Raw genomic sequence first — 72089 nt, 5'->3', positions numbered from 1 at the left:
AATTGGTCCTTATTCATTAAGGTAAATGTAGATGCCAGGTTCCTTTTAACTTTTGCTTAGGAATATAAAGTATTGTATTACTAGTAAATATATGCAGAACATATATAAAAGAAATGTCGCAAAGCTTCTGTAAAAGCCCAGCTAAAATAACCTTAAAAATCTTCATGAAATCCTCAGAGAAAAAAAGAATAGTGGAAAGCTCTTCGTTACTGGAGGGAGCTCAACATTGTGTCTGCAGTATTGGTAGAGGGATTGATATTGGTTCTTGTAATTGATCCTAATAGACTATTTATCTTTGCATCCTATTGTAAGGCCCTGCCTTCTAAGGGCAGTACCAAAACACTGCTCCTATTAAGCTACTTTTGCCCTGTATGGTTGTCCCTATTGTTATCCCTATGTGTTTTGTCACCAGATCCCTAAGACTCCTTAGGGAAACTCCAAGACAGTCGAAGACCTAAGCTTTGAATTGCACCTGGTAGACAAAGTCGGACTGGGGTACCTTGGGCCCACCAGAGAAAATTTTTTGAGGGGGCCCACCGCAGTGTGAATGCACACTAACTGTGTCCAATCATCGCTGGGAAAACATCTTATTAAATTACAGTGTACTGTGGCTGTAGATCCATGTATGGCTGTGTACTGCGGCTGTAGCTCCATGTATGGCTGTGTACTGCGGCTGTAGCTCCATGTATGGCTGTGTACTGTGGTTGTAGCTCCATGTATGGCTGTGTACTGCGGCTGTAGCTCCATGTATGGCTGTGTACTGCAGCTGTAGCTCCATGTATGGCTGTGTACTGCTGCTGTAGCTCCATGTATGGCTCTGTACTGTGCCTGTAGCTCCATGTATGGCTGTGTACTGTGTACTGTGTACATCTTATTAAATTACAGTGTACTGCGGCTGTAGCTCCATGTATGGCTGTGTACTGTGGTTGTAGCTCCATGTATGGCTGTGTACTGCGGCTGTAGCTCCATGTATGGCTGTGTACTGCAGCTGTAGCTCCATGTATGGCTCTGTACTGCGGCTGTAGCTCCATGTATGGCTGTGTACTGTGTACTGTAGCTCCACGTATGGCTGTGTACTGCGGCTGTAGCTCCATGTATGGCTGTGTACTGCGGCTGTAGCTCCATGTATGGCTGTGTACTGCAGCTGTAGCTCCATGTATGGCTGTGTAATGCTGCTGTAGCTCCAAGTGTGGCTGTGTACTGTGGTTGTAGCTCCATGTATGGCTGTGTACTGCGGCTGTAGCTCCATGTATGGCTGTGTACTGCGGCTGTAGCTCCATGTATGGCTCTGTACTGCGGCTGTAGCTCCATGTATGGCTGTGTACTGTGGCTGTAGCTCCATGTATGGCTGTGTACTGCAGCTGTAGCTCCATGTATGGCTGTGTACTGTGCCTGTAGCTCCATGTATGGCTGTGTACTGCGGCTGTAGCTCCATGTATGGCTCTGTACTGCGGCTGTAGCTCCATGTATGGCTCTGTACTGCGGCTGTAGCTCCATGTATGGCTGTGTACTGCGGCTGTAGGTCCATGTATGGCTGTGTACTGTGGCTGTAGCACCATGTATGACTGTGTACTGCGGCTGTAGCTCCATGTATGGCTGTGTACTGTGGCTGTAGCTCCATGTATGGCTGTGTACTGCGGCTGTAGCTCCATGTATGGCTGTGTACTGCAGCTTTAGCTTCATGTATGGCTGTGTACTGTGCCTGTAGCTCCATGTATGGCTGTGTACTGGTGCTGTAGCTTCATGTATGGCTGTGTACTGCGGCTGTAGCTCCATGTATGGCTGTGTACCGCGGCTGTAGCTCCATGTATGGCTGTGTACCGCGGCTGTAGCACCATGTATGGCTGTGTACTGCGGCTGTAGCACCATGTATGGCTGTGTACTGCGGCTGTAGCTCCATGTATGAATGTATGTATGCATGTGTACTGCGGCTGTAGCTCCATGTATGTATGTCCACTGCGGCTGTAGCTCCATGTACAGTATGTATGTATGTGTACTGCGGCTGTAGCTCCATGTATGTATGTATGTGTGCTGCGGCTGTAGCTCCATGTATGTATGTATGTGTACTGCGGCTGTAGCTCCATGTATGTATGTATGTATGTATGTGTACTGCGGCTGTAGCTCCATGTATGTATGTATGTGTACTGCGGCTGTAGCTCCATGTATGTATGTATGTATGTATGTATGTATGTGTACTGCGGCTGTAGCTCCATGTATGTATATATGTGTACTGCGGCTGTAGCTCCATGTATGTATGTATGTGTACTGCGGCTGTAGCTCTTTAAGTAAAAGTTTTATTTTCTCCAGAGGACAGTCACAGCACAGGAGAAATGCTGCAGCATTGTGAGTTTAGGGGTAATACCCAGTCCCTCCAGTAGCCAGTATAGAGACAGGGCCTCCCCCCACCCCAGGATAGAAATAGGGCCTTCCACCCACCCCAGGATAGAAATAGGGCCTCCCCCCACCCCAGGATAGAAATAGGGCCTCCCCCCACCCACCCAGGGATAGAAATAGGGCCTCCCTCCCACCCCAGGATAGAAATATGGCCTTCCTCCCCACCCACCCCAGGATAGAAATAGGGCCTCCCCCTACCCACCCAGGGATAGAAATAGGGCCTCCCCCACCCCAGGATAGAAATAGGGCTTCCCCCCACTCCAGGATAGAAATAGGGCCCCCACCCACCCAGGGATAGAAATAGGGCCTCCCTCCCACCCCAGGATAGAAATAGGGCCTTCCTCCCTACCCACCCCAGGATAGAAATAGGGCCTCCCCCTATCCACCCAGGGATAGAAATAGGGCCTCCCTCCCACCCCAGGATAGAAATAGGGCCTCATCCCCCAGCCGAGGAAAGAAATAGGGCCTACCCTCCCACCCCAGGATAGAAATAGGGCCTCATCCCCCACCCCAGGATAGAACTAGGGCCTCCCTCCCACCCCAGGATAGAAATAGGGCCTCACCCCCCACCCCAGGATAGAAATAGGGCCTCATCCCCCACCCCAGGATAGAAATAGGGCCTCATCCCCCACCCCAGGATAGAAATAGGGCCTCCCCTCCCACCCCAGGATAGAAATAGGGCCTCCCCTCCCACCCCAGGATAGAAATAGGGCCTCATCTCCCACCCCAGGATAGAAATAGGGCCTCATACCCCACCCCAGGATAGAAATAGGGCCTTCTCCCCACCCCAGGATAGAAATAGGGCCTCATACCCCACCCCAGGATAGAAATAGGGCCTTCTCCCCACCCCAGGATAGAAATAGGGCCTCATCCCCCACCCCAGGATAGAAATAGGGCCTCGTCCCCCACCCCAGGATCGAAATAGGGCCTCATCCCCCACCCCAGGATAGAAATAGTGCCTTATCCCCCACCCCAGGATAGAAATAGGGCCTCCCCCCCCCACCCCAGGATAGAAATAGGGCCTCATCCCCCACCCCAGGATAGAAATAGGGCCTCATCCCCCACCCCAGAAAAGAAATAGGGCCTCATCCCCCACCCCAGGATAGTAATAGGGCCTCCCCCCGCCACCCCAGGATAGAAATAGGGCCTTCATCCCCCTCCCCCCACCCCAGGATAGACAGACGCAGACACACAGAGGGCCTTACCATGCCGCAGCTGGGGGAACTCGCTTTCTCACTGAGACACAGGCCGCACTGAGTGTCGGTGCGGATGCGGTGACGTCACCGCCGGAACACAGGATGCGGGGACCCACCAGACCAGCAGCAGACATCGTGCGCGCGGGCCCCGCAGGCATCGGAGGTTTAGGAGCAGAGGGACCCAGCAGACGTCGGGGCCCACCGGAGGATTCTCTGGTACTCCGGTGGGCCAGTCCGACGCTGCTGGTAGACCAGATGGTCTTTCCACCCTTGATGCATAATATGTGGGATCCTGGAAATGGTAACACTCAGCCTTCCACTGAAAAAAGCAACCTGAATTTAACAACCTCACCCTTACCACTGAGGACCCTGTGTGGGGAATGGAGACAGAGAAAGTGATCTCTAATTGTATTGTAAGTAGCAAAAAGAGTTTTTTTTCATGTTTTATTATGTCATTTGAATTACAAACAAATAAGTGATGTCTATATCAATTGGCACTCACATCCACTCATGTCACTAACTGTAGTTGTGTTTGTCTTTAGTAATCAGCGTTACATTCATGGGTTACACTTCCACTTTAAGCATTTTTGAAGCAACCAGTTAGCAGTCCAAGGTCTAATACAACTCCATAGCATCATTCATAATTAATCCATAGTCATTAATACAGAATGATTGCACTAATGACAGCATATTACAATAACCTTTTGGTTTACAGCTCTTCTAATTTGTTGGGGTTCATGAAATGCATATAAAGTGCTCTTTGATGGAGGCTGATTTTAATTAGGAGTCACCGTAATGACTAGAAGCAAAATGTAATGTCACTCTGAAAAGTCACATTCTGCTTGTCTATAAGAAAAAAAAATACCCACCAATAGTAAATTTCATCAAATTTATGGTTCATAGAGGAATAGACATATGGTATCTCCCGTTACAGTACAACTTGCCTATATGGGTTTCATTACAGCTCCTATAGTACTATCAACCCCTTTCCTTAAATTTCAAATGGAAAATTTCAGGGCAATTGAGGCTTAAACCATGATGTTCTGCAGCGCAGTTGCATGTTGGGGAGGCAAATGTATTTTTCTTCTCTATATTTTATAGATTTCCAAGATGCTAATTATAGTTTGCATTCAGGCAGGCAGTCATCGATCATGACCTCCCACTTAGCATATTGCACCAGATTTATCGATCTGTGTACAACGGAAATCTGTGTGTCTTTTGTTTTGTCCGGGTTTTGGACCTGTTTTATTTATCTTGATATATCAGGCAGCTAAGTTTTTTTAAAAAGTGAAAAATTCTCCGGCAACCCATTCTAAAGTTTTGTCTATGCCTGGTCAGGATTGGAGTTTATCTGGATTCTAAATATATATCAGAAACAGTACTAAAAAACTCTGGCGCAACAAGCTTTGGTAAGCTACTGGAACGGTCACCAATGTTGACACAAATATACATATGCTCCAAAAAAGTTGCCACTATAAGAGGAAATAAAAGAAAAGCCTTATATAATTGATCCCTATAGAACCATAATCCTTTTCGTGATTTGAAAGATAAAATTCTTATCTTTACAATGTGTCAGAACCATGGTACATGGGTCCTCTAGCCCGTAACAGTAACTCATGTAAGTTTATTTGCATATGTCTTAACATAAAAGAAACAATACTAGAAAGACCACTCTTTTATATAAGTTATTTGTGTGCCTTAACCCCTTAATGACGCAGCCATTTTGTAGGTTAAGGCTCAGCCCCTTTTTTTTGGATTCTGACTTGCGTCGCTTTATGTGGATATGTCTTTTGAACACTGTTGCCTTATATACTCGAGTATAAGCCTAGTTTTTCAGCACAAAAAATGTGCTGAAAAACCCAAACTCGGCTTATACTCGAGTCAAAAAAAATAAATAAATAAAAACTCGCCTTTCTGGCGGCACCCGTAGATCTTCTGTGCGATCCATCCGGTATTGTTGTGCTGCACGACGGGGAAGGGGGGGCTATATAAACTGGGGCAGGGGCTGGCAGGTTATATACACTGGGGCAGGGGCTGGCAGGCTATATACACTGGGGCAGGGGCTGGCTGGCTATATACACTGGGGCAGGGGCTGGCTGGCTATATACACTGGGGCAGGGGCTGGCTGGCTATATACACTGGGGCAGGGGCTGGCTGGCTATATACACTGGGGCAGGGGCTGGCAAGCTATATACACTGGGGCAGGGGCTGGCAAGCTATATACACTGGGGCAGGGGCTGGCTGGCTATATACACTGGGGCAGGGGCTGGCTGGCTATATACACTGGGGCAGGGGCTGGCAGGCTATATACACTGGGGCAGGGGCTGGCAGGCTATATACACTGGGGCAGGGGCTGGCAAGCTATATACACTGGGGCAGGGGCTGGCTGGCTATATACACTGGGGCAGGGGCTGGCTGGCTACATACTGGAGAGGCTGTGACCAATGCATTTCCCACCCTCGGCTTATACTCGAGTCAATAGGTTTTCCCAGTTTTTTGTGGTAAAATTAGGGGCCTCGGCTTATACTCGGGTCGGCTTATACTCGAGTATATACGGTACTTATCAAAGTGATTCTGAGAAATGGAGGTGAAATTTAGCATGGTCAAATTTTGTTGGTTATACGTTCATTTTGCCCTAAAATTTACACATTTCCAAAAGATAAAAAGAGAAAACCCACCATACAATTTGTTCTACAATTTCTCCCCACATGTGGCCGTGACTTGTTTTATGGGCGCACAGCGAGGCGCAGAAGGGAAGGAGCAACCTGCAGCTGCCAGGATTTTAGTTTAATCATTGGCCCCTTTTGTAGGCTATAAAATTTTTGTTTTTTCGTTATTGGGGCCGTGTGACAGCATTTTTTTTGGCGGGATGAGATGCTTTTTCCTTTTTTACATTTTTACTTTTCTGGCTATGGAGCTGGTTGATGGCTCGTTTTTTGCGGGAGATGTTGTACTTTGCACCAGTATCATTCTGAGGTACATATGATTTTTTGATCACTTTTTATTGCAATTTTTGTGGGATTGAATAGGTAAAATCGTAATTTTTGGAGGGTTTGTCACGGCGTTCATCGTGCGGGTTCAATAATGATTTACTTTTATTTTACGGGTTGTTACGGACGCGGTAATACTATATATGTGGGGTTTGTGTTGTGATTTTGACCTTTTTTTGCGTTATATGTCTCTTTATATGTTTTGGGGCTTATGGGCATTTTTCTTGATTTCTAACTTTTTTATTTAATAACCTTTTTTTCACTTTTTTAAAGTCTCCACCGTGGAAAATGAACAAGCCATCATCTGATAGCTTATTCATGATAATATCCTGCAATGCTAATGTATTGCAGGGTATTAGCAGTGTCAGCCTATGCACTTGCATAGGCTGGCACTCTGCCAGTAAGATGACGTCACAGACGCCATCTTACTGGCAGTTCTTACGGGAAACTCTGAGGTCCAGATCGGACCCCAGAGTTGCTATAGCAACTCCGATCGCAGGTGTTACAATGGGGTGCCGGTGAGTATTAAGGGGTTAACTTCCTTAATAATAATCCTCATCAAGTGAGTCAGCATTCCTTATACTTACTTTTGTGCTGTCTCCAGACTCTCTATCTATAACTGTTTGTTTACATGTGTGAGCGCTGATGTGTCTGTCAGTGAGACAGACAGTGAGAGAGATTGACACAGTGGGAGACACCATGAGTATGGGCTGGAGCACTTAGAGACAGGAAGTTATGTATATATGCAGATCGCACCATGGTGACAACAGGTAAAGGCCAAAGCTATAAAAGGAAGTAAAGTTACAGGTTCATATAAATGCAGAGGCATGTCTAATGGAATTTATTGTTCTGTATAGACACAAAAGACAATGATAAATGGGTTGTAAGCTTATTTTTGTCAAGATATGAAATAATAGTTAACAGGTGCAGCCAGGCATTATTTCAGAATTTCTTGTGTTGTTGCTAGACAATCCACCGGAGCTACTAGTATGGGCGTCAGTAATAGGCTACAAACCAGCATGGTGGACCATGTATTCCTGGAACATTAGTGCCTCAGAGATATGCATATTATTCATGAATAGTAGTGTGACCTCCATCATGCATCACCTTATTGTGGCTTCACCCTGAACTGAACCAGTTTTGACTTTGAACTAAAAATCTACAGCCATTGTTTGATGTTTTTTTTATTTTTATATTTTTGGTGAGAAGAGCCAGACACATTAGGTATCAGCAAAAGAAAAAAGAAAGAATAGGCCACGATGTACATCTGACATTACAGGCCATTAGAGGGTAAATTGTGCACCACAGTAAAAATAACATTCCTTATAAAGTCACTTGAACTATACAACACTGCTGAAAGGAAATTACTGAATTATTATTCTTTATTTATATGAGGAAATCAATGCCGACGAAGGCAAATTGGTGGCAACTGGTCTAAAAAAAAAGTCCAATCCTACTGTACAAGAATTCCCTAGGGACCTAGGAGCTCCAGCAACACACAGTATTAATCAGCAGATGCACTGTATTTAGAACTCATTAATCATTGTTATAGGAGGGATCCGGTGACAGCATTTCTTCTGGAGATTGGTGACATCTGACGCCTCATTGAGTTCCTCGGAGATTCTCCCAGTGCCTTCTTGTAACGATAATAAACACTCTTATCAGCACCTTGACTGCAGGCACGTCTCATTCATCAGACACTAGAAACCTACATCTCATTTCTGGTCTAACTTCTGACACATTGATATTCATATCTTTTGTGAAACTATTGATACCGTAATATCTTCTTGATCCTCAAACAAAGATCTATTGGATATTTAACATGTGTTGAATTTTGATCTCATCCAATATGATGGGACTGCTCTATGCTGCAAAGTAGCCACTACCAGGCAATTGTGTGGATATCCTATGTGGATGTGCTCAAAAAACATTTGTCGTTAAAGGAAACCTACCACATCAAATAGTAGGTGTAAGATGCAAATACCGAGCACCAGCTCAGGGTGAGCTGGTGCCGGAGCTTACTTTCGTTAGTGTCATAAACCGCTGTATCGCGATTTAAACACTTTTTATTGTTTATAGCTGAAGCAGCTTCGGCGCACCATGCGCACGACTGTGCGCCGAAGCAGCTTCAGCTATAAACATTAAAAAGTGTTTAAACCGCGATACACAAATATAAGCAGATCACAGTGTGTACTTCTCATGGAATTTCCAGTCTCCAGTATTAAATGTGAAATGAAACAATAGGAGCATTAAATAATGGCCATTGAAATGAACTTGGCTTATTGATAAGGGTTCTAAATGTGGCACCTCTTTTTTAGGTCTGTCATAGCTTGTTTAAAGGTTTCTTGTAAAAAAAAAAAAATATATATATATATATATATATATCAATAAAATAAAAATTTGGGTTGAAAAAATTCATGATTATATAAAAATTGCCTTTTTCAGATAATTGTAGTGCAGATACATTTTACTTAGTTTCTTTTCAGAACTCGGACAACCCCTTTAAATATATTCAGGATAACAAAATAACATATTCTCGAATTCACTGTTATTATCAAAAATATAGCATTTCACACATATACGTGTAACCGGTCTCTATCAGTCCCGGTGTACACAATTTCTGTTCCCCCGGGATGCAACCGTAAATCTTTTGATTTTTAAGGATGTTATGTCTACCCATTCCCCTGGATTACAAGCTTACACACAGATACTCACAGACACTTCCTGCTGGCAAGCGGCATCTACACAGACTTGTAGCAGAACTGAAGTGTGTCATTGTGTTATATGTATCTCATGGAACTATCTCATGTCTCATCTCTGATCTCTCTTTTTCTATGTGTCAGATTCTAGTGAATATTCAAAAGCTAAATAAAAGTGTAGATAAACCTGATCTAAGCACACATTCAGTACACAGCATCTCATAGTACAGAGGAATCATGAAGTGTCTGCTTAGAGAGTCCCCGACCAAACTCTGGAATTTTATACTGACCATCACTGAGTTATAGGAGCTAAAACAGCAATAAAACTGAGTACAATTGTAAAGTAAGTGGGATCTTTTATTGTGTAAACATCACTAAATGATTAAAATTTGAGAACCTTCTTCATGGGCAAAGCCCTTTAAACTCCCCATTATAGAAACTGAAAACAAAGGGTGAACACAATTTCATCTATTCACCATCTTTTCCCTTTAGTCTTCCCTATAGATGTGATTTAACAGATTACCAAGAAAACAAACAGCACCAGAGTCTGCCTGAGACGTTATCCTTTCAGATAATGGTTAAATACTAGTCATATGTCAGCCATATTTCTTGGACTGAAACACTGTGCATCACTGCCTCCCTGCAGGACTACAGTCCCGTATTGTAAATATTGTATGTATTGGAAATATATACTTTATTTCAAAACAAACAATTTAAAAACACTATAAACCCCAGGACTAGGGCTTTTACAAGAAAAAACAACTCTGGCTTGGCCAAAAGTAGTAACAATAAGTAAAGCATGGTAACTAATGTACAAGTGGTAACAGATGAAAAGCAAGCTACCGTATGTTTAAAGCCAAACAAGGTGCAGTGAGACACAGTGAGGGGAATTCATTTTGTCTACTTTTAGAGCTTTCTTGGGGAGAAGTGCCTCCATCCCAGCCTGTTTCCTGACTTCTCGGACCCACACACCACTTTGGACATGTTAGGGTGGGGAATGGGTGGCTGGTGGCCAGACAGGCTTGTAAAAACTGGTGGACACTATAGCAAAGAAAACTCTGCCAGATGAGACCCGGAGTTTGTGTCCATATCTACTAAGAGGGTGGAGCGGAGAATTTTAAAACTGATGTTTAAAATGCCTTAAGGAATTCCCCCCCACTATGCTCACCACACAGTGATGGGGTGCAATAGACTGTGATCTGGCCCCCATTACAGTTGTGTGGTCACAGCTCTGTATTCTGGATAAAGAACTTCTGGCATTCAGTTAACGTATAAAATTGCAGTTTCCACTAAAAGAAGCTTATATACTAGAATGAGTACAAGTATAACAGTAAATTCACATAGATTTATGACTATGGCCAAATATAGCAAATGTAGATCGGACAGGCGCTGCATTTACCAATTCCAAAGTAACCCAATATAAACCCTTGATGAAGCCTTGAGGGGTGAAACAAGGGTCGGGGAGTGCAGCACACTGCTTGAGGATTGATGTGGCTTCTATCTTTGATTATATCTGGCTGCATTGGCCTTGATACTAGTGGCATTGTATCCATTTACTTATGTAGTCTGAAGCTCTGTATATTTCTCAGTTTAGATAGCTATACAACATCTGTATAAACATATGTATTTATAAAGTTTTTTGGTAACCTTCTCCTTTATATAGGGGTTCTTTGTCATATGTGGAGAAGTGGTCTGAGTATTGTGCCCTTCTTATATCTAGGTAGCATTTACCAATTCCAGCAGCTACTAGCAGTTTTAAAATTGTACCATTTTGCAAGTATTTTGCTAGATAAAGTTTTATTTTATATAACCTTGAATTATCTTTTACAGCACAGATATGTATAAATAAACCCTGAACCTTATAATATAATAAAACCTACTGAAAGCCAGTAAATACCGCATAATTCAGTTCTCAGTAGGGTCAACTATATTTCTGCTTAGTATCCACCTGTTGTATTATGAAGCAGTCAGAAAAATTCATTGTCATCTTAGACATGCTGTTAGACATCAAAATAAGATCTTCAGACAAAGCCAGTTAATCTAACAACATACCTGTGCGGTCATCAGTGCTCAGCAGTCAACTATTTACAAGTATTTATGTTACAAAAGCAGCAAAAAAACATGAAAGTAAGGAATGATTGCAATGTAAGAAATGAGCCCTACATATCCAGCATGAGATGCAGTGTCAGTGTAACACAAAACAGAGGCAATTATCAGGTCAGTCTGGGCATTGAAAGAAAACTATTGATGATTCTTTCCAAATGCTGTTCCCATAACATCCAAGAGGCTGTGAACATTACTGAGAAATTACTATCAGTTCACACCAGGGCCGGTGTGAGGCGCATACCCGGCAAGTGAGGCGGAGGAGTTGTGTCCTGGGGATTCAAACCACCCCCCCCCCCCCCCCATTTGAATATAATCATAATGCAGAAAGCGGAGCCTGTGACAGCCCTCAAGAATGGAGGAAATTTTAGAAGCCCAGTAATGACATCAGCTACTTAGAGCCAACTGTTGAGACGTTGAGAAGGAGCAGTGCACTGACGGTTACGCATAGTAAGAAAAGTGTCAGTTTCTACAATTTTTTTTTTTTTTTAGATTTTTTATATATATAATTATATGACAGATAGAACATAGATGATAGCTAGTAATTTAGATGCTGGTGTGAGTTGTGTGTTGCAGGAAAATCTAGTTAATAGGGATGTTAGCCTTCACTCTTGGGATTATGCAAATAAGTTTTCCAGGATGGGACAAGGAAAACAGTTTTGCTACCTTGTAAGGCAGCCCCCTTATCATGAAGCTTGACCATGATGCCTAATGGCCTGATGTTGGATTAAAGCCAAACCAGTATATATATTCCAAATGGAACACATTGTTTTCCTGGTCACTGGTTTGGCTTTAATCCCACATCACGTTATTAGGCATCTTGCTGCAAGCTCACCCTCCTGCCAGGCTACTGCAGCATCAGTAACCAAACAGCATTTCCATGAGTGGGTCCAAAGACAGGTTGTGTGAATAGCATAGCAGAGACCTCTCCCAGATCCCCTCCTTCTTTGGGCACCACTGTACTCTGTCCTGAAGCTGGAAATATGCAGAGCAGCGCACAGGAAGCTGAATACTTGTCAGATGTACTCACCGTTCCCTGGTCCTCTCCTGCTTCAAGCCCTACTGTACCGTGTCCTGAAACTGATGCGGGGCAGGGGTGTAACAACAGCTGTAGAAGCTGCTATTGGGGCCACACTGCAGATGGGCCCGAGACGGACTGAAGTACCAAAATTTATTAAAGCCATTCTCATGGGGCCGTCCCACCTCTGTTTGCGCTGTGTGCACCATCCTGTCAATAGGGTTGATGGCTGCTGCAGTCCATCTTTGGGCCGCTGGCCTGTGTACTGAAGATGCAGAGTGGTGCACAGGAAGCTGAATACTTGTCAGATGCACTCACCGCTTCCAGGCTCTCTCCTGCTTTGGGCACCGTTGTACTGTGTACTGAAGATAGTAGTATGCAGAGTGGTGCCCAGGAAGCTGAATACTTGTCAGATGCACTCACCACTTCCAGGTTCTCTCCTGCTTTGGGCACCGTTGTACTGTGTACTAAAGATAGTAGTATGCAGAGTGGTGCAAAAGGAGCTGAATACTTGTCAGATCTACTTACCGCTTCCAGGCTCTCTCCTGCTTTGGGCACCGTTGTACTGTGTACTGAAGATAGTAGTATGCAGAGTGGTGCACAGGAAGCTGAATACTTGTCAGATGCACTCACCGCTTCCAGGTTCTCTCCTGCTTCGGGCACCATTGTACTGTGTACTGAAGATACTAGTATGCAGAGTGGTGCACAGGAAGCTGAATACTTGTCAGATGCACTCACTGCTTCCAGGTTCTCTCCTGCTTCGGGACCGTTGTACTGTGTACTGAAGATAGTAGTATGCAGAGTGGTGCACAGGAAGCTGAATACTTGTCAGATGCACTCACTGCTTCCAGGTTCTCTCCTGCTTCGGGCACCGTTGTACTGTGTACTGAAGATAGTAGTATTACCAAAAAAGGAAGTATGACAAATAAGCGTGGGCCAGCTCGCCATCCGTCAAAGTCAATGACACAAAATATTTGAAAAGACCAAAAAAGATGATGCGTGGCTATCGCAAAATATCAATTTTATTTCAATACATTAAAAGATGAATAAAACAATGTAAAGACAAAAATATTTGACAATTGGTGAAATGTATAGACCACACAAAGGAATAAAAAACATGTAGGTCACCAGGTAACGCCCTTATGGGCTTCCGGCAGCTTATATGGTCAAATAAGGTGCAAACAATGTAAACAACAGATATGCAGCTAAATGCTGCTGTACAAAAATGCAAAGTGAGCAAACCAGAGACCAATACCATACCAATGAGTAGAACCCCACACTTAAGACCCTGACACGTGTTTCGCCGTCGCGCTTCTTCATAGTAGTATGTAGAGTGGTGCACAGGAAGCTGAATACTTGTCAGATGCACTCACCGCTTCCAGGTTCGCTCCTGCTTCGGGCACTGTTGTACTGTGTACTGAAGATAGTAGCATGCAGAGCGGTGCACAGGGAGCTGAATACTTGTCAGATGCACTCACCGGTACCAAGTTCTCTCCTGCTTCGGGCACCGCGGTACGGAAGCTGATAGCATGCAGAATAGAGTGGCGTACAGAGAGCTGAATACTTGTCAGATGTCCTCATAGCTCCCAGGTTAGACACCACTATACTCTGTACTGAAGCTGGTAGTATACAGGGTACAACGGTGCACACAGAGCTGAGTGCAATTAGTGAGGGGGGAGCTCTGCTGAGGACATTTCATAACTGAGAGTGGGATTTACTGTGGAGATTTCATTAATGAGGGCAGAACTTTGCTGTGGACATTTCATTAATGAGGAGGAGCTCTGCTGTGGACATTTCATTAACGAGGAGGAGCTCTGCTGAGGACATTTCATTAATGAGGGGGGAGCTCTGCTGTGGACATTTCATTAATGAAGGGGGAGTACTGCTGATGAGATTTCATTAATGAGGAGGAGCTCTGCTGTGGACATTTCATTGTTGACGGGGGCTTGGAACTGGATGTGGACATTTAAGGCTCTGCTGATTATATTTAATTAATGGGCGTTTCTGCTGTGGACATTTCATTAGCCCCTTACCGACATGTGACGTAGTATTACGTCACATGCCGGGTCCCGGTGCATGGAGAGGGCTCGTGGGCCGAGCCCTTTCCATAGCTGGTAAGTCTTTGCTGCATATTGCAGCAAAGGCTTACTGGTAACACCCAGGATCGGTGCCAGCACCGATAGAGGGTGTTTTTGGGCTGATCGCCGCCGGCAAAGCGTGACGTCATCGGGGAGCAGCGATCCGTCGCCATGGTAGCCTCGAGTCTCACGAATACCCGAGGATACTTCGGGTTAACCCATGCATTACAATGTGCTATCAGCAAATTGTAATGTATGAGGAGTAAAATCCCCATATACTGCCATACTGTAGTATGGCAGTATATGATAGGATCTTACAGACAACCTAGGGTTAATGTACCCTAGGGAGTCTGAAAAATAGTAAAAAGAAAAATTTTAAGTTTTTTAAAAAAAAAATAGAATAAAAACCCTTAAAACTCAAATCACCCCCATTTCCCTAGAACTGATATAAATATAAATAAAAATCACACATTAGGTATCGCCGCGTCCAAAAATGCCCAATCTATCAAAATATGATAACGGTTTTTCACTGCGTTTAACCCAGTAACGGAAAAAGCCCCCAAAGTCAAAAATGGCACTTTTTTGCCATTTAAAAAAAAATAAAAAATTCTATAAAAAGTGATCAAAAGGTCGCACAGTCCTAAAAATGTTAACATTGTAAACGTCATAAAAATCTGCAAAAAAATGACACCACCCACAGCTCCATACACCAAAGTATAAAAAAGCTATTAGCACCAGAAGACGGCAAAATCCCACAAAAAATTTTTGTACAGGAGGTTTTAATTTTTTTTAAATGTATGAAAACATTATAAAACCTATATAAATTTGTTATCCCCGTAATCATACAGACCCAAAATAAAGTAGACATGTCATTTGTGGCATACAGTGAAATCCGTAAAAAATCCAAACCCACAAGAACTACGGCACAAATGCGTTTTTTTTTTTACCAATTTCACTGCATTTGGAATTTTTTTCCTGCTTCCCAGTACACGGCATGGAATAAATAAAATAAATAAATAAAAAAAGTAAGAAAAATATAAAAAATAAAAATATTTTTAAAAAACCCTAGAAGTTCAAGTCACCCCCCCCCCTTTCCCTAGAATTGATAAACATTGTTAGGTATTGCTACGTCCCAAATAGTCCAATCAAAATATACAGATGGTTTTTCCCAACGTTTAACCCTGTAATGGAAAATAGCACCCAAATGTCCAAAATGCTACTTTGCCATATATAAAATTTTTTAATAAAAAGTGATCAAAAGATCGCAAGTCCTCAAAATGGTAGCAATGAAAAGGTAATCTCATAAAAAAATGATGTCTTCCACGGTTCCGTACACAGAAGTATGAAAAAGTAACTAGTGCCAGAAGGTGGAAAATAAAGAATTTTTTTGTACAGAATGTTTTATTTTTTTCTAAATGTATTAAAACACAATAAAACCTATATAAATTTAGTATCCCATTGTTGGTTTCAGAAACATGCAGGAAACCTTGCAGACTGACAAGAGGGAATTACCTCAGTGAAAGATTAATTTCTAGGTGTATGGTTCATCTAATAGATCCTCCATCTCAATTATTTTTCTAACCACTTGAGAAACCACTAAAGAAATTCCACCATTTTGTTCACACTGGCCCATATTTATTAAAGTGTTTGCGCCAGTTTTCTGTCTGAATTTGCACTGAAAAGAACATGCAAACTGCTCGCACATGCATTTATGAAGTGCCAGCTTTGTGTCACCGCTGCACTGTGTCCGATAAGACAGAAAAAACGTTCCCCAAAATGTGCCGCAATTCTGCAGCATGAAACAAAGTGCACAAAAAAAAAGAAAAAAAAAAAAGTGCACTCATCCAGAAGTGCAGGGAGTGCGGGATACAGAACATGCACCACAATACATGAATCTGATGCACTCAGTGTTAACTGCTCTATGCCTGTGAAGTGTACAGCGTGCATTCACATTTAGTTTCTGTCCAAAGGAGGGCAGACATTATACTTGTATTTGGGAGAGGCATAAAGAACATATACTGTGTGCAGTGATTTTCGGATGATGTTCATTGTGTCTCCATATTTCATGTTCTGCAGAGGCTGGGGTTGAATGCCATACACTGGCATCCGTCCCTCGTGGGCTTTAATGGCCTATATAATTTTTCTGGCTGTTAAAAAAAAAAAAACTATAAAAAAAGTGTGAAAGACTGTTTCCTGCTGAATGCAACATATACAGACAACATAGACAAAGGCTAAAAAGTCTTCATCTGCCAGTATATGTCTATGGGTATATTCAGTGTGTACAATGGGAGAGTTTATGGCGGGAACACATGTCCAAAAAAAAAAAAAAAACTAGGTGTGAAACTGGCCTTACAAGTATTTTTTTAATTTTTTATTTAACCTGCAGACCATACATGAAATTACTTTCACAAATGAAGTAAAAGTTTAAAAACAGACATCTCTCTGATAATGGAAAGGATCATCTAACAGTCGTCTAACAGATTTATAAAGAGGAATAACATCGCCATTGCTCATTTCTGATCCTACTTCTGACTATGAACTGCCAAATCTGCACCATTATCTTAATACATCCATTAAATAGACAAAGGACAGAAACAATGAAGTGTTTTCTGCATCACTGTTTTTTATTGAGTTTTAAATGTATAAATGGTATGAACTCCTGTTTACACAAAATTGCCAGCTTTGAGAAGTAACCAGAAGAGCAAGTTATCACATGTGCACTGGGCGTGTACTGTGCCACATTGTGCCCAATGCTCAAAACTGTCCAAGCATAAAAGATAGAATAAACAAAGTTTATATGTAGTTGACATGTTCTCCAGTGTAAATACATGGCCAGCAGAGGATTTAAAACGGGTTTAAAGAGGGAAGAGATTTTTTTTTTCACCGAATATTACCATCCTTAGGTTACAACTTGCATTGCAAAAGTGAACTGCAATACCAGTCAAAACCGATTGGTAAGTGTGGCACAATTTCCAACAAAACCCTTAACCCAGCCCCTTTAATTCTCTTTACAGCACTGTGAACTACATTCACTGCCGGCACTGGATTCCCGCATCAGCAACATTATAAAAATTCAGACAATAGGATTTAATTCATCAACAGATCTACAGCCATCTTTCATCTCCATGAACTTTTACTGCTCCTTGTTGTTTGTAGATGCGTCACAGGAGGAGGATTAGCGGCTCATAAAGGACCATATTGATTGCCAGATAATGTGGAAACCTATAAACAATTCTCTTCATATACCCACTGATGTCAGCTGTTAGTCCACTCCTGGCAGGCCTTAGTATTTTAGCTTGGGATACAAGAATGATTATTAAAACCAGTTACAGCCACCAGAACAAAAAAAAAAAAAGTCAGTAACGTTTTAATGATAAATGAAGAACTTCTGCATTTTGGCACTTTTAACGTTTCATGAGCACCCAGTGTCTATATCCAGCACTTGCAGAAGCCCCCTTTTCTTATGCCCCTTTCGTGCAAATAGAAGGAGCAGAGGTCACTAGGATTAATAATATGTTGAACATGGAAACAATCCCTCAATGCATGTAATATCTTTGCCTACCATATCCCCATGGAACAGTCTACATTGCCTAAAAACATGGCTTTACTTTCTTCTATTAACATGAGGACTCATACAGCTTCTTCCAACATGGAATCTACTTTAATACATTACATTGACAGAGCTAAGACTACGGACTTTACATTCAAATACATATTACCACCATAGAGGTCCAGTTCCATACAAGCTGAAGTCTGCAATAAGTATTCCCACCTGGGCTTTTAATATTTATAAACATTTCTAAATTTGGATGTTATTAACAAAAATGTCCCTATGTGAAAATAATTTCCCATAAACGTATGTTGTTCCTTAGAAACAATGCAGCTGTCCTTGGATACGATCACCCCAGCAATGACCCAGCATGCGCCAGTGAGGCCTGAACGACCATCTGGGTTCATTACCACAGGGCAAATGTAGGACATGGTGGTCACATCCAAGGTCAGTTTCTAAAGGATGATACAACTACATTTCTGGGAAATTATCTTCATACAGGAACATTTTTTTTTTAAATATCCCATTGAAGAAATGTTTATATATGGCAGATGAATGCAATTAGATTTGAATTCCCAGATTAGAATATCACTTTAGCAATTTTCAATTCAGCTGTGAATGAAGCCAGCATGGTACAATATCAGAGATCATTCTTGAGTTACGCTCAAGTTGCACCCTTTATATTCTGCAAAACAAAATTCCAGAAACAGTTTATGTCTTGCTGCCACATGGAAACCACCAACAAGCTTTAGTCAATAAATATTTTATTCTTGTAACAGGTCACTTTAGTATTATTGTGAAGTAGCAATAAATCAGATTACTGACTCGGGGAAGTGTAATCTCGGCCACAGCTAGACATGGCTGATCAATGCAGTTTCTGTAACTCCTAGTTAGGAAAATAGAGGTGACAGAAACAGAGTATCAGAGTGAGCTATGCCGTGTCATGACTTCCATGTTGGAGTTCACTCTGCTAAGGAGTTAGAAACATAAATGGAATTAGTTGTGGCATTTTAGTGTACTGCCGTCTTTCCCCACAGATCACAGCTGACTACAGGGGGTCCAAAAAGTGGGAATTTTGTCACTGGCCAATTATGGGAACTGTTTAACAAGTAGTAACTGTCCACATAATAAAACTCTCCCCCACCTTGACTACCAAGTTTCAGGCCTTCATAGACATACAATATTTAGTCATTCACAAACAAAATGAATAGCATAATGTATGTGAAAACTCCCACCATTTCTATAGAAAATAATACTTGGAGACCATCAAACGGGGAGGATGACTTGCTTGTTGATAGTTTCCATGAAGAGGGCTCTTTATGGTGCACAGAGCAAAATATTTATTTTTGTACATTTGTGGATGATATAGCTGGAGTTTCACTTTAGAAACAGGCTTGCCTTACAAAACAACAGTTGGAGAAAAGTTACACTAACAAAGTTAGGGCTGATTCACACTAACCATGATCAAAGTTCTGTGTCATAAGCCAACCACACTGTTGGGGATGGGCTTCATTACGTCATAATGACATCAGATGCAAGGAATCCCTGCTTCCTCGCTTAACAGCAGTAATGTATTACAGAGTCAATGTTGCTTTTCAGAGGGGAAGAAGTTACTCCTTGAATCATAGATTGATATGATGAAAGGCATAATCCAAGAGTGTGGTCCTCACATGACACGGTCAGTGATCATGGCTTGTGTGAAACAGCCCTAAGGGTACATTCACTAAGTCGTACTTTAAAAACATCAACATACACATGAAAGGTGGTTCTTTTGGTATTTGGCAGGCCCTTTCACATTGGTTAAAAAGGCATCAGTTGGAGGTATCCTTCAAGTATCCTTATGCATACCCTTCCAACACACACTGCAAATGCTGTATGAATAAACTCCAACAAGTAAAACACACCACATAGTTTATCTTTAACCACAACATGAGCACAGGCAAAGAAAAGAAGAGTTGCAATAATTTACAACAAAAAAAATCCCTATATCCATATATTGAAGAGCAAAAACAATGTGCAAGTGAAATCAAAATCATCGATTGTCTCTGGTTCACCATGAAACTTGGCTCATGGTGAAAAATGTTCATTGCTTGGTATGGCATGTAACCAGTCATTCGCTGGACTGTAAGCAGACATGAGCAGGTCTAGAGCGCAGGCAGCGGAGGCGAGGACAAGACCCGTCAGCTCATCTCCGCTTACAATTTGCTATTTTTTTTGAATTGAGAAACCAAATTGAGAACCTGTTCGGAGGCCTCGATGTGCTTCATCTGGAGGTATCTAGCACTGTTTACTGAGGTGTTCTCCAGAAAGTAGCGATAGTTAACCATCATACCACAGGACGCTGCGGCTCCCCTTGGACTTGTATCGGCCATCCAGTTCAGTCGCCACATGACAGCCCCATTTTGTAAATGGAAGTTTGCTACAGGGTTTAAGGCAAAACCACGGTGCTTCTCCCCATACAAATACCACGCACAAAGCCTCATCAACGGGGCCTCCAGAACCTTGACAAGGCTTTCTGACTTCATCCACTCATTACTGGTAAAAAGACGCTTCAGAGTCTCAATAGCTGGTGCCCCTGTGATGTCCGTTATCTCCTTACATTCTGAATCCAAAAAGAGCTCAGTCCTCCCCAATTCTTTCATTTGAGTGTTAAAAACACCAAAGAGCCACTTGGTAAATCCAGGGATTGGAGACAAACTGGAAAACTCAGATATTTGAGAAAATTCACCCTGCAAAACATATACAAAAGAGATAGTATAAATGAATAATGTCTTTAGGGTGAGGTCACAGGATCAAGTTAAAAATTGTGAATGGACACAGCAAGTCTTTGAAACCTGCAGAACTTCTCATTATAAAACTGTATGATATGATATTATAATAATAATAATTCTTTATTTATATAGCGCACAAAGCATGTCAAGTTGTCATGTCAATATTCAGCCCTTTTATTGACCACAGTTTTATCTAGTGCAGGAGTCACTTTAGTTAGTTGTGATCTGTGGGGAAACCTGGAATCATGACAACCATGAACATGAATGATTTCAGCATCATGTAATATTAAAGGATACCTGAAGAGAATACTGGGGTGCTAGGTCCTTCAAAGGAATTCTCCTTTGACCCCATATATCTCTGCACCTGTTTTCCATGTTAATGCCCAGGCAATTTTTTGTTTTTTGCCATCAATGTCTACAAGCTAGGTACATCATCGGCACCCTGCGTGCTCCCTCTACAGCCACTTGACATTGTGGCACATATTCAACCACGCTTTGTAAGGGGTTAAACACTCGAAAACATTCCAATCCCCGGCACCTGCAGGACCTGATGTTCTCCAATCGGACTCTGGCGCTGCACTGTAGAAAAGCATTGCATCAAAATAAGTATTCATGATGGCCGCTGTAAAAACATGATACCGCAGTAAAGGGGTGAAAAGTCTTCCTCTGTTCTGGCTAAGTGACCGCTCATTCATTAAAAGGGTGATGTCACAATACACATTTATCACGTAACAAGAGTAAAGGTGATCAAATTTTAAAAAAAAATTTAAAATTTGATTGAATTCAATTTTGCGGACTGGTCAAAACTCTGGATCGGGAAACTTTGGAAACCATTAACGACCTCCTTGGAGCACCTACAGCATGGTCTGCTACCTCTTCCAAGTTGCTGCAGAATTTAAAGCGTAACTGTAAAAGTTTCACCAAATTATTTTACCAATTAAAGTGATTTAACCAAATTATTATATGAAATTCCCCCTTTGAAACCAAACAGAACAATGCCTTCTTTGTGCTGCTCCTTCTTTTCTTTTCAAAGTTCAGACATTTTCTGTTCTGCAAGTGTTTGACAAAAATCTCTCTCACCAGAGGTGAAGTGGGCGGAGACTAAAACCTGTCAATCTATGCCCTCAGTCTGAGGGCAGCTAGCTTGCCCACAGATCCCATGATGCCTTGTGTTCTCTTTAAAGGAATTCAGCAGTAAATCCATTTAGTTCCCACAAGTAAATCCACTGAACACTGCACAGTGTACATACAGGATGTATATAGTGACAGCCTTGGAACATGTAAAAAGTGGTAGAAATAATGAATAACCCAGTAACATGAAGTCTATAGCCTGTGATGTGTGAGCAGTAAGGGTTAATAGCATATCCAAACAGAGCTGATACTCCCGATGACAAGGTGGGGGAAGTGAGCAGTGAGAAGAGCAGAGACAGACAGAGAAAGTTCTGTAGAATCACAGACTGGGATGGAGGGACTGATGGGGAACAGGGAGATCTTGTACCTCATTATTCTGTGCAGGAGACATCTGCATACACATCCAGCTCTGCTGAATTCACTGACACATGACATCTTCCCCTGTGAGCAGCAGCTCCCAGGAAACCGACCAGAAACAAAGTGTAAACAACATTCAGATTCATAAGGCTTATCAGCACGTGGAGAGTGGACAGCCACTGCAGCAATGAGGTAATGTGAGGGCTATAAGCAAGGATAGGTAATATAGGTAATAAAGATAATAGGCGAAGTTGTTTTACATCCCAAGAGAAGTTGTTTTACATCCCAAGAGCCATCGATTTGTGAAAAATAAAAAACCTTTACAGTTACTCTTTAATTCACGACTGGGAGTCTCTCAATTAGTAGCTCCCCTCCTGGAGGCCTGAGCATGCATGGGTGGACCAGGTCCTTACCAGTCCTGGCCTTTAGGAGGGTGCTGCTAAACCTACGCTCCATAGGAGGTACAGCGCTGGTTTACCACTGGAAGGAAAGCTAGGCAGAGTCAGGGCTTCAGAAGGGAAGCTACTTTTTGAGAGCCAGGACATGCCGATAAGGGCTCGAGGAGGTTAGTCACAACTTTCACAACCTCCTGGTCCCTGAATTCCTGGTAAATTTTAGAGGTACAAAAGCTCTGATTCATGCAGAATCAAATTTTTTGGAACCAAATATATTTGGGAGACTTCCACTCTATCCAATTTGATTTGCTCATCTTTAGCAGCAACTGGTTATGATTGGGAGGAACTTTTTACAGAAGTGGCTATAATAAGCAAAATGATTAATAAGAAATAAAAAACCCAAATAATACAAAGATCCATACTCCTTCCATATACAGAGCAAGTTGAAAAGTCAAAAATCAGCGTGTCAACCAAATTACAGCAAAAAAAAAAAAATCTGCTATTCTTGGAATAATCCCGAGGTTGTCTCTGCAGAGCCTCTAATATCTCCGCTACGCTCGAGCCAAGAACGTATTTATTTTCATTGTGCATATTTTATAAAGCTAGGAATAAATGTTGCATTTCTGTTGGTTTAGGGAATAATTCAAGGTCCTGATCCATTAACAAAGAAATGTTCTATATATGTGCCTGGCCTTGTTTTGATGAATCTCCTAATAGCTACCAGTGAAGAGAAAGCGTGCTTTCATTACAGTCACCATTAATCAGAGCCACGGCAGGGACTAATGGTAGTGGCACATTACTCTTAAACGTTGCCATGGATTCCACTTACCTTTGAAACGCTTCCACCCAGTCCCCAGCAGAGTTTTCAATTAAAATAAACTTTTGCAAAACAGACTGACATTTGCAATCTAAAAATGAGACATATTTTAAAACCAGCAGAAGCATTATCATCTACCATTCATAAACATTGTCCACATCACTGATGCCGAGCTACAGTATATAACCAAAAACAGTACCACTAGTACAGTGGTGACGAACCTATGGCACGGGTGCCAGAGGTGGCCCCTTTTCAGTGGGCACTCAGGCTGTTGTCCCATGGCAGTGTTTGCCAGACAGGGATCCTCCTGCATTCCATGGCAGGACTTGCCATGCTTAGCGTTATTTTAGTGTGAAGCATCCTGGTCTACCTGAGACTGCAGGAAGAGAGAGGAGGTGTGCACAGGGTCAGGTTATCATTCTGTGTGACCCCTGAATCTTCCTGTTCAGGGGGCTGTCAAGGGAAGCTCCAGTGGCAATCCAAATCTCTTCTACGTCTGGGAAAGATATTGATGCCCTCAGGCCCTTTGAAACCTGTGATATAGCAGGGACCAAGAAGATTGTAATAAGTTACTGCTTGAATTGCTGTGTTGGCACTTTGCAAAAAATATGCAGGTTTTGGGTTGCAGTTTGGGCACTCAACCTCTAAAAGGTTCGCCATCACTGCACTAGTAGATAGACAGTGACTGCTACGGTAAGTCATCTCCACTCATTTCACTATTCTCTGGGGGACAAATTCTGAATATGACGATTCATGAAGATAACGGACTATGAATTACAAGAATAAGGAACCCATATTGCCAAATCAGAGGGAAGATGCTTGGTCTGAACAAATATCCACAACTTTCCTAAAGGAACCTGCTTTATTTACCTTGCTTTGCTTGTCATAGGTTCCTTTCTGCTGGTTCTCAGCGTGAACACAAAACTGTGCCAAGTCATTTACGAGGTTGTGCTGTCGAGCAGGTGCTGCCGTTAAACACAACGGCGAGAGCCTGGACCTATATTACAGGACACAAATGTTTGCGTAGGAGATGTAAATGTTTACTTGATGCTGGTGCTGAGAGAGATGGCTGCGTTCTGTTCATATACATATGCAATTTCACTTTGTTTGAATAAGAATATAAGTGCTCTTTACATCTGTAAAACTAGTTTTTCCCAGTTAGCTACAGTTTGCTATAATATTTTGGTTCAGGTTTAATGCAGGCTCACTAATTGCCCAGATTGCACTAGCCAACAGAGAACAACAGGCTGAATCTCTACTCTGAGTATGTGCTCTGAACACATTAGAAATGAACACGGAGGTACAGACAGCCAGTAGTCCGGAAAATTGTGTCAAACCAAGATGGCGTAAAGGTACAGAGTCGTAAGGCAATAAAATAGTAAAAGAAAAAACAAAACAAAGGGTCAGAATACAAAGCAAAACCAAGACAAGTCTCAGGAATGGAACCAGCAACTTGGGTTGGGGGGGAACAAGTATTTGAGGAGTTACTGGACGCTACACTACACAACTCCACCACCCAGTTTTTAACAGGACACAGACCTAGCTCAGCCAAGGGAACTAAACTCTGAATGGCAAGCTATCAACGCTCCCAGAATTCTGACAACTGCCCACTATAAACAAGAAAAATTATTACACTCACTGCCCTGTACATTACTGGCATCCTGCACCCCCTGTACAAAGATATACCTGTAAAATTGGCTCTTATGTACAAGAATAGAACTACTATAATGGTCCTCTATTATTATTAAATGATTCACTGCTAAGCAGAGGTCGCACTAACATTTTTCCAGAAGGGTAATAATACTCCTCTCACAATTTTTGAGGAGTATTTTTAACCCAGGAGGAGTACGAAATTTTCACTAATAAATGTATAACTCCTAGCGTATATATAGTGTTATAAGATGTCTATTAATACAAGGAAAAAGTTACAGCTCCTGTTTTCTGTGCTTAAAAGGGTTTTCCCACAAATTCAAGTTAGGCCCTATACACGGGATAGGGTCTAATTTGAATTCTTGGGAAAACCCCTTTGGGGTGCATTCACGCCTTTTCTATGCGTTTTTGACGCATCCAAAGGCTTCACATGTTTAAGTAACACTGCGTTTTAGCAAATGCAATGGAAACAGAATGTTACATCAACATGTGATCAAGGTTGAAGCCTTTGGAATGCGTCAAAAACTAAAAAACGCAACGCATCGTGTGAACGCACCAAAACGCATCAAATAGCAATTACATTGCTGTCAACATTGTGTTAACAAAACACATGTATCAATACAATTTTATTGCATGCGTTTTGTAAACAAAATGTTGACAGCAATGTAATTAGGCAAATCTCGTCTGTATGGGGGACGTATATACGGCCGACGTATATGCGGCCGATATATGTCCCCCATACACTTCTATGGGCTTGCGGCGCCCTATCTTTTCCCGTGTTACGGCGCCGTGGCCATACAATCGCTATGGAGAGGGGCGGGGGTGAGCTGCGCTCACCTCCTCCTCCTCTCCCCGCACTGCCGTGTGCCCGCCGTGCTACGGTGCGGTGGGCACACGGCAGTGTGCATGTAACCTTAGGCTGGTGCCACACGTAGCGCTTTCTCTGCGCTTGCAAACGCAGACAAAGTCGTGCCCACGGGGCGTGCCTCGGCCCGATCGCATTGGCGTTTCTATAGAAACGTCTGCGATCGGGAACAAGCCGCCGGTGTTTTGTGCTTTGTCTGCATTTTCAAGCGCAAACAAAGCGCTACGTGTGGCACCAGCCTTAGGCCACATGCACACAACCATGTGGGGGACGAATGTACAATCGCAAGCTTTCGGCTGTACATATGTCCCCAATAGATGAAAATGACATGTCCCCGTGTTGCAGCCAGTACCCAATGTATTAAAATTGTATTTCAATGCCTGCACGGCTACGGCCTGGCGGGCATACGGTTTGTTTGAATGCAGCCTTACTGTCTACAGAGTGGACTATTTAATTAATAAAATTATTTAATAAATTTGCTGCGGTTTGGGAACTTTTTTTCCATAGCGTCCCCCATGACGGCACCTGGAGGTTGCACCTTGACCTTTGGTAGGGACAGGATGTTGCAAAGGTTATAAGGCCCCTCCTCTGCCGCTGTTCCCCAGTGTATTCCTGTCCCTACCAAGGGTCAGGGTTGCGAGACCTCGTCTCTCCCCCTGGGGGGGGGGGGGGGGGATGAAATTAGAGCCCCCTCCAGGACTGGTCGCGAGCGGGGGTCCTACCTCCCTTCCTGGCCTGGTGTCCTGCAGGACACGGTCCTGGCCCCCCTCCTCCTGCGGCCCAGAGCTAAAGCCGAGGGGGGCATGGGTCTCCGGACCCTGGATGAGGTGCCACCCGGCCTCCGGGAGCTACCTCCCACAGCTATTTCCCCTCAGAACGCCGGCTGTTCGTTTCGACGCGTGATCGCTAAAGAAGCCATCTGATTGGCTTAGGGGGTGGCGGGAAGCTTAAAAATGCTTCCTGCTTAGTGTCAGCCTCTATACCACCAACGAGCTCACTGCTGAAGCTGTGGAAATAATCCTTTACTATGGCGGACGACCCTGGTTCTTCCCCCATTGTCCTGGGTACCGTGAGTACAACCAAAAAACTTTTCTTAAAGAGGGAAAAATCTTGTTGTGCACTATTTTGTGGATTTTAATGTAGTCTGTCTCCTTGTCCTAGGACGACCCTTCAAGACCTAAGGACAAGGAGAGGAAAGACAAGGACCCCAAAAAAGGGAAATGCGTTACTAAATCAAAAAGATGCCTTTCTTGTAACATAAGATTATCAGATTTATATCCAAAATCGCTATGCTCTGAATGCCTAGCCAGGGCCTTACAAGAAGAAAAGGAGTCAATGTTAAATGAGCTTAAAGCGGCCATGCGGGAGGAATTCCAATCCTCCCTTATGATGTTCACTAATTTAAACCGACCGGTACTGGGACTAGGTCCTGAGCCAAATCCTGAACCTGAACCAGACCAGGATCCGGGATTATATCTAGAGCCAGCTCCTAAAAGACTCAGATCTCTAGATACTGATTCCGACTATGATAAACACTCTTGCGGCTCCTACCTATTCTTGGAAGGACTCGCTTGAAGACATCTCCTTGGTATCTGAGGACAAAGGAACCTCAAAATACCTCTTTTCCAATGACGAACTGGATAACCTCCTTAAAGCCGTACGCAATACGCTTAATGTGGACGAGGTGGTAGAGCCTAAATCCATTCAAGACGAACTTTTTGGAGGGTTAAAATCCAAAAGGAAAAGGGTTTTTCCCATAAACCAAACCCTAAAGGATATCATCCAAGAAGAATGGAAGAGTCCTGAGGGGCGGGCAATCATCACTAAAGAGTTCAGAAACAGGTTACTCTTTGACCCCAAAGAGACAGAAAACTGGGACAGCCCCCCCAAGGTAGACATCCAAGTGTCTAAGGTGGTGAAAAAAACGGACCTGCCATTTGAGGACTCTTCCCAATTAAGAGACCCCATGGGCAGGAAGGATGATGGCCTACTCCGTAGAGTCTGGGAATCCTCCATGCTTAGCCTCAAGTCCAACATAGCCGCTACTTCGGTAGCAAGGACTCTGTTTTTTTGGTTGGGGGAATTAGAAGACCACCTGAAAACAGATGCGGACAGGAATCTCCTTCTACAGACGATACCGCTGCTGCACTCAGCGACAGGATTTCTTGCTGATGCTTCAGCAGAAAACATCAGACTGTCAGCAAAAGAAGGGGCGCTATCTAATTCAGTCCGCAGGGCTATTTGGCTTAGACAGTGGGGAGGGGATGTAAAGTCCAAGACGAAGCTCTGCTACATCCCATTCACAGGAGACTTCATGTTCGGCGCTGAACTAGATACTCTTCTGGAAAAAGCCTCTGATAAAAAGAAAGGGTTTCCTGAAATTAAAAAACCTCAGAAAAGCTTTTCCTTTTGGAATCCCAAGGATCCTAAAGACTCCAGAGGCAGAGGAAAACAGGGCCGCTGGTCCTACAACAAAGGTGGAAGAGGCCGAGGATACCTATTCTCCAACCTTCCACATCAATCAAAAAAACAGTGACTACCAGGTAGGGGGGCGTCTTCTTTTCTTCCTCCACAGATGGAAGACGATCACATCAAACAAGTGGATCCTGAGTATCATCAAATCAGGTTACCAGATAGAATTCAGCTCCCCTCCACAACAAAAATTTCTTGTCTCCAACCTAACATCTCGGAGAATGACAACACAGTTATGGAAAAATCTTCAAGATCTGTTAACAATGAAGGTAATTGTTACAGTTCCCAAAGAAGAAGAAAAGAAGGGCTTCTACTCCCCCTTATTTCTTGTGAAAAAGCCAAATGGGACCCTTCGACTTATCATAAATCTCAGAAGGCTAAACAAAAACATAAAATACAAATATTTCAAGATGGAATCGGTGAAGACAGCCACCCCACTAATTCCTCCAGGCGCACAAATGTGCACCATCGACCTAAAGGACGCCTACTATCACGTCCCCATACACAAAAATCATCAGAAATTCCTAAGATTCGCGGTAGAATCGCCACAGGGGAAGGTCTGCCACTTTCAATTCAGAGCCTTGCCTTTCGGAATTTCATCAGCCCCAAGGACCTTCACAAAGGTCATGGCGGAAGTGACGGCATTCTTGAGGAAAGAAGGAATCTCCATTATTCCATATCTGGACGACCTCCTCATAGTGGCAGACTCGACCCTGACTCTTCTCGACCACAGAGATCGGACAATCCGAACCCTGGAAAATCTGGGCTGGATTATAAATCTCCAAAAGTCTCATCTAGACCCCCAGAGGGAGACAAGATTCTTAGGGGTGATGTTAGATTCCAGGCGCCAAGCTTCTTTAGACTTCAAGAAGGTCATTCCTCTGGAAGTCAAAAATTCTCTAAACTGGTGGAAACACCAGCAACATCTAGAAAAGGGAATACCATGGAACCCGATTCCAGTCCTGGCCATCCAAACGGACGCCAGTTCCTCAGGATGGGGAGCCGTACTACCAGACCGTTACCTTCAGGGGTCATGGTCCCCTTGGATGAGAAGACAATCTTCAAATCTAAGGGAATTATCGGCAGTGTGGGAAACACTAAAAAGGCTACCCAAAACCCAGGTAAAAAATATCAGGATCCTGTCAGACAATGTGACTACAGTGGCCTATCTACGCCGTCAAGGGGGCACAAGATCCTCGGACCTGACGGAGGTCACCAAGAAGATCTTTTTCTGGGCGGAGAATCACCTAAATTCCCTAACAGCGGTGTTCTTAAAAGGGTCAGAGAATCAGTCGGCGGACTTCTTGAGCAGAGAAAAGATGGACCCACACGAGTGGTCCCTGAACAGGGAAGTCTTTCTTTCCCTAACCCAGAAATGGGGCTCTCCGTCAATAGATCTGTTCGCTTCAAAAAAAGAATACTCAAATAGAGGCATTTTTTTCCATCTCACCCAAGGACAACCCTCTAGGACTGGATGCCTTAAGCCAGTCATGGAGGACAAATCTAGCATATGCTTTCCCTCCATTTCCCCTAATCCCCAGAATCTTACAAAAAATTCAATCGAGTCAGACGACAGTGATCCTAGTAGCACCATTCTGGCCGAAAAAACCATGGTTTCCACTTCTCTTAAAATTAGCAATCTCAGGACCCATCTTCCTTCCCTGCAGAAGGGATCTGCTACACCAGGGCCCTCTTCTTTACCCAGACCCGAAGTTTCTGAACCTAGTGGCCTGGCTCCTGAAAGGGAATTGCTCCTAGCTAAGGGAATTTCTCACCAGGTCATACAGACCCTAATAGCAAACAGAAAACCAATCACCAACAAAATATACTACAAAATCTGGAAAAAGTATATATCTTGGTGCGGGGACTTTCCCCCGACTCCAGGCAAACCGAATATCGTTAGAATTCTTGATTTTTTACAGGATGGTTTCTCTAAAGGGTTAAGACCTAATACCCTTAAAGTCCAAATATCGGCCCTAAGCGCCTGTTTTGACTTCCCCTTAGCAGAGCACAAGTGGGTGAAGAAGTTCATGAAAGCAGTCTTAAGACTGCGACCTACAATTAGATCAGATATACCTAAGTGGAACTTATCACTAGTCCTAAACTCCCTTATGAAGCCTCCGTTCGAACCACTCTCGGAATGCAGCCTGAAAGACCTATCTCTCAAAACTTCCTTCCTTGTGGCCATAACATCCGCCAGGAGAATGGGAGAACTTCAGGCCCTATCCTCCAAAGAACCCTTCCTGATCATCTCGGAAGACAAAATAGTTCTGAAATTAGATACGTCTTTTCTTCCAAAGGTAGTCTCAGACTTCCATAGAAATCAGGAAATCGTTTTACCATCTTTCTGTAACAACCCAAGGAATGAGAAGGAAGCACTCTGGCATACTCTTGATGTCAGAAGAGCTGTCATAATTTATCTAGACAGAACCAAATCTTTCAGAAAGTGCAGAAACCTGTTTATTCAGTTTGGAGGAAAAAATAAAGGAGAAAAATCATCAAGTTCCACCATTGCTAGGTGGATAAAACAGACTATCTCTAAATCCTACCAGCTGCAAGATGTGAGTCTTTCAGAAAGCATAACAGCCCATTCTACTAGAGCTATGTCTACTTCCTGGGCAGAGAAACGGGGAGCATCCATCTCCCAGATCTGCAAGGCAGCTACGTGGTCAAGTACATCGACATTTCCAAAACACTACCGCCTGGATCTACCCTCTAGCCATGACTTGAGCTTCGGACGGAAAGTTCTCCAGGCCGTGGTCCCTCCCTAGTCTATTTATCTGGTAAGTCTCCAGGTGCCGTCATGGGGGACGCTATGGAAAAAGTGAATTAGTCTCACCGGTAATTCTGTTTCCATGAGTCCACCATGACGGCTATATATACCCTGCCCTGTGTTATTAATGATGTCTGGCTAATATCTTCTAGCACTCTACCGGAACCTCTGGTGGTTATTTGGAAGACACTGGGGAACAGCGGCAGAGGAGGGGCCTTATAACCTTCGCAACATCCTGTCCCTACCAAAGGTCAAGGTGCAACCTCCAGGTGCCGTCATGGTGGACTCATGGAAACAGAATTACCGGTGAGACTAATTCACTTTTTTTTTCTTACAGGGGCACATTTAGGGAGGAACACATAATATATGTGTTCCCTGCTTTTCTTTTATATAGATCACAGATAACAGTGATCTACTGGTAACAGCCCATTGGATCACTGTCATCAGTGATCTGTATACAGAAACATGCAGAGAGGATGCATACAGCACCTTCCCTGCAGCCTCTCGCTGTATACAAGGGCTGCTGTGACAGGAGACAGATAATAATCGGGCCCCTGTCACATTGACAGCACGATCCTGTTTCTGGCTGTGTGCACGTTCGCACACAGATCAGGAGCACAGCCCTGGCAACAGATGCCCCGCCCCCTCCCCTCGCTCGGCCCCGCCCCCTCCCCTCGCTCGGCTCCTCCATCTCCTCACCTATCTCTCGGCACCCCGCGGGAGAGGCTCGGACGGTGAGCAGGAAGTCCCTCCCTGTCCTGCCTCCAGTCACTCAGCGCTGCGATCCTGCAGCCGGCGCCGTTACCACTTGGAAGTGGCAGCTCATAGGAAAATCACCAAGCATATTAATACGCTTGGTGGTTTTTTGGGGGAGTAAATCAGCCTCTAAACGCGTCTATGACGCGTGTAGAGGCGTTATCGCGACCTCTGCTGCTAAGGTACTGAAGGCACAAAGCAGGTATCTGCAATAGAAGCACATGTGCCGGTCTCCAAAAATATCACTATGTGCACCGCAAATCATAAGCTCCCTCTTTCATCTAGGTACCTTTAGTAGTCTGGTGTAGCTAGCACAACACACCGGGGCCTGTGTTCAGAGAGAATGCTGAATACAGAGCTGGACTAGCGACATAATATGACTAGAGCTTTAGTAACTACGTGAAGTCCTCCATGGACAGGAGGCTGAATGAGTACCATGCTGTAGTACGATTGTGTGACTTGCAGGGTTTTGATTTATTAATTCATTGTAGACCGTCTCCCATAAGGCTCCACAGGGTAGCATATACTAAATACTTTACCACCATAAGATAACCATGAGATTTTAGGTCATTAGGCAGGACAAGAATTTAGCAGAATCTGAATATGACTGGAGTAGAAGATACAATAGTAATTTTTTGACGCAGTAAACGGTCTCCCACCCTGAAAGACACTTCAGCTAGGGATAGTGACAAGGGGGAGTTTGGGTGGGGGGGGGGGGGAGAGGGGGCTTTAAAACCAACTACTTTGTCCCATGCTCGATATATGCCTCATATATGCAGTTTATCCTTGGCAGACACTAGTGGAGGGAAATACAAACTAGGGTTAGTCCGCTTCTTTGGCCAACAAAACACAACTGTTGACAAGTCTTCCGGTGAATGGCAGAAATATACAGCTACTTGTCGAAAAACAAAGTACAATTTAAAAGCGGCTTCTCTAGATCCTCTCTCCAAATGTGTCACTTTCTGTATTAGCTGAACAGGCAAAACTAAAGCACAAGGCTAAAAGTAGTCACGAAAGATTAAAACAGGTATTCATGAGAAAATACAAGGAAAGATATTCTGTAAATTAGATGTCAAGCAGAGAAGACAATCTCTTAGACAGTAAGCAAATGAAGGTTTCCCTACTGCAAAGTACAAACAAAAAAAAAAGAAGGCTTGCTGGAAAGATAATAATCTTTATATAGCGCCATCAAATTCTGTAGCACTTCACAACTCTTAGAGGACATATACAAATAAAATAAAAATAAAATAAAGAGGTCCCAGTGATCCTCAACCAACAAGGGGATTCAAAGGTTTTAGAGACTTTGTATTTGCCAAAAATAAAACTTTGTTTTCAGCCATCCCACCAAATTAAATGAGCTCCGATCATGCCAATGTTGAATGAGTAAAGGGGTTGGCCACTTGCAGAAAACTTTAACAGGGTAAGTAGAAGATTTCAAATGGGTCCCCCATGTTATATTTACCCCGATGAAGTTTCCGGTTTGCCTCACTTCCTGTGAGGTCCTATATACAGCTGTCCGCAGTCATAACCACCCCCATTTAAGTGGTTGGAGGGTGTGCCAAAGATAGCTGCACAACCGCAGGACAAGACATCACATGAAGTCCCAAGTCCACCAGTCAGCTCCTAGGGCAAGTAGAATCAGGGCAAGTAGAATTTAGGAAACCCTATTAGGATCTTATACTCTTAAAGTGTCCGACCATTTTGATGGCAATGGTAAGCATAAACTGTATAACAAGTCCTTGCAACGGTTGTCGCTACAAAGATAGTGCAGGCCTTCACAGGAAAATTGGAGTTGATATCATTAAAAGCATTGCACAGCTCCCATTGTCACCCATTCACATGGACAGGGAACACATGATGCCATAGTTCCCCTTTTATTAGTCTTTACAGAGGATTAGTCTTTCCGGAGGTCTTCTGAAACCCATCATACTGTCTAACCAATCGTTCATAAATGTATTATTGGAAATACCCATGGTTTCTTAAGTGGGTTGTCCGGGATTTAAAAAAAAAACCTGTTTTATATGGCTTAAGGGGCTACATAAAAACAAGAAACCACTCATACTTCCTCCTCCGGCACCATCCCTCACTGCCAGGTCTCCGTTTGCAGAAGCTGGAGTTGTAGTCCAGAACACTGCCTCCAGTCCCTTCACTGAGCAGATGCTTTAATATGGTTGTTCTATTAGAATTATCAACACCTACGATCATAGTGAAATCCCCATATACATTACACAGTGTGCTACACCTGCTGAAAATGGCAGGATCACATACATATTTTCTGCAAAGATGTTATGTGTGTGCACATTTTAAAAGTTTACACTTATAACACAAGGAATAATCCCCTAGCTTTTTAATGAAGATCTGCTTTCATTCCCCCCTCCGCCATTTATAAACCATTAGGATCCATTTTACATCTCCATTTGCATAATTGCATAAAACTGTGTAGAAGCAAATCTCTTTCCATGTAAGTCTTTTGCATTTTCCTCAACCTGTGCTGTCATGAAACATCAATAAAAAAGTTAAATAGGGTAATAAAAAATACGGTCAATACATTTACCTCACCTGACAACACATCAACTGCAAAGGGTCGTGTCGGCGGCTGTCACAAGGGCTAATGTTACACAGCTGTAAGCAAGAGATAGAACAGAGTCCCTTTAAATACAGCTGTGACAAGCTATAGGGCGAGCCTCATCGTGACACCCCCTGTCCTCCCTGGTAAAAAAAAAAAAGCTTTCAACAAGCCAGCGCCGGGCACAAAAGCCCATTGCAGATGCGAGGCAGTTACCAAGCAAGACAGAAAGGCACATCACAGACACTAAATAACTTATCGAGCCAACAAAGAAATGACAGCAGAAGCCGCCTTTTGATGTTCTAGTGGTACTGACAACTGAAAATGTCAGCGCGAGATTACTTTTTACCACAGAAAAATAGCAGGAAAAACGCATTAACTCTTTCACTGACATTTAACATATTTTCAGAGCAATACGATTGGCTGACATCATTGGGACTCGCTGTCAAAAATTCACTTGTACCAACACATGCGGTGGGATTTTGGTGAGCAGCAAATCTCCATTCTTCCATTTTTATCTTTCTTCCACCACAGCACAAATAAATGCATTTAATAATTCAATATAGTAATACATAGATTTGCTAATTTCACTACCACACACTTTTTATTCAAAATGTCTAAAAACTCTGTCTTGGTTCAGTAGAGTTGACCCCGATACCACATCGGTCCAACTCATCAATATGGATATAAAGAACCTACACTCTAAAATACAACTGTTTGGGGAAAAACACATCCTAGGGTCCCTAGAATGACGATGCACGCCCCAAGGCTTATGGTAGTGTCTGGGAATGCCATATTTACAGTAGCATATCACCATACTATGGTTGCGACCCTCTAACAGGCCAGCCATTTTAGCACTGGTACTCTCACAAAGGTACGCCTTAGCTTCACCTCATAAACGAATAAACTGTCTCAGGGTCAACATCTGCAAAGAGTTTGTATGTTCTCTCTGTGTCAGAGACTAGTACAAAGTTCAGAAGGTAAATGAAAAAGTGTATATAAATCTGTACCCTGATAATCTGACCACATTGTCAGCACACAGCATCACATAGCACAGAGGAATCATAAAGTATCTGCTTAGAGAGAGTCCCCGCCCACACTTTTTGGAATTTTACACTGAGCAGCCTAGGGAGTGATAGGAACTAAAGCAGCAATAAAACCTTATCAGGCCCCAAAATATGTGGATGGGTGGGCATGGTGGCCACCTTGGCTGTACAAAAGCTGTTCTCAGCGCAGCTTACAAGCCACTGTAAACAAACAGGGGCACAGACCGGAGATACAGTAGGGATCGCGGAGGAAGTACAACCGTCAAACCTGGTAACAGGATTCCTTTAATCAAATATGAAACCGATATCTGCTATTAAGAAGTCGTTTAGCTCTTGCCTAAAAGTCATGTCATAACAAGTGAATGATTTCATGCATGTTTGCCGGCAGGAAGGGACGAAGCAGAGTGAACATATAAGATCATATTGAAATACACAGAAAGCATGAGCTGTTATTGTACACATAGGATTAAAAAGAAGAATTAAGAAGAAAATAATAACTGGTTATTGTGGCAACATAAAAGCCATTCATAAAGCATCTGGATTTAGAAACCCTTATATCCTGTGTCGAGAAGATAAGCATTTGGAGAAATGAAACAGATTGTCCATGGCTGGGTGAAAATCTCTTATCAACAATTACATTCATATTTGGGGGCAGAAGATGGGATCATCCATCCGTTAACATTGACTGCAAAGATGCAGCATCTTGCGTTGTGTAGAGCAGAGAGTGAAATCCTCTTACATGAAAGGTTATAAAGTTTCTGAAAATGATATTTCCTCCCTCAGATAATCTTGACAGGCTCTGACCTTGCTTTTTAATTTTTTCTACCACTTTAATTGAAGTCACTGTTAAGAAGGATATGACCATCATATGTCACGTCCATAGATACTAAAGCTCTTACCATATAACACCATAGACTAGGATGAAAGGATGGCATTTGGAATATGCCAGATTGCACCATAAAACCTTTAGCGACACTATCATAGTATTGTCATCTGGGCATTTACATTTAATTCAATTCATCTGCCATATACATTTCTTTAATTCAATGTTATACAAAAATTTAGATATGAAAAAACTAAAAGATAATTTCCCATAAATGTAGCCATTTTGTCCCCAAGTAATGGGACTGTAGTCCTTGGATACAACCACAGATGCTTGAAGGATTGAACAAAGTAGTTAATTATTTTTGCATAAGAAATAAAACGAAAGTTTCTGCATCCCGTGGTAATGAACACTTCATGCAGGTGGCCTGGCAGGCAACAGGATGCAAAAGTGGCAATATCCAAGGACAACCATCTTGTTTTATGTTCACACAGGTACATTTTGAAAGAAATGAAATGTATAATTATGGCAGATAAATTAAATTAGAGTTCATTACCTAGATGGTGATCTGGCAGATTATTTACAAGGGAAGTATACAAGAATTTCTGCTAGTCAATGCATGCTTCGTAATGATGCTGCAATGGCCATGACCAGTTATCTGTGGGTGTAAGAATAAAACAAACAGACAGACTAACACGGACAAGGAGAACAGAAACCCTGATGACACGTGTTGTATTGTGCTCCATCTCGTTCTGATTATTCCCATTGGTGCACCTCTAACATAAAATATTGATGCAGTCGCCACTTTTGGCCAAAAGGTCTTACAGTTCAAAAAACAGTAGCAATGAGAACATCAGCTTCTCTCGACAAAAAAAAAAAAACACCTTACACAGGTCTGTAAACTGAAGAATGAGGAAGTTATTGGCGTCAGTATGGTGAAAATTTTTCTTTTTGCAAAAGATTTACATTTTTTACAAATTGTATTACAACATAATAACTATACAAACTTGGTGACTCCAAAAGGCGTGGCCTGACTTCGGCACGAGCGCACGCATCTGAAAAGAGTTCCGCTTCCAGGCTCGCTATAACCCTGCTGAAACTGGACTGCCATCATACCTGGGAAACGGGGCAGACGATCCTTCTCTCGCGGGCTGAGTAGCATGATATTATACACACCTCTGCTGCTGCTGAGAGCCCTAAAGAATATGCCAGGCCGGAGCCCCAAGATGGCTCAATGGCTCTGCCAAGTGCGCAGGCCACAGCTGCAGCCTCGGCCCCTGAAAACCCTCCAGCCTCTGATGGAGAGCCAGAGCTGACACTGAAGGAGCTTCCTGCACAGCTCCTTGTGGATATACAGCAGTCCACTGTCTCACTAACTACAAAAATAGATGAGATCCGCGTAGATTACCAGACTTCCCAGGTAGGATATGCATAAACTGAGAGACTGCTTCAAAGATACAGAGGAACGAATCTTGAACATAGAAGATAACAATGCCCCAGTACCAGCTCAGATTGCTGCGCTAGAGAAAGCTGCAGAAATTGGATGATCTGCAGAGAAATAATGCTAGTGTCTTTGGACTACCGGAGAGAGCTGAAGAAGCTGATCCCATCCTTTTTATGGAAAAGTGGTTAAAGGAAGTATTGCCTTGCCTATGTGTGTCTACTTTATATGCTGTTGAAAGGACTCATCGGGTCCCTACCAGACCACCTGCTCCAGGAGCACACCTGCACCCCACGTTATCGCGTATACTCTGCAGTAAAGATGGAGATGCCACTTTAGGAGCTGTCAGATGTGTCGGCGTCATTTCTAGAACAGCAATGTTTTTCTGTTTCTGGATGTTTCTGCAGCCCTTCAAAAGTTGAGAGCCTACAGATCCCGTATGCTATGGCTTTTCCAGCACGTTTAAGTGTCATCCATGAGAAAAAAAGTCCTATTCTTCACTTCACCATCGGAGGCGGATGATGTGCTCTATGTCAGGAGAATACCTCCTCGTCCTTGAAATTCACCTGTAGTATCCAGCCCAGCAGGACCGTGTTCGCATTTATAAAAACATTGTATGCCTCTTGAAGTATAAGGTTTGGAATATTAAAATTCTGACTATAGGAAGTACAATTTGTTACAAAAATAAATAAATAAAACACCAACACCGCCTCATACAGCTTTGTATTAGCAAAAACTAATAAGCATATAAACTGGAAAGGGTTAACATAATTTCTTTTGTATGTACTTATACAGTCTGGGTTAACCATTTAGTCAAAATCAAAAATTCCCATAAAAGATGCTATATATTTTTGCAGGACGCTCTAAAAATGTGTGTAAATCTATCTTGACCTAAAATATGACAGGAGCGAGAAAACTGTTCTGAGCTGCAAGGTTTCGGCTGCAGACAGCAATGCCCCAGCCGTATATTCCCGGAATATCCTATGAGCCGCTAATGCGGTGTAGTCCATAGAGGTAACATTAAGCAGTACAAATAATCCTAAATAAAAAGCCTCCAGAAAAAAAAAAAAACATTTAGTTAACAGCAAAGCACAAATGTTCTGGAGAGAAACAAATAAAGGCAGTCTGTTTACTGAATAACGGCGAGGAGATTACGCATGCACTTACAGAGGCCAATAATTGGGCAAAATTGCAAGGAAAGAATTACCATTAGTCTCTGAAAATTCCTGCAGCCGAGTTGAAAGTCCTGTGTGTAGTTCAGTAATGGCTGCAGATCGGTGTATGGCATTGTGCCGCGCGTGTATATACAAAAGCCAATATAAAGCGCAGACATGGGCTTCAGCTCTACGCAGAAGGTTAACGCACCGGGGGCCTCCTTAATTGTGGAGCGAGACTGTGAGGATTGCAGAAATAAACCAAGGCAAGTGAAAAAGCCTTCCAGACAGTGCAGAGGCAATTTTAGCAAATAGGTGTTGTGTAATTGAAAACGTACTGCGCTTTTCACCCTTTAGTCAACATTGTGAAGAGATTATCCAAAGCTGAAAAATATTTGTCCAAAATATAGGAGGCTGAAAAGAAGTTCTCCAGCCTTTATAATGGTCTGTGCTTAGAAGAGAAGGAGGGATGTCATTGCAAATAAATATTGGCTATTTAAAAGGGAACCCGTCACTTTAAAACAGTACCAAATATATACAAGCCTCAATTTCTGTGGCTAAAAAGTCAAGTTACAATCTTCTTAACCTTGAGATTGGCAGATGTAAATTTACATAAACAATACACATGCACAGAAGGTAACTTCATCTAGTCAGGCTGTAACTGCGCTACATTACACCTTGGGAGGGTGTCGACATGTCTGATTCCCTGCTAGACTGTTAGGCCTAAGGCTCGAGAAAACGTTCCCCCCTGAATAAACAGACCACATCCAGGCAAGATATCACAGACCGACCACAGTGCCCAGCAACACTGTAAAACTACATTGAATACACTACATAGAAAGATTCACTCCTAAGTAAATGAACGGACTTGCCGTGATCCATGCTACTCTTATCAATATACTAGCTGCTCGGATACCTAGCCTCCTGGAGAGAATCACATATCCTACAGCATTGTCTCTTGTACTATATACAGAAGCCAAGGAGATGTAGCATCTGTAAGGATATTTTTAGCACTAGCTCCAAAAATACAAGGGATCCAATAAATCAACATAAACCCAATAGGTGTACAACCTAACATATTTGCATAACTTTACCAACCTGCAATTCCTTTACTACTCTCTTGATGAGATAATTGCCCAGTTCTACACCTTGAAGACCTTGCTGCGTCAAACTAATGGAGTAGAAAATGGCTGACTTGATCTTATTTCCATCCTCGGCCTCGGATGAAGGAACTTCTTTCACTATTGCCTAAGCAGCAGAGAGGAAAGTAAAAAACTAAAAATTAACATTACATGCAAAAAGTTTTGAAAAATCAGAAGTTAAAAGATCACAGACAAAATCTATTCAGGGGCATGCTGGGAATGGGGAGTCAAAAGCATTTGCATATTCTTTTCCGTGTAAATGAGGAAGCAAGTTAGTCCCAGGGATGCCAAGTATAAGAAAGGCCCTATAATCTTGTGGAGCTCCTTATCTACTATAGATGATAAATACTATACTTACAACTCTAAAAAGCTTCATTATTTAGGCAATTTATCCCCAGTCAATAACTGTCCAGGCACATGCACAACAAATGGATTTCTGCTCAGAGATGAGAGGTGTATACACTTTCTATGACCATTATCTGCAATCAAAGAGGTTGCACAAATGAGTCAACACCATGAAGTTTTCATTCGGCTGATCTCTCCGGTTTGTGGCCTCTATTATAATAAAACACTGGGACTCGGCAGTAATCCCCGGGTGCCAGCCTCGCAGCAGGGAGCACACAGTCAGCTCACACCTGACTCACTGCAACTTCCAGGGGTGAAGTCAGCATCTTGTCAAATTAGCAACACTTTGGTTTCATTATTTTCAAAGGCTTCTTATTAAATCAGAGATTTGAGTGGCGCTCGCTATCTGCGGGCTTCCTGCTGCTATAATTGCGGAGTGTGCTGCCGTTTTATTTTAGACAATTAAACCCCTTCAATACCACATTGAATGCTCACAGATTTATTTATGGTAAGGACGCTAGGTTTACGATCTAGTGAATGCATCCAATTATTACGGACAGTATAGAACTACCTTCTCCTCTGAAATAAAATTCCTATATTGTGGCAAATTGTACACATTTTTAGTTTCCATTCAAAATCTTCTATCCTGTCTTATATACTGACCCTGGTTTAACGAGGGATAGAATTGGGTCTAGTAGGTTGATGTAGATGCACAGGACTTTAGCTATGCCTTCCCTCTGCCTCGTGTAATCCAGCACCAAGTGGGGGAGGAGGGGGATTGCCTATGAAGCTGAAACATTGAGGGGCTCTGGTATTGCCCCTCAGAGCCCTAGTCCACAGTCACAGTATCTGGACTAACATCCTATAGTGTCACCAGGGTAATGAAATGTCAATACAGCTCCATAGAATTATTGCCAGATGCAAACTGGAGAAATCAGAGCAGAACACGCAAGATAGGTTAACCGGTTTATTTTGGGATGTATGAAACTTATATACATATCCCTATCTAAAGAAGTCAGGCAGGTCATATACGATTTAGAATTAAAACCTTTCTAAATTAAAGCAGGATACATCAAGTAACATGCACTCACCTGAATATTACCCAAAATGTTCTGCATCAGTCCTACATGTAACACAATGAGGGGTTCACCGGGCATTGAGCTATGGGTGAAGGTAAAGCATCTCCTGTAAGGCCCAACTCTACGCTTCATGTCTGTCCAGTTTCTGACAGGATGCACGGCCTCATACCTGTACGGAAAGCCATCAACATCATTCCTTCTCTTTACGCCACAAATTCCAAACAAGACAGTTCAAAGCCAACCATATCTACAGAGAGATCACCACGTACAGACTGGTGTCTGTTAGACCTTGCCTAGGTACTGGTTGTTTCAAGGTGGGAGATTTATCAAGCTTTCTGCACAAGAATTCTGGATTAACTTGCAACAAAACTGCAATGCCTGGCACCATATTTATTAAGGGTAGCCTTAAGAATAGGGGACATGGCTTCACAGCAAAAAGTCTGTACATCAAAAAATGTGCTTTGAACTGCACCAACTTATAGGAGGTGCAAAGTACGATTCAACAGTCTAAAACAACTCCAGATGTATAATTCAACATCAGACAGTGATAAATCTGGTGCAGCATAAGACGGTCTAGTTCTACTCCGCACAGGTCTACTGATATATACCGTATATACTCGTGTATAAGCCGAGTTTTTCAGCACAAAAAATGTGCTGAAAAACCTCATCTCGGCTTATACACGAGTTAATTAAAAAAAAAATTAATACTCACCCTCTGGCTCCCGGTCCTCGGCGGCAGCTCCCGGTCCTCTGCGGCGGCTTCTCTCTTCACGTGCCGGCAGTCGCGTTTATGCGACTTGCCGGCGGGCGCACAATATGATGTAGCGGTGTCGCCGCTGATGACGTCATCAGCGGCGACACCGCCGCATCGCACTGTGCGCCCGCCGGCAAGTCGCATGGACGCGACTGCCGGCACGTGAAGATAGAAGAAAGAAGCCGCCGCAGAGGATCGGGAGCCGCCACTAAGCATCAAAGGTGAGTATCGTGAGGGTGAGTATTAAGTTTATTTTTTTTATTATTCGCTAGGCATACTGGGGGCAGGCTGTATACTTTTTGGGGGCAGGCTGTATACTTTTTGGGGGCAGGCTGTATACTTCATGGGGGCAGGCTGTATACTTCATGGGGGCAGGCTGTATACTTCATGGGGGCAGGCTGTATACTTCATGGGGGCAGGCTGATTGTATACTACTTGGGACAGGCTGTATACTGCAGGGGCTGGCTGGTTGTATACTACAGGGGGCTAGCTGGCTGTATACTACACCCTCGGCTTATACTCGAGTCAATAGGTTTTCCCATTTTTTTGTGTGGTAAAATTAGGGGTCTCGGCTTATACTCGGGTCGGCTTATACTCGAGTATATACGGTAAATCGATGAATACCAATTATCCAGGCAAATTAGGAAACACAAGGTCTGCTACAAAACAGATATATTGTACCTATATAAATCTCCCCAGAAGTGTCATTCTGACTGACAATTTTGGGTCAGGAAGCCCAATTGGTATCAGCCTTGCAATGTTTCGCTATCTGTTAGATCCTCACTGTAGGATTTATACGTTGAACTTTATGGACTGACAATTTTTTTCATCCTTAACTACTATGATACTGTTGAAATGCCTTTTGGGGAAATGTATTTTCAAAGTAGTTGACTTTAAAGGAAAGGGAATACCTTCAAAATCAGGCATGATAAAGCAGGGTCACCTACCCATAGATCCAGGCACTTTGACTGTGGTCATCTTATATTTGGTATCAAAGACCTCCTTCCTTCTAAAATAAACTTTTTATAATCATGTAGACAGTTCTTACTGCACAAGTGCAGAGGGAGCAGGGGGAGGGTGTGGCAGTGTAACAGTCTGTAAAGCCAGATCACAGGGTTACTATGGTAGCCCCTCAGGCTATCTAATTAGCATATTTTAAATGTTGCTTTTAGAAGAAAGGAGGACATGGATATCAAGTATAAGAAGATTACCACAGTCACATGCTTGGGTCTATGGGCAAGTTCCCCTCATTTATCATGATAAATTTTGATGGTAGATTTCCTATAAGGAGAGGTTATTGCATAGACTGGAGGACACTTACTCACTAATCTTCTGCAGGACCTCGCAGGGTGACTGCCAGGTTATCCTCTCCAGGTTTAGAAATCCTATGGAGAACCATTCAGACAGCATGCTCTTCAGTATCCCATTCATCTCCTAGAGGAACAAAATGGAAAAAAATACTTTTAAAACTCTTATGCTTTATTTTGTAGAACCAAAAATCAGCATAAATCAGGATGGTAGAGCCAACCATAGACTCCAAAATGGGTAGCACTATCAATGCAGCTATACAGTTACACTTCTTAATGGGATGCACAACATGCGCAGATGAGCAACATATAAAACCATATAGCAAGAAGAATATAGATGAGCCTTGTACAATGTTACATATACATATAGTAATGCACATCAATGTGCAAGTCCATGTGGACTATATGAACACCAAACAGTAGCAAATCCCAATATTAGCGTGGAGGCATATTTCTTTAAAAGCTCCTTAAAAGCAGGCACTGTCCTATAAAGTTTACCCCCTCCCTTCCTGTCCAACCTGTAAATCCTCACAAGCCTTCGCTTTCCTCCAATTATAAAATCAGCTGGAACTTCTGAAGCCCGAAGACACAAATGTCAGCGCTTAACCTATTTGTCTGCTTTATAAAGCCATAACATTTTGCTAGCTACCGAGCACAAAGTAAAATGGTGACAGGTCAACCACTTCAACAAGGGCACAATGGGGCGTCAAAGATGTAACTTAGTGGGGTTTCTTTTTCCTTTCTCGCTAAGTTCCTTGTTAACAGAATAGTTCCTTTTGAAAAAAGCCCAAAAAAAAAAAAGAATTAACACATATGAAAGTATAGACTGAACATATTCAACTAACTATATCTAAAAATACAGTCGGACAGAAGTGTATATACATTCTTTGGAGGCAGGAGACAGGTAACAGAACTGTTCCTGGCACATTCGCCAGCAGAAGTCAAGTTGTATTTTGCAAAAAGAATGTGTTGCCTTCAGAGATCGCGATAACGCCTCTACAAGCGTCTATGACGCATGCAGAGGCTGATATACTCTCCAAAAAAACCACCAAGCGTATAAATACGCTTGGTGATTTTCTTGTAAAAGCGCTGGCTCTCCGCAGTAGTGATGTGCAGCTGCCGCCTGCTCGTGTGTAAGGAGCAGAGCGGACAGCGGAGCGCACAGAGCAGTCACGTGCACATGGACCCACTACACTGCAGAGAGGTCTCTGCTTCTGCCGGCAGAAGGGAAGATGAAGCCACGCCCCCTGAACACTCACTGCTGCCGGTCACTGTCTTCTCCAAGCTCATTTCACATATAGGGAGCAGCAGGGGAATCACATTACACTAAAAAGGGGCGGGGCAAGCACAAGCAGGAGGACAGGACATGTGACCTTTACAGGGGTCTCAGCTCCTCCTCCTCTCCTGACCTGTCTCTCTAGTTCTAATATATACAGCTGCACACGCGCACTAGCAGACTTGGCAAAGTCTGAGAGCTAGAAGGAGAGTGGAGAAGCGCTTGATTCCAAAGGAGTTTGTTGTTATCTGTGGTGGTGGTCCTGTGCCTGCTGTGGTGGGGGTCCTGTGTCTGCTGTGGTCTCACAGGTTTGTGTGACTGACCTATTCCCAGGGAGTTCAATTGATTAATACTGGTTACCTGAGCCTGACATAAGATGTATTCAATAAAGTACAAAATAGTTATGATTGAGGTTCTATGCATGGGTGGACTGCATGAGACACAGGAGGGGACAGTGATCTTACAATGGTCACAAGAGCTTACAAACTGAGGGAGGGGGGGGGGGGGGCAGGAGGTGAAAGTGCTTGTCCAATGGTCACAAGAGCTTACAATCTATGAGGATGGAGGGGACACAGGAGGTGACAGTGCTTGTACAATGGTCACAAGAGCTTACAATCTATGAGGAGGAGGGGACACAGAAGGTGACAGTGCTTGTACAATGGTCACAAGAGCTAACAATCTATGAGGAGGAGGGGACACAGGAGGTGACAATGCTTGTACAATGGCCATAAGAGCTTACAATCTATGAGGAGGAGGTGACACAGGAGGTGACAGTGCTTGTAAAATGGCCATAAGAGCTTACAATCTATGAGGAGGAGGTGACACAGGAGGTGACAGTGCTTGTACAATGGTCACAAGAGCTTACAATCTATGAGGAGGAGAGGACACAGGAGATGACAGTGCTTGTACAATGGTCACAAGAGCTTACAATCTATGAGGAGGAGAGGACACAGGAGATGACAGTGCTTGTACAATGGTCACAAGAGCTTACAATCTATGAGGAGGAGAGGACACAGGAGATAACATTGCTTGTACAATGGTCACAAGAGCTTACAATCTATGAGGAGGAGAGGACACAGGAGATGACATTGCTTGTACAATGGTCACAAGAGCTTACAATCTATGAGGAGGAGAGGACACAGGAGATGACAGTGCTTGTACAATGGTCACAAGAGCTTACAATCTATGAGGAGGAGGGGACACAGGAGGTGACAATGCTTGTACAATGGCCATAAGAGCTTACAATCTATGAGGAGGAGAGGACACAGGAGATGACAGTGCTTGTACAATGGCCATAAGAGCTTACAATCTATGAGGAATAGGGGACATAGGAGGTGACAGTGCTTGTACAATGATCCAGGCATTTCAAGTAAGGGATAAAATAAATAAATACCTCAAAGACCCCAATGTTTTCACATTGTATTGAAAAAAATCCTCCCTGAACCAAAACACTTGTGCTCACTAAGTAACAACTTTATTGCGGCCAAACACATCTTGCTAGTTAGTGAACGCAAGTGCATTGGTCAGAAGGCTTATGTTTTTGGGAAGGACTATCTAGTAAAAAATAAACCGTGTAAAAAAAAAAGTGTTATGCCCTCAACCCCCCAAAAATAAATGAAATAAATTTAGAGGCGGCAGCCTCAGCCTGCTCAGTGTGGGGAGGTAGGGGGGTTTGGGGCTGGCTATTAACAATTTATACAACTTGGAGTTATATATTTGTATTAACTGAAAATTCCATACTCCTCCTCAGCTAAAATACTCCTCAAAAATGGTGAGAGGAGTATTATTACCCTTCTGGAAAAATGTTAGTGCGACCTCTGGTTGCCTTGAACATCAATGGGGGTAATGTATCATACCTCGTATGCAAGTCTGAGTGTTTCCCACCTGCAAGCCACTTTTCCAATAAGTGTGATGCCACACGTTAGCGTTTTGATTCTGTATTGTAATGGAATCAAAGCGCAACGGGCCGGCCCACGGCGAATCGCATATGCGCTTCTATGCAAACGCATGTGATCGCCAATCAGTGCCCGGTGCCTTGTATTGTGTAAATGCGAGAGACACCAAGCGTTGATTGCCGATTGCATGCGTTTGCGTACAAATGCATATGCAATAGGCCACGGGCCGCCCCAGTGCGCTTTCATTCCATTACAAAATGGGATCAGAACGCTAACGTGAGGCATCACCCTTAGTGTTGGGGTGGGGAGCTGGACATGCCAAGGCGTGTATCCCCCGGTATGCCATATTTAGAATAGCCTGTGTAATTGGGGGTGCTCAAGTAGGATTCCAGTCCATATAGAGTCATAACTTCAAAGAAAAACACGCAAACAGATGGTAAGCTTACAAGAACATGTCCGTCTTAAAATGCATTCGTTTTCAGTCTATTTAAAAACTGTCCAAGAACGCGACGTGTGGCAGCACCCTAAGGGTGTGTCCACACGTTCCGGTTTTCAGATGCACTTTTGATGGAGAGGAGGAGCAACACCTCTCTATTTGTTGTCATCTGCGTCTTGAAAACAAAGGAGCCAAATGCTAAAAACTAGAAAAGCAGTCAAAACTAATCATTATTGGTAGTAACAGAGTCATGGACAGGCTCAGTGTACCGCGCCAAATAGTAATTCCTACTGTAATACAGAGGTTGTACGCAGTCATAATGAACTCCTAAGCTATGTCTCAAGCTGTATTCACCTCACAAGTGCTAAAGGAGCCCCTATGTTATACAAGAGATTCTGCACAAGCCACCTAGTGAATATTAATGAGCCAACTTATTCATTCAGTAAGAAGCAGAGACTTCAACAAGCTGCATTTTCAGGAGTGTAATTACCACAAATACATTTCACTGAAATAATCTTATATAAAATATATATTTCATTAATACACCCTAAAATAAGGCAAATGCTCCGGCTTGTTTATCAGCCTCCTTGGAGGAGTTTACATCTCCAAACCGAGCTGAGAAAATATGTTTTCCATTTCGCGTGTGCCTGGCCTCAATTAAATCTGAAAAGATTTAATTGTGTGTACCTTGGGGTGCTTTCACATCAAGAGGCTGTGTTCTCAAAAGAGATAAGGGAATGGAAAAAGCCATTTTCCAAATGCAAATGGACAGAGAACAATATAGGAAGGAGATTAGTAGAGTTCAGTAGCGTAAATAGAAATAAAATACCAGTATGCCAACTGCTTCCTTACATTGTGCAACATTAAATACTCACAACAACAGGCTGCCGCTACCATTCAGCGCTTTCACATTTCCCATTAGCTTTACGCGCAGTGCATTGACCCCAGCAATATTGTATCATGCTGAAAAGAAACATGCCAACACTAAAGCCGAGCTATTAAACATTTGGGAGACGGGTGCAAGGATAAAGGTTCATTTTTAATACAAGAAATAAAGGAGCATACAGGTACAGGGGGGTTTAAATGTCCATTTGGATGTGTTTGCACAGAGCATGAGTGATAATTTCACTTCATTTACAGCATTTAGATCATTCAAAGGAAGAACAGCAAGATTTATGGCGCGCTCACAGGAAAATTACCCTGAAGGTGGTGGCACACATGTGCATCGCATGTGTTTTTGGACCGTTTTTGTCCATTTTTCCCAATTATCTTAATAATTGGAAACCCATGCATTTTTAAAACGCACACCTTTTTTAACGGACTGAAAACGCATGCTTAAAAACAGACTAAAAACGCCATGTGTGGCATCACCCTGAGGCCGGCGGTGCACGTAACGTTTTGAACCAGTTTTTGGGCCGTTTTAAGAAGCCTGTTAAAAACTGCATGCGTTTTTGAAAACTCATCCGTTTTTGACCGGTTTTACCAGTTATCTTAATTAAAACAAGTCAAAAACGCATGCAGTTTTTTAACGGACTGCTTCAAAATGTCCTCAAAACGGCGTGTGTGGCGTCGGGTTCTGCCACACGGAGCGTTCCTGGTCCTTTCTGGGTGAGTTTTTCAATGCAGAAAAAACGCATGCTATTTGCATGTTTACCATGCCTTTGGCTGGTTTAAGCCGCTGGGAAAATGTTAATATAGCTTCTTATACTTCCAGAAATTAAAAAAAAAAAAGCATCCAAACTCATGATAAAAATACAAAAACGTGTTTTTAGTACGTTTAAAAATGCACCAAGAAGAGCCCGTAAATGCACCTTGTGACAGCATACTTAGGCCATGGTCACACGTACCGCTAGGAGTCCGTCATAACGCGACGCTAGCTCACAGGGGGAGGTCCTCGGCCCGAACGCACATGCGTTTCCAGAGAAACGCATGCGATCGGCTTAACAATCGCCCTGGGGCGAGGACCTGTGCGCTAGCGTCGTGTTATGACGGACGCCTAGCGGTACGTGTGACCGCGGCCTTAGGCCACATTCACCCGCATCACATAGGCTACGGAGAAGGAGCTTGCCCAATTGCAGATGTGTTTCTATTTAAACGTTTGTACCTGTTGACTACTGAAGATTTACAGGTCTATGTATAAAAAAATAAAATACACACAACTACATAAAAAGTATAAGCAATTTCTCTACTGTGCTCAATTTTTACCAAACCATGTGAATGCATCCTAGTACACCCTGCTGCATCCACTACAGTTTTAGCTAATAAAACTTTATTAACCGGTTAAGGACCGGGCCCTTTCCTGTTTTTTCATGTCCATTTTTTACTCCCCACCTTCAAAAATCTATAACTTTTTTATTTTTACACGTAAAGAGCTGTGTGACGGCTTGTTTTCTGCGTAACAAATTGCACTTCATAATGATGGTATTAAATATTCCATGCCATGTACTCGGAAGCGGGAAAAAAATTCCAAATGCAATGAAAATGGTGAAAAAACGCATTTGCGCCATTTTCTTGTGGGCTTGGATATTACGTCTTTCACTGAGCGCCCCAAATGACATGTCTACTTTATTCTTTGGGTCGGTACGATTAAGGGGATACCAAATTTGTATAGGTTTTATAATGTTTTCATACATTTACAAAAATTAAAACCTCCTGTACAAAAATATTTTTTTTGATTTTGCCAACTTCTGGCGCTAATAACTTTTTTATACTTTGGTGTACGGAGCTGTGGGTGGTGTCATTTTTTGCGAAATTTGATAATATTTTCAATGATATCATTTTTAGGACTGTACGACCTTTTGATCACTTTTTATAGATTATTTTAGATTTTTCAAAATGGCAAAAAAGTGCCATTTTCGACTTTGGGCGCTATTTTCCGTTACGGGGTTAAACGCATTGAAAAACCGTTATCATATTTTGATAGATCGGGCATTTTCGGACGCGTCGATACCTGATGTGTTTATGATTTTTACTGTTTATTTATATTTATGTCAGTTCTAGGGAAAGGGGGGTGATACGAAATTTTAGGTTTTTTTATTATAATTTTTTTTTTTTAACTTTTTTTTTTTTTTATTTATACTATTTTTCAGACTCCCTAGGGTACTTTAACCCTAGGTTGTCTGATCGATCCTATCATATACTGCCATACTACAGTAAGGCAGTATATGGGGATTTTCTAACTCATTCATTACAATGTGCGATCAGCACATTGTAATGAAGGGGTTAAAACGAAATAGCCTCGGTAGCACCGATCGCGGATGTTACCGGTAAGTCTTTGCTGCAATATGCAGCAAAGACTTACCGGCTATGGAGAGGGCTCAGCCCGTGAGCCCTCTCCATGCAGCGCGACGCGACCGCCGCCGTGAATACACGGCGGGTGGTCGCGAACCGGTTAAAGGGCTATTCCAGGAATATGAACTTATGATACAAAAACCCATGATGTTATAGATAAATGAATCTAACAAAATTCAGGACGGACTGATTAGAGGACCAGTAGCATTTTAATACTTTGTTACAGTGCAGGTCAGCAGCATTGTTCTGCTAAGGGGAGCAGAATTTTAAATAACAACTAATTACATAAGGATCCATTTTTATATGAATTATGCCGATTCCTGGATTACCCCTTTATAAGCAGTATGTATGATTTTTTTAGGCTTATCCTACATACCTACACAAATGTGAGGCTGCATTCACACATTCATTTACCTGGTCCGAGGAGTTCACAGAATTGTCCGACGATCATGCACTGTGCCACGATTCACTAAGATCGTGCACCTGATATCCTTGCGACACAATTTGAAACTTAAATCCCACACTCAGTCCAAATCAGTCAAATTGTCCGACGGCCCGTCCCTCAATTTCTGTTGCATGAAAGCCAGCCCAGCCGCGCCACAGTCCGCTCGCGTGCGACACAATGCCGACGCAAACCCCTGTTAAATACCTGTCAAACCGGCACAAATCCTAAAAACTGTGAACAAACTGACGAAAGTGTGATCCGTGACCCTTAATAAGCCCCATTGTGTTTGCATTGCATTTGCATTTAGAAACCCAATGCAAACCCAATGCGAACATATGCAAGATTCCAATGAAACGCACACGATCAGTTAGTAGCAACTGTTGTTTGGCACTGAGTATATGCAAAACACTGGGTGTATGTTACCAATTGCATGCGTTTCAATGGAAGACCCATGACCTGTCCACGTGTTAATGTGGTCCATTGCATGAATCTCATGTGAGGTCCACTCATACACCAATGACAGCAGAAGAGGCTGCCCAAGTCAGCTAACACTAATACGGATATATCATATATAAGGCATCTGTACAACCAGCTTCCAAGGATGAGAGAAGCAAGGTCGCTTCACCCCCCTGGTTCTGTACAGTCAGAATCCGATCATAAGTGGAATTTTTCGTCGTCAAGTTAATTGCTGGTAATGAGCCAAGTTACAAGAGCAACGGCAATTGTACAATCTTTACTTCTGTCTGTGCCTGGTTCTGTAAAAGTTGTGCTTTGAAGCAAACAAACTCAAGTTGGATGAAATGATCTTGTATGATCACAGAGGCCGCAGATAAAGCGTCAACCAAAAAAATAAAAAATGTTGCATAATTTTCTGAAACTTAGCAGAAACAATGAAGAAACAACGTAAAGATCATTTATTTTAAAAAGTGAAAAATAAAGTCCTTGTATTGACCTCCACTGGAAACTTGTAACTACTGCATAGTTCTGCTTCCAGAGGAGCTTAGTGATAACCAATATAGCCACATCAAAAAAGGATTGACAATGTTGGGAAATTGGGATTCACCAGGTTTCTCATAAATACAGCTAGTGACAGGTTCCCATAGAGCCCTATTAACTGAATGCCACCCTTGTTTCTGCTAAAAAGGTTTTTCTCACATTCCCATAAAAATCTACTTTGCTCTTTTACCTTGCATACAGCTGTGAGTGAGAGGGAGTGTGGCCTCCTCAGGCCAAGTGCAGCGGCTTCCCCCCATCCCTCTTACCATTCAGCACTTCAGTCACCAGGTTAATGTCATCTAAGGTCCCTTACCCCTAACATTTGCTAAATCTACCGCATGTATCTGAGCACAGCAGCCTCCATGGACTATTAGTCCTCTCCATTGAAGCATGCTGCTATTCTGGCCCCATGTGGTCAGAAACATACATGAGGTAATTTTTGCAAATGTTAGGCGGCAAAAAACCTTAGATGACATCACCCTGGTCACGTGACATGAAGTAGTGAATGATGTAATAGAGCTCTCTCAAAGTCCGCATGCGTTTTTGTCCGTTTTCCAATTATCCTAATTAAGATAATTGGGGAAAACAAAAACAGCTGCATTTTCAAAAACGCCTGCGTTTAACGGTCTGCTTAAAAAAGGCCTAAAAATGGGTTCAAAACACCACCGTGTGCCACCACCCTAGTAAGTCTGTAGTTGAATAATGAATAATGGCAGATGGTTCCTAAGTACTGATAGCAGTGAGAGCCGTCAATCAACAACAGGGAGGGCATTGCAGTGAACAATGAATATGCAGGACTCCATTAATATTATTAGACTAACATAAGGCGAGTTGCATATCAGTTTACAAACTAATTTTTTTTTTAACATTGCAGCCATGGAAGTGTAAGCAGCTGTGCAAACATTTTCACAGCTGCTTACAACAATGAAAAACCGCTTCTGCATTGTAACACTAGGCTGCGATCATATGCTTTGCTCATAAGGCATAAATTTGTATGTAAGTCGGAACTGTATATTTTATCATTGTAATCCCAGACAGAACTTTTTTGGCCTCTATGACAATTGGATTTTAAAATTGTTAGGTTGTCATAAGAACCAGAATTAACACTTAAGCTTCATTACAGACACCTGTGATAACTGTTATAGCTTATTATTGTAGCCTAGGACTTAAGTACAATAAATTACCAATATCCAGAGGTCCGTTTGTAACTAGGGGTCGTATGCAAGTCGAGTGTTCTTAAGTAGGGGACCGCCTGCACAGCAAAAAAATACTTTAAAAAAAAAATTATATACTCAAACTCCGGCGGCCCCGATGCGCAGTGCTGCTCCCCCAATGTCAGCGCAGGTCCTCTTCTGTCACATCCTGCTGGGCGCTGCCATGTTTTTCTCCCGGCCGGCGCATAGTATGACGCCTGCCGGGCGGGAAGAACATGGCCGCGCCCTGCAGGATGTTACCGAAGACAGAAGACTGGCGCGGAAGCCAGAAGAGGACCCGCGCGGACATCGGGGGAGCAGTGCTGCGCATCGGGGCATTTTTGGGGTGTTGAGGGCATAACATTTTTTTTTTAACACTGTTTATTTTTTACTAAAGTGTATCGCGCGATAGTCCTTCCTAAAGACATAAGCCTTCTGACCAATGCAAGTGCGTTCAATAACTACCAAGATGTATTTGCCCGCGATAAAGTTGCTACTTACTGAGCACAAGTGTTTTGGTTTGGGGAGGATTTTGTTCAATAGAATGAGTTTCAATACAATGTGAACACAGTCTTCGGGTCTTTGGGGTATTTTTTTTAATTTTATACCTTACTTGAAATGCCTGGATCATTGTACAAGCACTAACACCTCCTGTGTCCCCTCCTCCTTCTCATAGATTGTAAGCTCTTGTGACCATTGTACAAGCACTGTCACCTCCTGTGTCCCTTCTCCTTCTCATAGATTGTGAGCTCTTGTGACCATTGTACAAGCACTATCACCTCCTATGTCCACTCCTCTTTCTCATAGATTGTGAGCTCTTGTGACCATTGTACAAGCACTATCACCTCCTATGTCCACTCCTCTTTCTCATAGATTGTAAGCTTTTGTGACCATTGTACAAGCACTGTCACCTCCTGTGTCCTCCTCTTCATAGATTGTAAGCTATTGTGACCATTGTACAAGCACTATTAACTCCTGTGTCCTCCTCCTCCTCATAGATTGTAAGCTATTATGACCATTGTACAAGCACTATCACCTCCTTTGTCCTCCTCCTCATAGATTGTAAGCTCTTGTGACCATTGTACAAGCACTGTCATCTCCTGTGTCTCATGCAGTCCACCCATGCATAGAACCTCAATCATAACTATTTTGTACTTTTTTGAATACATCTTATGTCAGGCTCAGGTAACCACTATGAATTAATTCCACTCCCTGGGAATAGGTCAGCCACACAAACCTGTGAGACCACAGCAGGCATAGGACCCCCACAGTAGGCACAGGACCCCCACAGCAGATGACAACAAACACCTTTGGAATCAAACGCTGCTCCACTCTCCTTCTTCCTCTCACTCTGCTAAGTCTGCTAGTGCGCGTGTGCAGCTGTATATATTAGAACTAGAGAGACAGGTCAGGAGGGGAGGAGGAGCAGAGACCCCAGTAGTGGTCACATGTCCTGTCCTCCTGCCTGTGCCCCGCCCCTCTTTAGTGTAATGTCATTCTCCTGCTGCTCCCTATATGCTATTCACACTGGATACAGAGCAGCTGGGAGAAGACAGTGACTGCTCCGTGCTGAGGGGGCGTGGCCTGAGCTCCTCTTCTGCGGGGGAGGAGCAGATACATCTCTGCAGTGTAGTGGTCAGTGTGCACGTGACTCCTCTCTGTCTGAGCTCCGCTGCCCGCTCTGTCCCTTAACAGTAGCAGGCGGCAGCTGCACATCACTACTGCCGAGAGCCGGACAGCGCTTACACAATTAAATTACCAAGCGTATTTATACGCTTAGTGTTTTTTTTGGAGAGTAAATCCGACTCTGCATGCGTCATAGACGCTTGTAGAGGCGTTATCGTGATCTCTGCTCGAATCAATAGGTTTTCCCAGTTTTTGGTGGTAAAATTAGGGGTCTCGGCTTATGCTCGAGTATATACGGTATCAGGTTCTAAGCAGTCAAACGCATGGTAAACTGTCAAAAACTGATGTGTTTTTAAATGGACTGAAAAGCAAGTGTCCTGATGCTTTCCCAATTGTGTAAGCAGCCACAGGAATAAGGGCAATGCTTTTTAATCATAGTTTTTTTTATAAAGTATTTATTTTGGAAGGGTTAATTTCTATGGCAGGTTCCCTTTAAATAAATTCCACGGAAGCCCCAAAGCATTCCTCTGGTTTTAGCATGACCCAGCAATAGCCCAAACCTGAAATTAAAAGAAATTTTTTAAGGCCTTCACAATCAGAGTGAGGTCACGCGTTGCGTCTAAAGCATGAGTTCCAAAACGCATTCCACCAGCTGGAGAGAGATTCTCCTGTGGAGAGATCTCACAATGGCAGCCTGAAGAGGGCACCTTCATATCTCAGGGACCTGGAGCAGTTTGCCAAAGAAGAATGTTCGAAAATTCCAGCAAAGCATTGTAAGAAACTCATTGATGGTTACCGGAATCGGTTGTTTTGTCTTAAGGTTGTGCTTCCAAGTCCGGCCCATTTTTGGAGTTTTGTGTAAAATGATCAATGAATGTTTTTTAATTGTCCTTTGTGTTTTTTTAATTGCAAGCAAACTAAATGAGGATATTAATACCAAAGAATTTGTTATTGCAATCGTTTTCTGGAAGAAAATGAGTATTATCTGACAGAATTGCAGGGATGCCAATACTTTTGGCCACCAGCATATATTTTCAACAATTTTGACTTCTGATGTCAACCTTTAAGCAGGGATAAAATACTCCAGTCACCTATAACTATTCACAATGCCGAAGCTGAAAACTGCATAGCATAATCCTCATTCTTACAATGCTTTACTTTCTCCTAACTTTTCCTGTTTATGTACAGAACTCTTGTAGGGGTATTTGCAATTATGAAGATTAAGTACCTATTTAGCAGCTGCCTACTGTGTTATAAAGTACAGCTCATGTGAAGGTAACATTAGAAGGCGCACCATACTGTGACCAACAGGTTAAAATGCCCTTTAATAGTCCATTTACTGCAACAACCAAGCAACAAAAACTGTTTAAAATGTTCATGAAATATGAAGCAGCTGGAACTCACACCATGGCAGATTCTTAGAAACATAATGAGAGATTTCCATATCTACTGTGCAGAAAATATAAATCACGACATAGCACCCTGAGCATTTTACTGAGCTATCCAACAAAGAATGGGTGCTGTAGTAGAAGATCTCATTGAGAATCCCCTCCATAACCCAAGCAGAGAAACACAAGTACATATTGCATAGAAATCCCCTGAAATAACATGGAGGAGCCTGCAACCTAAAGGTGGTGGCACACGTGGCGCCTTGAACCCGTTTTTAGTCATTCGTTTTCAGTCTGTTAAAAACTGCATGCGTTGATTTGAAAACGCATGTGTTTTTTGTCCGGTTTTCCCAATTAGCTTAATTAAAAAGGGATGCGTTTTCAAAAACCGTGCTTAAAAACACCTTCAAAACACCATGTGTGGCATTACCCTAAGGCAGGGGTCGGGAACCTATGGCTCGCGAGCCAGATGTGGCTCTTTTAGAGGCCGCATCTGGCTCGCAGACAGGGTGAGCGATTCGGACGCCCACCATGTAATTCCATCGCACCTGTCACTTTAAGACAGGCGCGATAGACATGCAGAGCGACGCAGCCCCTGCGTCGCTCCGTACTTTGCAGGACACAGGCGGCCGATGACGTCACGGCGCCTGTGTCTCTGCGCGGAGGTGCGGGAAGTCGGAACCGCGGGAAGACGGAGCTGTCACTAGAAGCGGTGAAGAAGCGGTGTGGAAGCAGAACTGCATGTAAGTATAAGTTTTATTATGTTTTTTTTTGGCAATTTCTGTATGGTATTTTTTTTGGCGTTTATGGGGAATGAGTGGCCTATGGGATCGGGATACTTACTGGGGGAAATGGATTTTTTTTTTACTGGGGGAAATGGATTTTTTTTTTACTGGGGGAAATGGATCCTTTTTTTTTTACTGGGGGAAATGGATCCTTTTTTTTTTACTGGGGGAAATGGATCTTTTTTTTTACTGGGGGAAATGGATCCTTTTTTTTACTGGGGGAAATGGATCCTTTTTTTTACTGGGGGAAATGGATCCTTTTTTTTTACTGGGGGAAATGGATCCTTTTTTTTTACTGGGGGAAATGGATCATTTTTTTAACTGGGGGAAATGGATCATTTTTTTAACTGGGGGAAATGGATTCTTTTTTTTACTGGGGGAAATGGATCCTTTTTTTTTTACTGGGGGAAATGGATTCTTTTTTTTACTGAGGGAAATGGATCCTTTTTTTTACTGGGGGAAATGGATTCTTTTTGTTACTGGGGGATCTGCATACTCACTGTACTGGGGGATCTGCATACTCACTGTACTGGGGGATGTGCATACTCACTGTACTGGGGGATGTGCATACTCACTGTACTGGGGGATGTGCATACTCACTATACTGGGGGATGTGCATACTCACTATACTGGGGGATGTGCATACTCACTATACTGGGGGATGTGCATACTCACTATACTGGGGGATGTGCATACTCACTATACTGGGGGATGTGCATACTCACTATACTGGGGGATGTGCATACTCACTATACTGGGGGATGTGCATACTCACTATACTGGGGGATGTGCATACTCACTATACTGGGGGATGTGCATACTCACTATACTGGGGGATGTGCATACTCACTATACTGGGGGATGTGCATACTCACTATACTGGGGGATGTGCATACTCACTATACTGGGGGATGTGCATACTCACTATACTGGGGGATGTGCATACTCACTATACTGGGGGATGTGCATACTCACTATACTGGGGGATGTGCATACTCACTATACTGGGGGATGTGCATACTCACTATACTGGGGGATGTGCATACTCACTATACTGGGGGATGTGCATACTCACTATACTGGGGGATGTGCATACTCACTATACTGGGGGATGTGCATACTCACTATACTGGGGGATGTGCATACTCACTATACTGGGGGATGTGCATACTCACTATACTGGGGGATGTGCATACTCACTATACTGGGGGATGTGCATACTCACTATACTGGGGGATGTGCATACTCACTATACTGGGGGATGTGCATACTCACTATACTGGGGGATGTGCATACTCACTATACTGGGGGATGTGCATACTCACTATACTGGGGGATGTGCATACTCACTATACTGGGGGATGTGCATACTCACTATACTGGGGGATGTGCATACTCACTATACTGGGGGATGTGCATACTCACTATACTGGGGGATGTGCATACTCACTATACTGGGGGATGTGCACACTCACTATACTGGGGGATGTGCACACTCACTATACTGGGGGATGTGCACACTCACTATACTGGGGGATGTGCACACTCACTATACTGGGGGATGTGCACACTCACTATACTGGGGGATGTGCACACTCACTATACTGGGGGATGTGCACACTCACTATACTGGGGGATGTGCACACTCACTATACTGGGGGATGTGCACACTCACTATACTGGGGGATGTGCACACTCACTATACTGGGGGATGTGCACACTCACTATACTGGGGGATGTGCATACTCACTATACTGGGGGATGTGCATACTCACTATACTGGGGGATGTGCATACTCACTATACTGGGGGATGTGCATACTCACTATACTGGGGGATGTGCATACTCACTATACTGGGGGATGTGCATACTCACTATACTGGGGGATGTGCATACTCACTATACTGGGGGATGTGCATACTCACTATACTGGGGGATGTGCATACTCACTATACTGGGGGATGTGCATACTCACTATACTGGGGGATGTGCATACTCACTATACTGGGGGATGTGCATACTCACTGTACTGGGGGATGTGCATACTCACTATACTGGGGGATGTGCATACTCACTATACTGGGGGATGTGCATACTCACTATACTGGGGGATGTGCATACTCACTATACTGGGGGATGTGCATACTCACTATACTGGGGGATCTGCATACTCACTATACTGGGGGATGTGCATACTCACTGTACTGGGGGATGTGCATACTCACTATACTGGGGGATGTGCATACTCACTATACTGGGGGATCTGCATACTCACTAAATTAACTGTGATGGGGCCTCTGAATATAATAAAACTGGGGTGGGGGAATTTATATATATGGGGCAAAATTTATCAAGCAGGCCTGCTCTTTTTTGTCAGCATCTTTTTGTCAATAGGAGCTCAGTGGGAGGCGAAATTGCCCAAGGTGGATTTCACCTGGACTGAAATTGGGCACTATACACAGCCCTTGTTTATTGCGGCCAGCACTGAGAATGAAGTGCAATTTTTTTCCTCTTCCTGTCACAGTGAGGCTCATTTACTAAGGGTCGGGTTGTTCAACTTTTTCAGGGATTACACGGTTGCACAGATAATTAAGAAGCTCCAGTGTCTCTTCTTCGCTCAGAGATTTTTTTGTTTCCAGGAAAGACCGGAAGCTGTGAAGCTATCAGCGCCATATTGGGGAAGGACACCAAGTTAAGAAGAAGCCACCTCCAAATTTAAGACTCCTCCCAAGGATAAAATTTGAGGTAAGAAAATAAGCACAAAGGGGTTTTATTAGATAAAATTATGATGTTCTGGATGTAATAGGTACGTGTTGCTTGTGATTATTGGACGTAATAGGTATGGGAATGGGGACACCACCTATAGTCACTGGATGGGGAACCTACTGGGTGTACTGGGTAGCTATACAGCTGACATCATATCCACCCAGTGGGCCATGCTGGGGTGTAGAGAGTGACCCTAACAGCTGAACACAGCCAGTGCCAACACCAGACAAACTCGAGCCTAAAAGAACTCAGCTCTTCTAGAGGTCTACTAAAGCTCTGTGGCACAAGGACCCAAAGAAACATGGAGTCGGCCCTCCTTACAGAGAAATCCACAGATCTAAATCTAAGAAGTAATGACTCCATGCCTTCTATTCACTCCCACAGTACCTCCCTTTATTGAAGAAGATGGCTAAAAGAAAAAAGGATGAGGAGTATCGTACTTTTCAGCAGGAATGGACAGAGGAATTTGCCTTTGTGGAGAGAGCAGGTTCACCTGTCTGTCTAATATGCAATGATAAAATTGCATCAATGAAACGTTCAAATATCAAGCGGCACTTCGATACACGCCATGCTTCATTTGCATCAAAATATCCTGCAGGAGACAGCAGGAAAAAAGCCTGCCAAGAGCTACTGTGCAAAGTGCAAGCTAGTCAGCAGCAACTTCGTGTTTGGACCCAACAAGGAGACTGGAATTCGGCTAGCTTTGCTGGTACTTTAGCGATTGTCAGAAATGGAAAGCCATTCACCGATGGGGAGTATGCCAAAAAGTTCATGCTTGATGTTGCCAATGAACTTTTTGACGATTTTTCTGATAAAAGCAAGATAATCAATAGGATAAAAGACATGCCTCTGTCAGCAAGAACCGTTCATGATCGTGCCATCATGATGGCAAATCAGATTGAGGCATCACAAGTGAAGGACATAAATGCAGCTCCATTTTTTTCCCTTGCTTTGGACGAGTCAACTGACGTGAGCCACATATCTCAGTTCAGTGTAATTGCAAGGTATGCTGTCGGTGACACACTGCATGAGGAAAGTCTTGCCGTTTTGCCTCTGAAGGGGACAACCAGAGGGGATGATTTGTTCAAGTCTTTCACTGAGTTTGCTAAAGAAAAAAATCTACCGATGGATAAACTTGTTTCAGTGTGTACCGACGGTGCTCCATGTATGGTGGGAAAAAAACAAAGGATTTGTAGCCCTTCTTCGTGAACATGAAAAGAGACCCATCCTAAGTTTTCACTGCATCCTACATCAGGAGGCGCTTTGTGCTCAAATGTTTGGCGAGCAGCTTGGTGAAGTGATGTCACTTGTCATACAGGTAGTCAACTTTATTGTTGCCCGGGCTTTAAATGATCGTCAGTTTAAAGCACTGCTGGATGAGGTTGGGAATAATTATGGTGGTCTGCTTCTGCACAGCAATGTGCGTTGGTTGTCAAGAGGGAAGGTGCTCAGTCGTTTTGCGGCTTGTCTGAGTGAAATACGGACTTTTCTTGAAATGAAAAATGTTGAGCATCCTGAGTTATCCAACACCGAATGGCTCCTGAAGTTCTATTATCTTGTGGACATGACTGAACATCTGAACCAGCTCAATGTGAAAATGCAAGGTGTTGGAAATACAATTTTATCACTTCAACAAGCTGTGTTTGCATTTGAAAATAAGCTAGAACTGTTCATCACGGACATTAAAACGGGTCGTTTATTGCACTTTGAAAAACTGGGAGAGTTTAAGGATGCATGCACAGCAAATGACATTCAAAGCACGCTTTGGAGAATTTCGGGAGCACACTCGTCTTTTTAAGTTCATCACCCATCCACACGAGTGTGCACTGGACAGCACTGACCTGAGTTACATCCCCGGTGTCTCTGTCAGAGATTTTGAACTACAAGTTGCTGACCTGAAGGCCTCAGACATGTGGGTGAATAAGTTTCTTTCACTTAATGAAGATTTGGAAAAACTCACACGACAGCAAGCAGAGTTGGCGAGCAAACACAAGTGGAGAGAAATGAAACAACTTCAACATGCAGACCAGCTGATTGTGAAAACTTGGAACGCGCTTCCTGTCACATACCACACACTGCAGCGTGTGGGTATTGCTGTACTGACAATGTTTGGCTCTACTTATGCTTGTGAGCAGTCTTTCTCACATCTAAAGCACATTAAGACTAACATACGGTCACGTTTAACGGATGGAAGTCTCAATGCCTGCATGAAGCTTAACCTCACCACGTATCAACCAGACTACAAAGCCATCAGCAAGTCCATGCAGCACCAGAAGTCACATTAAAAGTAGAAAGTTTGTTATTGTTGGTTAACAACAGCATTAAACGTTATTATTTTATAAAAAAAAGAATTTGCACTTCATGTAAAACTATTTAATAAAGTTAAATTGTTTGTTACCCTGGGTGTACCGGCTGGTTTGTACCATAGTAAGAAGTTGTGCTTTAGCACCCACTTTTTTTGTTCACTTTATTTAAGACCAACACTTTTAAAGGGCCACTGACAGAAAAATTGCTCCAGCAGTCACTTAGTACAGTAAGGAGTATTCCTCCCTCCTGTACAAAGCCACAACTTGTCCGAAACAATGGTAATTCTCTGTAAAATAAAAAATAGATAACTTACATTGGAGCTTGCTATGCAGGACATCTCCTTCAGCACTCTGGCCTCTTCCTTCTTCTGCGCAGGCCTGAAAGCTGCATCTCTCATCGTCAGGTGGGAAGAAGCCAGATCCAGGCAGCACATTAAAAAGAAACCAGGGTCCTGGACAAGATGCCCTGCATCACAAGCTCAAATGTAAAATATAAATTTTTTTTATTTTTTACAGGGAATTAGCATTGTTTCTGTCCAGTGGTGGCTTAGTACAGCAGGGGGGGATAATCCCTGCTGTACTAATGACTGCTGGAGCGATTGTTCTGTCAGTGTCTCTTTAAACATATTGTACGGCTCTCGCGGAATTATGTTTTAAAATATGTGGCGCTTATGGCTCTCTCAGCCAAAAAGGTTCCTGACCCCTGCCCTAAGGGTTTGTGGCACATGTGGCGTTTTGAACTCGTTGTCAGGCAGTTTTTATGAAGTCCACGAAGGCTGGCGGCACACATGGCGTTTTGAACCCGTTTTTTGGGCCGCATGCATTTTTTTTAACGGACTGCTTAAAAATGGCCTAAAACGGACTGAAAAAGCATGCTTAAAAACAAACCAAAAACACCATATGTGGCATCACCCTGATGGCGCATTCACACGATGCGTTGAGTCAAAAATGCATCAAAAATGTGATGAAATGCTTAATAACGGACCAAAAACTGGTTCAAAACGTCATGTGTGGGATCACCCTCAGGGTGCAGTGATCCGTTCTGCCAGTGCTGCATTATATAGTGAGCCTCGGCCTGACCTCATATGCATTTCTATGTAAACAAATGCAATCGGTAACCAGAACCCGGTGTCTTGCATTGCATAGAAACGTATATGGGATCGGGCCTAGACCCGTCCATGTAAGCAACGGAAGTCTATGGGTCCACAAAAAAAAATAACAGATGAAACGTCTTTTTTTCTTCCTGCTGAGGCTGAGAGACCAGATGTGAAGCAAAGCAATGTTAGACGTTCATGTTTTTTTTTGAGGATGCAGAGACAAAACAGATGCATCACGAAGACTAAGGCCCCTTCCACACTAGCGTTTTTCACGCGCGAGTTCTGCGCATGCTTTTGACGCGCAGAACTTGCATTGCACTCTGTCCCATTGTTTCCAATGGGCCTTCCCTCATTTGCTTTTTTTTCACGCGAGTGCGTGCGTTCGTTTTGACGCGCGTCAAAATCGCAGCATGCTCTACTTTTGCGTTTCACGCACGTTTTTCCCGCCCCATTCAAGTCTATGGAGACGCATCAAAAACGCATTGCACTCGCAAGCATTGCAAGTGCAATGCGTTTTAACCCTAGAATGCATACCTGGGGCCTCGCAGGCCCGCTCTGTTAGTTTTTTTCTTTTTACTGCAAGATTACTTTAGTTAGAATTCTGAAACTCTAGGTATTCCTCAGTTATATAGTTGTTAGTCATTTCCAGTTGTTCATATATTTTTATGTTACAGGCATTTCGGTATAATAACTCTTTTTTGTGAATACCCCATATTTACATACCTAGGGCCTTTTAGGCCCGTACTAGGTTTACATGTGATCCTAAGTCTTTTTGTCTTTTTTTTTTGCTGGGGAAGACTTTGACTTAGGCTGCAATCACACTGCCATTGCCCGCCGTACCGTACCGTATCGGGGAGCGCACGGGGAGAGGTGGAGGAGGTGAGCGCAGCTCACCCCCGCCCCTCTCCATAGGGATACATGGCGTACGGCGCCGTAATACGGGAAAAGATAGGACATGTCCTATCTTTTTCCTGGGCACGGAGCGGTACGGTGCCGCACATTGCCGTCTATGGGGGACATATATCGCCCGTATATACGTGGGCCGTATATACGTCCTCCATATGGTCATGTGAATGTAGCCTTAGTCTGCTGTTGCTGCACAGAGTGTGGATTGTGCCTGACTACATGGTCATGTGATCTTGGGCAGGCGGCTACCTCATGATGTCATGCGTTTCTGACATCATCATAGTTCCTGAACAGGAAGGAGGAAGGAGTCAGCTTTCTTGAAAAAGAAACTCTGAGCTCCAAAAATCCAAAGATTTCCACTTCACCTAAAAGATAGTGGTGACCTGCTGAAGGTGAGAGGAGGGGCTGCACAGACACTAACAAAAAGTCTACAATCCTTATTTTAATCATTTTTTTTTCATTATAGTTTACTGACTTCTAAGGTTACAATGGGACAGTCTACATCCAGGGGTTTGACTGACCAAGAAATCAAAGCAATCATTTTTGATAGTGATGAAGATAGTGAACTTTCCTTGTCTGATGAAGAGTACATGCCACCAGCTAATGTCTCTACTTTATCATTGAGTGATTCTTCAGATGATGAAGAAGAAATGGATCCAGCAGAACGTACAACCAGAACATCCAAAACAAATGTTTTTTGGGACAGTACTCTTAGGGTTCTTGAATGCACCCCATCACATAATATTGTAAGAGTTGCTCAAGGAACTGTAGGAATTCCACAATTCTTGTCCAAAAGTGAGATTTTCTGTAAGCTATGATCAGATGTGGTATACGTTTTCAAGAACATCCAGAGCCAAGAGATAAAAAAAGAAAGCGATGTTACATTTGTCCAGCAAAGAAGGACAGGAAATCGGAGCGTGTCTGTACTACTTGTGGACAAAATGCCTGCAAGGATCATTCTTCCGAACAGATAACATGTGAAAGATTTTGCGGTCATTAGTAAATTCGAAAAGGAAACTTTGAAAAGGGAAATTCCTGCAGCATGTTTACTGCAACATATATATATATATATATATATATATATATAAACTTTTAGACAAAAAAAACATTATTATAAAGAGTTATATCGAATGAGTATATTGGGCGTTTTAAGCCCGTTCAGTTACTTTGGTTTTTTTTTGCACAAAATGTTTTGAATTATTCATCTTAGGATGTGCTGGTGTCTGCCAGGAGGTGATCCATAATGGATATGATCTCTTGGTAACTCCAGTTAAGGCTGCCGGAATGCCCGGATTCTACCAGCCTTAGCTGGGGACACCAGGATGTCAGATCCATTACAGGTCCCCTCCTGGCAGACACTGGCACACGGGCCTAAAAGGCCCCAGGTATGTAATAGTGTAGATTTTTATGGTCATGCATTCTAAGGTTAAACGGATGGGTTGCTAGGTGACATGAATAATTCCCCTGCTCAAAAGCATTTAATTAAAAAAACACAGTGAAGAACAGTGAAGAATAGAATAAAAACAGTAAACACAGTGAACACAGGATCATTTAAGTGAAAAACACAGTGAAGAACACAATGAAGAATAGATTACAGATGTTCGGCACATCTGCTCACTTGTCGGGAGAGCATAGCATGTGCAGAACAATATATATGTGTGTGAAGAACACATTGCAGATGTTTCCATACATCTGCAATGTGTTCTTCACACACATATATATCACACCAGCCAAGTTAAAAAAGAAGCTCTTACCCTAAGATGTGGAGCATCTGCCACTTTAGAGGTCACCCCCTCTACTATGTCAGATCTAAGGTCCACCAAAAACTTCAGGCCTCCGTCCATGCGGCTAATATGACTGAAGAGCACTTTGTACTGGGGGGTCAGATAGTACCTCAGCCTGTCCTCCACCTGCATGACAGTGCCTAGATCCCTCTTCTGTTGGGCTTGGGTCAACTTGTTGCTAAGTTCTGCCACCTGGGTGTGATCCACCCCATAGTCTGCAGCCAGCTGCCCCAGCAGTGCCACCCTCTGCCCCTTCTCCAGGGACCTGTAGTAATGCATGAAGTGCAAGCTCTGGGGCTCAGGGGGTGGAGGGCTTTTCTCTTTGGTCTCATAGGGTGGCAGAGGGGGCACAGACTTGTTCAGGATGTCTTCCATAGTTGCAGGCATTGAGCTGACCTGCTTGAAGGAGACACTTATAGGATCTAAGGGCAAGTGCTGGCACAGCAATCTTCCTCGCCCACAGCCTCGTGTGATCAGACAGCTGCCAAGATCTACCATACGCGGCAGCCTCTGAGGCTTCAGGAAGTGCGCCAATCGCATGATATAAGGGCGAGCACTGGGGATTCTCCCCACAGCTGGAAACTTGCAGAATGGCCTTTCCGGCACCCACTACTGACGTCACGGCGTAGACAAGACATCCAATGGGAGGCGGGGGAGCGGTGCGCGTCGGCGACTGAGAGCGTCAGCCATGTTGGATGTGGCATAAGAATTTTTACCTCTTGCTGTCGCTATAGTTGGACTAAACATTTTATACTACGTCCAACAGCACGGGGAGAGCAGCTTAACCATATCACTGCAGAAGCTGACATACTTATGTGCCGGCAGTACCAAAGACAGCAGCATTGGCTAGTGGGGCGCTATATCACTGCTGCGCCCGTGTAATTGCACCTCTGTTCTTCACACCTCATCGCTATGAGACCCCCTCACCAAGATGAAGAACCAGCTGCCTCTTTAATAGTCTGTGGACATGCCATATTTTAAAGAGCATTAAACCTCTTTAAGGGGAATCCTGCCCTTTAAAGGCCTCTAATAATAATCATACAGACACTATTCTTTAGTAAAGATTCATGGAGATTTATTAGGCTATCTTTTTATATTTTTTGTCTTGCTTTCCTCCAGACCATTACGCTTTGCTGCCTTTCACCTACTTGGCAGAATGTACTAGGGTAAAGGTAAAAAAAATGTCATCACAAACTGCTCAGCAAGATATTTTAGGCACATGACTTGTGGGTATGAGCATAGTAATCCTGATGTGTAAATGTCATTAAAGGTGTAGTACTTGTTTTTACACAGATAAATATTGTGATGACTTTATCATTGTAGTAAATTCAGTTTTCTACCATATAAATGTCTCTTAATTGTCTCAACTGCTGAATTGCACAAGAACCCTGGTAAATGATAAATCCCCCACTGTGTTTTAGCTAAGGTTGTGCAACGTCCTCCCACCGGGGCATGACCTTTTGGTGTGGAGGACAGCTGAATTACCCTGGTACCTGGGTGGGTGGCTTAATGTGCGGCTTAGCGTTAGTCGAGTAATGGATTGCTTGGACTGGGTGAGCAGGCTTCTTCCATGACAGACAGTGCCAGCATGGTGATGCAAGAAGCAGGGGAGGCCACAATACGATAAAAAAGGCTCCCCCATGGGGCACACCCGGTGTATGTATGGTGAAGGGATCCCAGCAGATGGTAGAGGGGGCCTGTTAGACATGGTTATGAACATAAAACTCAGTCTCCTAATTCAAAAACTCTTAACACAGCAACGGATAAGAGGCGGAGGTAGAGGTCCTATCTGCCGGTCCGAGGTAGCTGGTGGTTGGATGTAGTCTTGTGTAGCTCACAGCCCTGGTCTTTTGGCTTGGCGCTTGAGAGTAAAGTTGGCTGCTTGGAAAGCAGTCTAGGCAAGCTCTGTGTATAGAGACAGAGCTACAGGCCTAGCAGAGGGGAATCCCTGAGGGATTCTGAAGCAGGCTGTAGTGATGTGTCTCTCGGTAACGGGACAGTTCTTGCCGGTGGCGCACTTAACCGGCTTACCATGCACCCTTTGACCTGATACAATCAGGTTAAAAATGGAGCAGTGTAGGGTGACTGACTGGCAAATACTAAAAAATAAATCAAGTATCATTGAAAGCTTCATAATGAATCACCTAAGCCAGTGGTGGCGAACCTATGGCACGGGTGCCAGAGGCGACACTCGGAGCCCTTTTTGTGGGCACCCGGGCCATCGCCCTGGCACACCAGACAGAACTCAAAGAATCTTCATGCAGTTCCAAGCAACTTAAAAGATGCTGTTTCCAGTCATATTTTGATACTTACTTTGTTACTGAGTAGACAGGACCGAATTATCTCTCGAGGACCTTCTGCTGGCCCCACGATTTTCTCTGTACAGAGGGAGACTGGAAAGAAGCTAAAATGATGAAAATTTTCCATCTTTATACTGTGTTGGTGTCCTCAGGAGGCCAATATGATTGAAAATTGTTGAACAGGGAGCAATAAGTTACTGCTTTAATTTTTGGTTGGCACCTCGTGATAAATAAGGGGGGTTTTGGGTTGAAGTTTGGGCACTCGGCCGCTAAAAGGTTCGCCATCACTGACCTAAGCTATAGAACAGAGACGGCTGTGCTCTACCCAAGTAGTTAGGGGTCACATAAGATGTAAAGGTTTGTAATGTCCCCAACCAGTGGGCCATAACACCTGCACAAAACTGCATGGAGATCCTTGGCAAAAAACATGCAATAAATTTGTACAAGTTTTTGCAGATTTTCCATGCAAAACACAAACAGATTTAAATCTAGATTTTAAAAGACACAATTGACCTTTTTGAAGAACAGGTTTTACCAAATAACTATGTGATCCCAGGTTCACATGGTACATTTTGATTTCATTTTGAGACGCAATCCAAAGGTTCCAACCATGATCAGATGCTGACGTATCATTGAATTTCCATCATTGTAAAGTATGGGGGTTAAAAATGATCTTTATTGTGTAAACATCACCAAGGAATTCAATTTTGGGAACTTTCTTTCATGGGCAAACACCTTTAAATGTACAAAGGGGAATGCTTCCAGCTGGAGGGGGATTCTCAAACCTACTTACAGGGCCTCTCTGAGGCTTGCATAAGCTGGTTGTTATACTTTAGCTAGCTCAGTGAGCAAGGGAAAAGTAGGGCCGCAAACCGACTCCCTTCCCATGGAGGGCCTCAGAGCAAGGGAGCCTGTGTCTACCTGCTCTGGGCTTCCCATCAGGCCTGTAAGATGGGAAACTGACGGCCTAAGCCCCCTCCCCCACTCCTTGTGCAGATGACACAATCTGATTGCTTCCACTTGCACTGGTTCCTTGCTTTACAGGCCACAGGCATGAATAGGCCTTTGATCTGTGATGCGTCTGATGCGGCGCAGGCACACTCAATAAAATCCTCACTGCACTGCATTAGAAGGAGCAAAGGTGTTGCCAGCAAGGAGAGGTTAATATTCATACTTATTTTTTCAATCTGCACAGTGGGCTCTATTGCCACTAGGGGCATGACTGCTATCTACTGGGGGCAGGACTGCTGGCCACTGCTGATGACTGCTTAACCCCTTCAGAAATCCCAGTTATATTACAAATCTGTGTAGTAAGCTCCTTCACAACTGCATTTTCCAACATATACAACATGACAAAATTTAGCTGGGCTTGGTTGCATTTTGTGGAGGATGTCTTCCTGATTTGTAGAGGAAGTCAAGATGAATGAGATGTATACAGGCAGTCCCCGGGTTACGTACAAGATAGGGTCCGGAGGTTTGTTCTTAAGTTGAATTTGTATGTAAGTCGAAACTGTATATTTTATAATTGTAGATCCAGACAAAAAAAATTTTGGCCCCAGTGACAAATGGAGTTTTAAACATTTTTTGCTGTAATGGGACCAAGCATTATCAATACAGCTTCATTACAGACACCTTACAGCTGATTATTGCAGTCTGGGACTATAGTAAAGCATTCAGAAAGCTTCCCCAGAGGTCAGAGGGGTCTGTCTGTAACTATGGGTTGCCTGTAAGTCGGGTGTCCTTAAGTAGGGGACCGTCTGTATGTCCATTATTTAAATAATCAGCACAAACTGAGTCACTTTTCTGTTGATGAAATAGGATGTGAAAATTAAAAAAATAGGGGATCGGATGAAGACAAAATTGTTCTCCAAACTGACAGATCGGAATAATATACTTAGAAGAGGTTCATTTCATCCCCCTCTTGAATTTAAAGTCAGTTTGCAAAACCTAGACAGTTTTGAAGTTCAGATACTGAATTTGAAATACAGAAAGAAAATGGTAAAATAAATTCACTACAAGAGGAAATGAGGAGAAAGGTGAGTAGGATCAGTGGAAGTGTGAATAGAGGCGAACAAAGAGAAAAGACTGTACAAAAAAACTAATACAGAAAAATGTTTTTTTGTTTTCAAATTTGACAGACATGCAGGTCTGATTAAGCATTTTATTTTAAAACATTGGAATTTGTTTATTGAATACAGGCAGTTCTTAAGTTGAATTTGTATATTAAGTCGGAACTGTATATTTTATCATTGTAATCCCAGCCAGAACTTTTTTGGTCTCTGTCACAATAGGATTTTAAAAATGTTGGGTTGTCATAAGAACCAATATTAACACTAAAGCTTCATTACAGACACATTTAATAACTGTTATAGCTGATCATTGTAGCCTAGGACTAAAGTACAATAAATTACCAATATCCAGAGGTCCGTTTGTAACTAGGGGTCGTATGTAAGTCGAGTGTTCTTATATAGGGGACCGCCTACTTGTTTAAAGAAAATCCTAGATTAGCTTATAGGAAGGGTAAATCAATTACTAATACATTAATACACTCAGATATTACACCTAAATGAGAAAGTAGACAGAATTTTCTAAAAACTAAAAAATGTGGTACATTTTTGTGTTTTAATTTTCAAAATTCCACCTCGATCATTAAAGGCTCTTGTATTTTACATTCCTCGAAGGGCCACAAAATAGAAATTAACACCTTAAGACACTTCCTAAAATGGCCTTCAGAACATATTATATTTATAAGGCTTTCCCTGCTCAAATTCCAAAAGATATGGGGATATTAGGGCTTGTCTTTTGTGGAAAGATTTGTATTTGCCAAAGAGTTAATTTTTATGGTAAAATAAGCATAATGATTCCTGCAGCAGAACAAAATAAAACAGCTGTTTTGACACTTGTTTTTTAATTAAAACTTGTATGCAGTTCACCAGTATAAAAAACATGATAAATTATTCTGGGAGTTAGTATGATTAAGGAAACATCATACATGTACAGGTTTTCTTATGTTTTACCACATTAGCAAATAAAAACTTTTAAAACTTTCAAAATCCTCTTTTAAAGAAACTACATTTGCGTGTGTGTGGGCATATCCTGAGATATTTAAAAAAAACTAAATATAATACAGGCGGTCCCCTACTTAAGAACTTTACTGTCTAGGGGGAATTAGGGGACTTACATTGGGGATACCTTCATCCCTCATACTATACATTGCACTACTTCTGTACTGCAATGCATTTGTATCTGTCATTGCTTTACTGACAATTTACTAGTCTTTTGTCTTGGACACCATACTAGGCAGACATGGAGGTCTTCAGCTGACCTTGGCTGCCAAAGAAACCAATGAGCAATTGGACCGGGTCTAATAGGCAAACTGTCAGTAAACCACTAACAACACCGTTTCCACTGTCTCTCTCCTAAACTGCCATAATCGTGCTTGATTGCAGCAGTCGAGAAAAGATCTCCCTGCCGGGCTGATGCAGCTAAGGCCAGGCTGTATGTAACAGCTAGCACACTGGTATTACCAGTGCAATAATCAGAATGAGATGGATCACCCTAATGCAAAAACTACCTGATAATTAGACTGACAATCTAGCAGACCCTAATATTAAAATCATAAAAGTTGCTCCTCATATTCTTTTACATCTAGCCCCTTTTAGTCTTGCAGACAACTATGTTTTTGGAGCATAATACAGACAGGGCAAGTCACAATCGAGACATCCCCACCCCCTGCTTTCCCAATGCAGCCTGAGCCTCTGGCCTCTGCTGCTAAACACCAGTCTTTATTAATCCAGTTAAAAGTCACACTTTTGCTTTGGAATTAAAGGTCTACATCTAGGGAAGCGTGTACCTGGGTGAACAACCTGTTTCATAGAGTGCATTTAGCTCCCCACATCCAACCTACTGTGCCAGTGTCCCACACTA

The 72089-nt window shown here is 43.0% G+C and overlaps 1 protein-coding gene across 2 annotated transcripts; it reads right to left on the bottom strand.

Annotated features, from left to right (window-relative positions):
• Positions 1-17081: 17081 nt before the first annotated feature.
• On the bottom strand, positions 17082-66494 carry MLYCD (malonyl-CoA decarboxylase). 2 transcript variants are annotated; one of them, XR_011848951.1, is made up of 6 exons: positions 65833-66494; positions 43687-43799; positions 41624-41780; positions 40144-40293; positions 19264-20757; positions 17082-17773 (listed from the first exon to the last, which is right to left on the bottom strand). XR_011848951.1 is itself a non-coding variant. In XM_072117262.1 (5 exons), exons 1-5 carry the CDS (start codon positions 66400-66402, stop codon positions 20224-20226), a joined length of 1524 nt encoding a protein of 507 aa, XP_071973363.1. In that variant the 5' UTR covers positions 66403-66494; the 3' UTR covers positions 17082-20223. The 2 variants fall into 2 exon arrangements, 1 of the variants encoding a protein (XP_071973363.1); XM_072117262.1 differs by having other exon boundaries at positions 17082-20757.
• Positions 66495-72089: the final 5595 nt, after the last annotated feature.

Source organism: Engystomops pustulosus, chromosome 7, assembly GCF_040894005.1.
Source record: "Engystomops pustulosus chromosome 7, aEngPut4.maternal, whole genome shotgun sequence".
In the NCBI taxonomy this organism is placed as follows: Eukaryota; Metazoa; Chordata; class Amphibia; order Anura; family Leptodactylidae; genus Engystomops; species Engystomops pustulosus.
This window is presented reverse-complemented; position numbering and strand designations above follow the sequence as displayed.

Coding starts and splice junctions, on each gene's coding strand:
- MLYCD (XM_072117262.1), bottom strand. CDS start 66,402: ATGCGATTGGCGCACTTCCTGAAGCCTCAGAGGCTGCCGCGTATGGTA. Junction 43,800..65,832: donor CAGATGCTCCACATCTTAGG/GTAAGAGCTTCT, acceptor TTGTTCCTCTAG/GAGATGAATGGGATACTGAA. Junction 41,781..43,686: donor GTCCTGCAGAAGATTAGTGA/GTAAGTGTCCTC, acceptor CTTTCCGTACAG/GTATGAGGCCGTGCATCCTG.